The sequence below is a fragment of the Hyperolius riggenbachi genome, chromosome 8, assembly GCF_040937935.1.
Source record: "Hyperolius riggenbachi isolate aHypRig1 chromosome 8, aHypRig1.pri, whole genome shotgun sequence".
NCBI lineage: Eukaryota > Metazoa > Chordata > Amphibia > Anura > Hyperoliidae > Hyperolius > Hyperolius riggenbachi.
In genome coordinates, this window is record NC_090653.1 from 148,736,140 (window position 1) to 148,808,228 (window position 72,089).

Consider the following 72,089-nt stretch of genomic DNA (forward strand, 5'->3'; position numbering starts at 1 on the left):
GTCTGATCGCTCCTGCCTGCCGGGTGTTGCGGAGGGGGGGGGGCACCTCAAAGCCCCCCTCCGCTGCGAAATCCTCCCCCTCCCTCTCCTACCTGGCCCCCCCCTGGTAAGCCGGGCTGCACAGGACGCTATCCGTCCTGTGCAGCCAGTGACAGGCTGTCTCCTGTCACATGGCGGCGATCCCCGGCCGCTGATTGGCCGGGGATCGCCGATCTGCCTTACGGCGCTGCTGCGCAGCAGCGCCGTACAATGTAAACAAAGCGGATTATTTCCGCTTGTGTTTACATTTAGCCTGCGAGCCGCCATCGGCAGCCCGCAGGCTATTCACGGAGCCCCCCGCCGTGATTTGACAGGAAGCAGCCGCTCGCGCGAGCGGCTGCTTCCTAATTAATCAGCCTGCAGCTGGCGACGCAGTACTGCATCGCTGGTCCTGCAGCTGCCACTTTGCCGACGCACGGTATAAGCGTGCGGTCGGCAAGTGGTTAAGGTTATTTTTTAAATTTTCCTTTTGATGTGCTATCTGCCACTGTTAAAATAAACCTACCATTGAAATGATACTGTTCTGAGACTTTTCATTTCTTTGTCATTGGACAAACTTACAAAATCAGTGAGGGGTCAAATAATTATTTCCTCCACTGTAAGTCATTGCGGTAATGCAAAAAACAGCTGATTCTACAGAGCATTTAGGAAAATGTCAATTCATAAAGGCTGTTACCACATGGCAAGCTGAAATTACCGAGCAGTGAGGTAAATTACCGACTCACATCAGTAAATATCAATTCATAAAGATTAGAACATGCGGTAAAACCCAGTAACACGTGCAGTGATTACTTCCAGTTCTGATGTGTCGGAAAGTGTGCAGTTGCCCATGACTGTCAGAAGCGGAGAGCAATAACCCATGACTGACAAGAGCAGAGGACCAATAACAGCCTCTCTTTCCTGCAAGTCCCTCTGATGGGCTCCGAGACCATTGCAGGAAGGACAAGTTTCTCTACCACCCAGGCAGTGGAGGAGAGAGGGGCACAAAAAAAGATGTCCCCTGCAACCCTGCATACGTTTAACCCTTTAGTGTGGAAATGAACAGAGGCACCAAAAGAATAAAAGTAGCTAAAACTTTAAAAAAATGAGGGAAGCAGACACAAAAATAGGTTGATATTATATCAACAAACAAATGTATTTATATTGGGCTTTCTCAACCAGGCTTCCCTGAAATCCCAGAGTTCCTTGAGTACTCTGAAAGGGTTCCTTGGCAATTTCCCCCATCGTGGGGGAAGTATAATAGAGCACATTATAAATGGGGGTACTGTAAAAATAAGCACTAAATTAAGGGTAAAAATAATGAGCACAATAATAAAAAGCACTAGTATAATGAGACAGTAATGTGTAATGGGGGGTAGAGAAATAAGCAGCCTCACCTACATTTAAAGACCATTATCCACTGCAAAATAAATGTAGGGGTTCCCTGAGCTAAAAACAATAGTTTGCAGGGGTTCCTTGAGATCCAAAAGTTATTTGCAGGGTTCCTCCAGGGTTCAAAGGTTGAGAAAGGATGATTTATATATATGTTACGGCCAGAACCCAAAGTTTGGCCACTTCGGGTTCTGGCCGGCCAATGCGCGAAGTGGCCGCTGCGCTGCGGCCAATGTTAGAAATGGAATGATTCCTCTGACATTAATGTATCTTCTGGCCACAGCGCAGCGGCCAAACGTATAACAACTTAGTTCATTTAATGCAATTCAGCCGGCGGCAATGTAACAATTCAAGCCGCCGGCTTTTTCTCTGCCTCTCTCTCCTCCTCTGCCTCTCTCTCTCCTTCTCCCCCCCCCCCCCCCCCGCCTCTCTCGCTCTCTCCTATGGACAGCCGGGCGGGGACACGAGTGTCCCCCCCGGAGTCGTTCGTCGCGGCAGGGGAATCCGTTCTTGCAGAGCGGGTGCTGGCAGAAGCGATGTCTGCAACCTCCCCGCTCTGCTTTCCTGGTGCGACGAACGACTCCCGGGGAGACGCGTGTCCCCGCCTGCTGCCCATAAGAGGAGGAGAGAGAGGCAGAGAAAAAGCCGGCGGCTTGAATTGTTACATTGCCGCCGGCTGAATTGCATTAAATGAACTAAGTTGTTATACGTTTGGCCGCTGCGCTGCGGCCAGAAGATACATTAATGTCAGAGGAATCATTCCATTTCTAACATTGGCCGCAGCGCAGCGGCCACTTCGCGCATTGGCCGGCCAGAACCCGAAGTGGCCGGCCAGAACTAGAAGTGGCCAAACTTCGGGTTCTGGCCGTAACATATACACTCCCAAGGGTCAAAGCAACGCGTTTTGCAGGTAACCTATGTCTGTGAGCATAACTTTACATACTTGCCTCTCATTACCCACATCAATCCAGTACACAGTGGCGTAGCTAGGGTATTTGACACCTGGTGCAGATTATTTACAGACACCCCCCCCCCCCCCAAAAAAAAAAGGAAAATAGTGAGTGTGACGTGCACAGCACACCACGACATTAAAATGGGTGTGGCCATAACATGGGTGGAGCTTCCTGTAATGTTTTCCCCCATGAAACCAGAGATTCTCATTATCAATGTGCAGACAATAAATCTTTAGAAATTGCATGATGCTATCATGTCAGTGTGGAACAAAATCTCTGAGAAATGCCCTGAATGCTGGGAGGGTGACACTGGGTGGAAGGAGGGTGACACTGGGTGAGAGGAGGATGACACTGAGTGGGAAAGGTGACACTGGGTGGGAGGAGGGTGACACTTAGTGGGGAGGGTGACACTGGGTGAAAGGAGGGTGACTCTGTGGAAAGTGACACTGGGTGGGGAGGGTGGCACTAGGTAGGAGGTGGGTGACACTGGGTGAGAGGATGGCACCACTGAGTGGGAGGAGGGTGACACAGAGTGAGGAGGGCGACACTGGGTGGGGAGGGTGACACTGGGTAGGAGGTAGGTGGAGGGTGAAACTGGGTGGGGAGGGTGACACTGGGTATCAGTATAGGTAGCCTGATGACCTCCCCATTTTATTTAGTCAGATGACCCCTCCCCCCAGTATAGCTAACCAAGTGACTCCCACCAATTATAGAGGGTGCCAGTGGCCCCAACCCCAGAGTTTGCAGCAGAGGGAGAAATCACCTCTCTAGAATCTTTCTAAGGCCTGAAACACACCAGAGGAGTTTTTCTGAGCGTTTTGAGTTTTTAAATCTGCTGCTAATGTTATCCTATGTGTCTGTGCACACTGGAGCAATGAGGTTTTGTAAAAAACCCCATAGCATTACATTGGGAAGAGCTTTTAGAGGTTTCAAAAGCTCTTCCCAATGTAATGCTATGGGGTTTTTTTTACAAAACCTCATTGCTCCAGTGTGCACAGACACATAGGATAACATTAGCAGCAGATTTAAAAACTCAAAACGCTCAGAAAAACTCCTCTGGTGTGTTTCAGGCCTAACTCCTACTAGGCTGTTCTCTGTCCTGATGACATGATGCATGTGACATGCATCATACAGAGGAAAACGATCCTGGAGAGGTGACTTACCCTTAGATGTGCACTACACTCTGCATGAGCAGAACAGCTCTCCCTGCCATTGCTCCACACCTTCATTTAGCTGGCTGTGGCTCCACCCCTTTGCTTGTGGATCCACCCTTTCACTAGCGGCTCCATCCCTTTCAGTTGTAGCTCCGCCCCTCACCCACCTAGCAGCAGAAAACACCTCTGTTGGATTTTCACCCCTTCAGCGGTGACTAGCAGGTGCGGCGCGCACCCCCCGCCCCACCCTCCTTGTGATGTCAGTGCCAGTCCATACGGCACTATATTGGGCTCTCGGTGTTCTCTCTCGTTTTGTCGTTTAACCCTTTAGGTTCCTGTTTGAAGGTGCGGACGAGCCAGTGGGGAAATCATCTAAGCATGGCCTCTCATGTTCCTTGGAAGTTCATCTAAATTCTGGCCATTAAATAAAATTTTAATAAAGACAAATAGACAGAATTAAAGGGAGTAGAACAAACATGAACATCTAGAGGGATGACGTGTGGGGAAACAAGAGCATGTTACAAAACAGAGACCCCATGCTGCTCTTCTGCTGTTAACGAACATGTTTTTGTGAATCAAACCTATGATTTTCTGTAAATTACCATACTTCTACCGCACCTGTGAAAATCTTTATGAATTGGGAAACAAAAGTCTAAAATATCGAATGCGGTAGAATGCAATATTTTAACATCCTGATTTATCGCACAGGCCTTTATGAATTGAGGCCATTGTGGTAAATGTCTCCCAGTGTGAGAGACCTATTGAGATATAGACTATCTACAATGACTGGACTTTCTGAGGTTTTTATACTTGTTATACAACACTAACTTGGCCTCAGTCTAAATGGCGAGCTTGTCTGTTATTTTAGGGTGACTTCAGTCCTTTGTTCATGGGTCCTCTGTAAAAGCTGACCATAGGCCATAAAACATGTTAGGAAGTATTTGTAAAATGTACTATGTTACAGCTGCTCATCACAATTGCACAATTTTGACATGTATATTTAATAGTGATTTATTTTGGACCAATTGGGGTTTAAAGTGACACTGAAGGAAAAAAAACAACTTCTAATGAATTGTATGTGTAGTATGGATAATTAATAAAACCTTAACCACCTTAGCGGTATGGACGAGCTCAGCTCGTCCATTACCGCCAGAGGGTGCCGCTCAGGCCCTGCTGGGCCGATTTTGATGAAATAAAGTGCAGCACACGCAGCCGGCACTTTGCCAGCCGCGTGTGCTGCCTGATCGCCGCCGCTCTGCGGCGATCCGCCGCGAGCAGCAGCGAAAGAGGGTCCCCCCAGCCGCCTGAGCCCTGCGCAGCCGGAACAAATAGCTCCGGCCAGCACTAAGGGCTGGATCGGAGGCGGCTGACGCCAGGACGTCGGCTGACGTCCATGACGTCACTCTGCTCGTCGCCATGGCGACGAAGTAAGCAAAACACGGAAAGCCGCTCATTGCGGCCTTCCGTGTTACTTTTGGCCGCCGGAGGCGATCAGAAGAACGCCTCCGGAGCGTCCTCTAGTGGGCTTTCATGCAGCCAACTTTCAGTTGGCTGCATGAAATAGTTTTTTTTTTTATTTAAAAAAAACCCTCCCACAGCCGCCCTGGCGATCTTAATAGAATGCCAGGGTGGTTAATAGCAAAAAGTCTCATATTTTAATTTTCAGTTACATACCGTAGCTTTATTTTTATATTAAATCATTCTCTAATATTTGCAGTTTACAAATTACACTATGTATTTTAAATGTTGAAAAAGAGCAGAGCGAATGACCCTTTGAACTTCCTGGCAGTAAAACCTTAAACAAGAAACAGTAAGAGACAGATTGAGACAGGTGCTTCAGAAACCAGCACTTTAGCCAACCCGAGTTGGGTCAGAGAGCTCAGAGAAGTTCTTTTGCATAGATAACTAAAATTTCTTAAATCTTCCTGTACTGGAAACAAAATCGGTCTCATATCTGTGCTAATAATGTTCTATTTCTTAGCTTTACTACACATACAAATCATTATCTCATAAGTCTATTTTCACTTCAGATTCCCTTAAAGAGACTCTGAGGTCTCCTAAAAATGAGGTTTTTACTTTAAAAACCTCTTTAACCTAATTACCCCTCCTAAAATGCCGCATCCCCATGGCTGACAATGCTATAATTAGCTGGAGGACATCTCGGGGCTCCTTCCGCATTGAGGCAGAGCTTTCAGCTGCAGCTCTGCCTCTACATGCATCAATCAGCGTAGATCGCTGCCTCTCCCCCGTACCTCTGTCTTTCTTCACTGAGAGGGGCGGGGAGAGGCAGAGATACGCGCTGATTGTACCGCATGGAGGCAGAGCTGCAGCTCATAGCTCTGCCTCCTCCAGCAGCAAAATCCACGACCAAGAAAGTCGTGGATTTTGCGTAGGTAATTAGGGGTGATTTATGGCGTTGTCAGCCGCTGGGATGCAGCGTTTTAGGAGGGGCAGTTAGGTCAAAGAGGTTTTGAAAGTAAAAACCTCATTTGCAGGAGACTTCAGAGTCTCTTTAAACGAAGTCTGTTAATACGAAGTCTGTTGTCACAATCCAATTCTTTTAAGTGACCAATCAGTTTGTGAATAGAGATGGTCAATGAGATGCAATTAATTCTGGAATTGGATTAGTAAAAAACAGGAAGCCTAATTGGCTGTACAGTTTTCAAGTTGGGTACAATTTGCATTTAAATTAGTACAAATAGAAGGTGGTGACTGAGCCGCTCGAGACCTTAGTCAGCCAACAGTGTAGGAAAACAGGCTGCTCAGACCCACAATGCATTAAGTGTAAGTGTGGTCCGCACGATGTCGGTTGAAATAAAATTGCTTTATTGAATCAACAACAACATTTGTAAAGCGCCTTTCTCCCGTAGGACTCAAAGTGCATAAGCATGGCTCAGACCATCGTGGTACAGAGGAAGTATTTTATAAGTCCGGAAATGCCAGGCTAAACAGGTGGCTTTTCAGTCTGGATTTGAATAGCTCCAGGGATGGTGCTGCCTTTACTGGGTATGGCACGGAGTTCCAAAGGGTAGGGGCAGCATGACAAAAGGCGCTGTCTCCAGATTTTTTGAGGTGCACTCTGGGAGTGACCAAGATTATAGAACTTGCTGATCTGAGGTTGTGAGAGGTGTGGTGCAGTCCTTCATGTATCCAGGGCCCAGATTGTGCAGGGATTTGAATCTCAGCAGTCCAATCTTGAAGAGTATTCTCCATTCTACTGGTAGCCAGTGCAGTGAGAGAAGGATTGGTGTAATGTGACAGTGGCGAGGCTGGTTTGTTAGCAATCTGGAAGCAGCATTCTGCACTAATTGCAGGCGACGCAGGTCCTTTTTGGGGAGGCCAGCATCAAGGGCATTGCAGTAGTCCAGCCGTGATGTGATGAAGGCGTAAACTAGGGTTGGAAGATCCTCTGGGGGAATCAGATGTTTAATCTTTGCAATGTTCTTCAGATGAAAGTAGGAAGAATTAACTACAGATGAAATTTGTTTTCTGAAACTCAATTCCCCATTGGTACGCCAAGGCTGCGCACAGGGTTGGAGCTGTTTATGTCTGAATTCCCAATCCTGATTGGTGTTGCTTTAGGATAGAGCCGTTTTGATGGTGAGCGCTGGCTTTGGACAAAAAGGACATCAGTTTTGTCAGCATTCAGTTTCAACCAGTTATCATTCATTCATGCCTGTAGCTCAGCTAAGCAAGAGTTTATTTTTGGAGTAGGGTCTGTTCCACCAGGTTTGAAGGGCAGGTATAGCTGTGTCATCGGCGTACCAGTGGTACATCATGCCATGTCGTTGGATAAGTGTACGAGTGGCAACATGTAGCTTGCAAACAGCAATCTACATGCACATATCAAGCGAATATCCAAACGCGACATGCTTGCATTGCATATGGATATTAACTTGATATGTGCTAGGTTCAATAAAGCAATTTTATTTCAACCGACATCGTGCGGACCACACTTTCACTTAATGCATTTAAATTGTATGCAAGGTGGAAATCTATTTAATTAACCACTCGCAAACAGAATGAAGCTAACCTTTTGCATAAGGGGTGTGAGAAGATGCCTCCAGGCCCACAAACAAGATTTCCATGGTGCCCTTTAGTCCAACTATGAACACCCCCTTTAATGTATATTAATTGCATATACAACAATTACAATAAATATAAAGAAAGCAAAGATGCTTACCTGTATCTGGAATCTTCGTTAATGCAGTCGTCCAAAGGGACTTTCACACTTAAAGGGAGCTGTAGGGGAGAGACATTTGGAGGCTGACATAATTATTTTCTTGGCTGTCCAGCTGATCCTCTGCCTCTAATACTTAACCCCGTCTACACGGGGAGATGTGGAGGCGATCCTCTTCTGCATCTCCACTCGCCGCGCGTGCGTCGGATTCGATCCCCTGCTCGTCCCCGCCCGGCGCCGCTTATCTTCCGCTCGATTCCCTGCCATTGTCCCCTCATGGGGAACGAGCAGGGAATCGGCGGCTCACAGATCGGAACTGTCGGGACTTATCAATCGAGCCGCATTAGCGGCTCGATTGATAAGGAACATCGCCGCCTCATCTACGCGTGTAGATGAGGCTTTAAGCTGTAGATCCTGAACAAACATGCAGATCAGGTGTTTCTGACAAAAATTTGACCAGATTAGGTGCATGTTTGTTTCAAGTATGTGATTCAGACACTACTCACCGGAAACATCAGCAAGTAACTGGTATTCTTTTAAAAGGAAATACATATGGCAGGCAGTCTCCATATACCTCTAACCTTGGGTTCCTTTTTAGGGCTCGTTTCCATGCAGCGCAGATCCCCGTGGCTCTGCTCGGCGATTCAGCTGTGAATTGCCACGCATGAATGGAAACTACAGACAGTGCAGTCTAAGCACTGTCTGCTGTCCCTTTGATCGATTTTCCAGAAGCATGCATGAAAGCGGGCTATATGGAAACTAGCCCTAAGGAGTGTGTAGAAATAGCAAAGAGAGCCGAGGGAGAGCCTTCACTTTCTCCCTCATTTGCATTGCTGTACCCGTTCTCCTCTACCAGCCTGATCAGTGACTAGAAATCTCTCTCGTGAAAACTGATAGTTATGAAGCACTGCAGGTCTGCTATGCAGAAACTGGTAGCCTGACTATTTTGTTTTTAGTGTTGCAAAGACCAGCATATGTATACAGTGGCAAACCCAGGATTTTCAAGGGGTGGGGGGGGGGGGGGGGGAGGATTCCTGAGAGGTCTCACTCAGCCACGCACAATACAGTATAATAATATGGTAGGACATCATGCCGGGTGCACATAATGCAATTTCTCGTCCGACCGACAGGATCTGACAATTATTTCCTAAATTTCTGATCTGTTCCCGATTGACAACCGGATCGATCAGGAGCAGATTGGATCCAGATAATATTGACAGCTGACATTGGTAATGAAGGGGGAAGTGAAGCATTCACACATCAGGGCACAGGGCTGTGCTCATACTTGACTCTGTTAAGTTCCCCAGAGCTGCTCCATGCTCTGTACACACGCTGCTGCTCTGTGCTCTGTACACATGCTGCTGCTCCATGCTCTGTACACACGCTGCTGCACCATATTCTGGTGTCTCAACCTGTGCCTGTCCCCAGACTCTGCAATGGCCCTGGTCTGAGGGGGGATTCTTGGCAGCTGTAATCCCCCCCCCCCCTCCTGCGTTTGCATATGTGTATACTTTACATTACATACATGTATCTATTGTCTGCAGAAGGATTTTATATTTTGCCCAAAAATAGACTGTTAAACATAATCCTAAAACTTTCTGTAGTTCCAGAGCTATAATGTGACAATCATTGTTTTTGTAGGTGGAGTGGCTTGTGTGCTTGCTGGACAGCCCTTTGACACAGCCAAAGTGAAGATGCAGACATTTCCTTACATGTACCGCAATTTTGTGGACTGCACTGTGCGAACTTATCACATAGAAGGACTGCGTGGGCTGTATCATGGCACTGTCCCTGCTTTAGTGGCAAACGTGGCAGAAAATGCAGTGCTGTTTGCATGTTATGGATTTTGTCAGAAGCTTGTATCCTATGCTCTGGGACTGCATAATGAATCACAACTGAGGTGTGTTTAACCTGTGCCGCAGTTACTTCTTGTCCTATTTGCTTACATAATCTCACTCACTTCATCTCATGCTGTTTTTTTCCTTCTTTTTCCTTTTTTCATGTTGTTTTGTAGATACTTTTATGATGATTTTGTTTTGACAGTGTCATGTTGTCTTTGCTTAGTGGTATCCACATGCAGTTATTGAAGCTAAAGTAAGCATGGTGTTCATGGTGAGAGATATTTGATGTCAGAGGGGACTGGCCCTTGGCTTTGGATAGAAAAAAAGGAAGTACTCACGGAATCAAGGCAGAAAAGGGTTAAGATGAATTTTTTTTATTTTTATTGTCCACAGCTAATGGTCACCTGGCTTTTAGTTAGATTTGGTGGAGGCCAGCATCCACCAGGCCCTTAGACTCTTTCCAGGCCCTAGGCAGCTGCCTAGGTTTGCTTTGTGGATGATCTGGCTCTGAATGAAGGCACTCAAATACTCCCAGGCAAAAGTATATACTACAGTCTTCACAAACTTTCATACCAGTCACGCTATATATGATACTGAGCATCTGCTATATATCTGATACTGAGCATCCATCTGCTGTTAGCACTTCCTACTCACAGCACTGAAAAGTTAGGCAACACACGCCTCTAACATACATGTCCAACAGAAGCTCCATCCACTATATAACCAGAGGTGTATGTAACCCTTGTGTCCTTCAGTTATTTCACTCTCCACCTATATCTGCAGTCTACACCAGAGGTATCCACACTTTTTCAGCTTTAGTGAAAATTTTATGAAATGTTGTTCACTTTAAAGACTTGAGGACACCCTTATAAATTTGGAGAGTTAGGTTTGATATAAAACTGTGTGTAAAAGGTTGGTCTCTGTGAATGTTTTTTGCAGATTCAGTAGATATTTTCTAAATACAGTAAACTGCCTACAATCCTAATATTAAATAGCAGAACTGTGATTTGTGGATTTTTGTTTGCCACATGGATCAGCTGGGGTCATTAGGAAGGCAGGATGTGGTTTGTGATTGTTTGTTTGTGTGTGAGTGTGTTTGTTTGTGTTTTGTCACAGGTGCCTGCTTTTTTTTCCCCTTTGTAACTTCTGTTTTCACCTTTTTCAAAATATTTTTTCCTCTAGGGACCATCATAAGGCTACTGCAGGGTCTTTGGCTTCTGTTTTCTCCTCTTTAGTTCTTTGTCCAACAGAATTGGTGAAATGCCGCATGCAGACTCAGCATGAAATGTGGGTATCTGGCCACAAAGGAATACCATACAAAAGGTCAGTAGTTTGGAGAACACCGATGGTTTTGGATATTTAATGATATTTGAACTTAAAAGCTGTGACTTTCAAAACAGAGTGTGTTGGATACTTACCTCAGTAGAGGATGCCTCTGGATTCTCCAGATTCTTCTCTGATCCTTCTTGTGCCCACACCACTGCTCCCCAGGATACTCTTCTTCTTTTGGCCACGCTCCCAACATTGTACGCTTGTACTGATGGCCAGCACAGTAGTAGCACGGAGCCACTCATGCATGGGGGCAAGAAGTCGAGCAACTCCATGGCATTGTGCAGGTGTGTGCAAACTTGCACCTGCGTAGTGCAAACATGCTTGTACACAACTTTTTTTCTAAATTTTGCTTCAGGTACACTTTAAGCATGTAGTGTACTATCAGCTGTGCAATGTTCTTTCGCTGGATCTCTTAAATCCTATATGGGAGCAAAGTGGTGGACCAAATGTACCTCTCATTGCACCACAGCTGGGTCATTCAAATGTGACCATGTGACACAACAGATGGAAGAAAAACAAATGCAGGTATTCATTTTTCAGAATAAAAGACTGGCTCAACACAAACCAAGCCATGGAATAGACATAACCCCTGCAATAAACTGATTGATTGTTGGTTTCATGTATCTAGGAAAATGAGGGTGAGTTCCAGAGCTAACATTAAGGCCAAGCCAATTGTGTGGTCTCCAAGCTAGCAGTGGATGCAGACTTATTTTACATAAACAATGCAGTCCATGATGGGACACATCTAAATGGACAAAAAGCTTGAGAGTGAGCCTATATGAGCTTGCCCAGAGGGATGTACTTAATATCTCAGGGAACCACCGGAAGGATCCCTCTGTGCTGCTGATCTTACCATTTTGTCAAAAACCTAAGCGGTTTTTGCCTTTTTCATGATTGCTAACTCAGTAAAGGACCAGCCCTTAAAGCGTTGCTATCATATAAATCCGGCATAGTGGGGTCTGAACCCTCTATAACAGTAATTATAGATTGACGGTATACCTTGAAATGAATCAGAGCACTCAGTATATGATTTTTATATAAAAAATTGTATTTGCTTATCATACAGCATATATACAAAATATGAACCGTTCCAAGTAGTGTTTCCTTATAACAGTATTCCATCTTATCAAGGCTTTAGAGCCAAGCAATTATCAATCATCTAAGTACATTCAAAAAAGAATATAACAGTTGTGTTATGTAGAATAAGATCAAAAGTAGTCTCATCTGTATCAATAGCTATGTATCTAGTAGCTGTGTAAAACTTGTAGTAATCTTCTTAAAGAAATAGCATAAAAAATAGCTTCTAAAAAAACTTCTTGCTAACATCTTAACAACACTTAATGCTGAAAAATTAATAAAGTAAATCACCAGAATATTAAGCATATTACCCCTTCTCTGACATCTCTTCAGCATCTAGAACCACTTGTGGGAAGGTAGCTTCTGCCTCATGTGTCTTCTCAGGAGATTGTTGGGCTTCTGCAAACTATGAGCTTTCAGCTTCTACTTTTATAGGGGTTGGAGGCAATATGGCTGCCTAATCTGGACTTTCCCTGGATCCCAGGTTCTGATTGGCTAAAGCTTTTGTGCGTCAATACTTTATCATGTTTTGATTACCTAAGTCACAATATTATTGTTTATAAATTCTTAATTACCTTATCTTGTGGGAATTAACGTCATTTGGAGTGCTTGACATTTTGTTTAGGTCCTTTCTGACGCACGTAATTAAAAATAGACGTCAACAGCCATCTTGTCTGTTGGCTGACCCAAACATGGAGACTAAACAATGTCATTCATGACGCATTTCTGATAAAGTGTTCCCTGTTAATTATGTTGGAATGTCTTGGTACTTTGCCAGGTCAGATTGACACTAACACAGACCTGCAAGAGCCTTCAGCAATTTAAAGCTTATTAAAACATACAGGGCTTCTAATATACTTATTTAAATATAAAGCTTATTATATAATTCTTCTTAAAACAATTAATCATATAAGAAATAATTGCATATTAAATCTTAATAATATAAAATCATTGTCTATATTTTTGTCTTTCTTATAAAATAAATATAATGTCCACCGGCAGAGGTCAGCATTTCATAACAAATAACAATCTATTAATAATGTTGATTTTATAAGAATATGAGACCACTAGGTGGCATCATTGTCATCTTTAACTAATTGGGAAAACACCTTCTTTGTTTAATATTTATAAAAGTTAAACAGGGCACTCTACAGTAGGCAATTAGGACTATCCTCAACCATCAAGTGAACATAGTCAAACATGATAAAACATAATAAAACATAGGAGTGGACATAAGAGTGACCATATCTAAATGACCATATGATAATGTCCCTGATGTTGAAGTCAAATAACAGTCCACAGGTTACTTCCTCCAGACTTGTTTAGTACATAGGTGATTTCCAACAGTTCCTGAGTATTATAGTAACGGTATACGCTCACCAGATTCCACAGCTGCCCTTCTCAGGATCAGCAAAACACGCTTCTGGTCAAGCCAGTATTCTCTCGATGTCCCAGCCTTTTCCTCCTCAGTAAGCCATGCAGACATAAGAGATAAAAAGCTCCAATAGTGTAATACTGTATGCTTTAGATCTACTCCAATGCACAAGTGCTCCCAAAAAAATATATAATGTCAGCACCCTGTGCTTCACTGTGCTCCACCACCAGATGATCAATAAAGCCTCTCACCACATGAACTGGCTGACCCAGCACAGACCAGCATCAATCACTTTTGCCGCTTGCATCAAGCTTATATTCTCGTTGACAGCCTTCCTGGAACTCAAACAGGGCCAAACATAGTGTAAAATCTTCTTTTATTAAAATGATTAAAACGTAGTGCACTTACAATATAGTAGAATCAATGCGCATATAAAATCCTTATGAGCTCTTTCAGCGTCCCTCGCTCCTCAGGCCACGCCCAACTAGTTTCGTCCTATGACTCATCAGGGGCTAGGGCCAATAGGAGCGAGAGGACGCTAAATACTTTCTCCCAGGTCACATGATCATCAACGGAGCTCAGCGTGGTTCACTCATCTCAGCCTCCGCAATAGGCTGAGAATACTTACGCTCCACCCCCCTCACAGAAAACAGGCTCTTGATAGGCTAGGGCTTCTCTCCCACTGAACTACATCTCCCATGATGCTAATCTCCCTCCCCTACCTTGACCATGATTGGGTAATTCATCTACATACACGCCGTGTAATCTTCCGTGTTCCACACGGAAAGCAATACACATTAGGCAGCTTCCATCCATCTTAAACTACATTACCCATCTTTCCTCATGTTTATGGTGGCCCAGAGTTGCGACCTACTCAAACCCATACCTCTGACCCTCAGAATGAATTTCGCTTTACATATAATTAATACTGAAAATGATAAGTTAATAAAATGATAGAAAACGCTAAATTTAACACTAAATTTAACACCCACAGATTTAGTTCTAGAGTGGTGGTCATGCCACCCACATCAATCCAGCTGCATGATTCATGAACCCTGCTGAACCCCATCTTACACCAACTTGAATCAGTCTTCACACATATGCTGTTTCCCATCCAGTGTCATCAATGTCTACCCTTCTACACACATTTCGGGCATCCTTGCCACACATGCGCAGATGTCTGCCATAGTTTTTACCACATCCTTATATATTGTATTATCAGATCCTTATACCTTAGCAGAACCATATTGCATCCCTTTCCCACAGCACCCAAAAAACACTTCCTCACTATACGACAATTAATGATTATTTTTAATTGTCGGCCTACATGCTAAGACATCTTCTCGGATACATCTGTATCCTTTACAATCTTTCCTTCATCTGCATACAGACATCTGCAGCATGTGTGATCATTCCACAACTGCACTCCAACTGCACACCTTCTGCTAAGGTATAAGGATCTGATAATACAATATATAAGGATGTGGTAAAAACTATGGCAGACATCTGCGCATGTGTGGCAAGGATGCCCGAAATGTGTGTAGAAGGGTAGACATTGATGACACTGGATGGGAAACAGCATATGTGTGAAGACTGATTCAAGTTGGTGTAAGATGGGGTTCAGCAGGGTTCATGAATCATGCAGCTGGATTGATGTGGGTGGCATGACCACCACTCTAGAACTAAATCTGTGGGTGTTAAATTTAGTGTTAAATTTAGCGTTTTCTATCATTTTATTAACTTATCATTTTCAGTATTAATTATATGTAAAGCGAAATTCATTCTGAGGGTCAGAGGTATGGGTTTGAGTAGGTCGCAACTCTGGGCCACCATAAACATGAGGAAAGATGGGTAATGTAGTTTAAGATGGATGGAAGCTGCCTAATGTGTATTGCTTTCCGTGTGGAACACGGAAGTTTACATGGCGTGTATGTAGATGAATTACCCAATCATGGTCAAGGTAGGGGAGGGAGATTAGCATCATGGGAGATGTAGTTCAGTGGGAGAGAAGCCCTAGCCTATCATGAGCCTGTTTTCTGTGAGGGGGGTGGAGCGTAAGTATTCTCAGCCTATTGCGGAGGCTGAGGCGGAGATGAGTGAACCACGCTGAGCTCCGTTGATGATCATGTGACCTGGGAGAAAGTATTTAGCGTCCTCTCGCTCCTATTGGCCCTAGCCCCTGATGAGTCATAGGACGAAACTAGTTGGGCGTGGCCTGAGGAGCGAGGGACGCTGAAAGAGCTCATAAGGATTTTATATGCGCATTGATTCTACTATATTGTAAGTGCACTACGTTTTAATCATTTTAATAAAAGAAGATTTTACACTATGTTTGGCAGTGTTTGAGTTCCAGGAAGACTGTCAACGAGAATATAAGCTTGATGCAAGCGGCAAAAGTGATTGATGCTGGTCTGTGCTGGGTCAGCCAGTTCATGTGGTGAGAGGCTTTATTGATCATCTGGTGGTGGAGCACAGTGAAGCACAGGGTGCTGACATTATATATTTTTTTGGGAGCACTTGTGCATTGGAGTAGATCTAAAGCATACAGTATTACACTATTGGAGCTTTTTATCTCTTATGTCTGCATGGCTTACTGAGGAGGAAAAGGCTGGGACATCGAGAGAATACTGGCTTGACCAGAAGCGTGTTTTGCTGATCCTGAGAAGGGCAGCTGTGGAATCTGGTGAGCGTATACCGTTACTATAATACTCAGGAACTTGTTGGAAATCACCTATGTACTAAACAAGTCTGGAGGAAGTAACCTGTGGACTGTTATTTGACTTCAACATCAGGGACATTATCATATGGTCATTTAGAAATGGTCACTCTTATGTCCACTCCTATGTTTTATTATGTTTTATCATGTTTGACTATGTTCACTTGATGGTTGAGGATAGTCCTAATTGCCTACTGTAGAGCGCCCTGTTTAACTTTTATATTACTTGCAGAGTGACACACACACTTTTTTCAGGTGCGATCCAGGAAAAGTTTTAATACTTTGTAGTTACGTTTACCGTGAGGAGCGCACAAATAGGTTTTGTTCATTAAGTTTTGTTTAATATTTATATAACTTGTTCCCAAAACATCATGTGTTATCAGCTTTCTGAGACTAGAGCACGTCAACAATTCTTCCAGAACCATAACAATCTCACGAGAATGTCTTACTGTCTCATCTTTCACGGGTAGAATACAGCTTACATGTTTCAAAGTAATAGATTCTATTATTTAGGGTTTTACAATAACTATTCCTTTCTTTAGAAAGACTGTATTGATCATTAATATTTAGAATAATAATATCTGTGTGTAATAATTATGTGCATTTATAATTACTGCAGTAATGTGAGTTTAATTTGCTTTTCTGTCTTCACACAGAAGCCTCTTTAAATATTAAGGCCACGCACTAGCATAAACAAGAATGCTCTGACTTTTTGTAACTAGAATAATCTTATAGGCCTCACAGCCTGGAATATGTTATGTCACAGAGCAATATAAAGTACTCTAACTTTTCACTTTACAATGAAATTTTGTATAGAACATTAAAGCTTAAACCATACACTTATGACAGCTTTTTCCTGCATAAATAAAACCGCTAGAATTCTGACAATTTCAAATAAAGGGAAAAATGGTAATGCACTCAATAAAGCTAATAACTTGCATTACAGATCTTGCAGGTCAGGGTAAAAAGACACTGAGCAAAAATAAGAGATCTGGGCTCTACACAAATGACAGTATATTGCCTTTATTTTTGCCCTTTGGCTGCTCTGCCCTGTGAGCTCCACACATTAAAATGAATAACTTGAGCAACTGAAATACCATTGCTCTTATTGTTTCATATTGTAAGTGCAGCAACACAGAGGGGTTCTTCTGGTGGTTTACCCTTGCTGTTAGCTGCAACCCATGAGGTTTGGGACTCTGGCTATATGGGTGACTTCAGGTAAGTTCTTTATCATGATTGTTTTTTCCTTTGTGTGTAAATTTAAGGGTCACGTCAGACAAATGGCTGCCTGCATCTATCTCCAACATTTACTGCTGGCGTCCACCTTACCCCTCATTGTTCGAATTTTTCAGAGACTCTGCATGTAGCTTCTAGCATTACTCCTGGTTCCATATTCCCCTAGGGTAGGCATGTCCAAAGTCCAGCCTGGGGGCCTAACATGGTCCACCGAGCCTTTTCTGGTAGCCCACAAAGCTCTCTGTAGCTGTTAGTTCCATGGGGCCTGAAGGCCGTTGATGAGGGGCAGCATGCAGGGGCCACCTTGTCCCCCTTTTGCTCACCAGTAAGTTATCAGCCACCACTGTAGCAGTAGCAGCCACTGACTAGCAGCTGCCTCGGTGAGATCAGCAGTGACAGTGTAACGGTCTAGTGTCGTAGCTCAGATGTCTGATTATATGGTGATCTGCAGAATCAGCAATAATACAGACGCTATACCTGATTATGGGTGATCTACAGAATCACCAATAATACTAGTATAGCAGACAAGGAGCAGAGCGTGTAGTGATTAGGTGCAGTGGCGTAGCTAAGGAGCTGTGGGCCCCGATGCAAGTTTTACATGGGGCCCCCCCAAGCACTCTATACATAACAATTGATTTGGCGCACCAAAACCTGCCAATGACAACCACAGAGTCAGAGTTGCAAGAAAGAGATGGGGAACAGTGTTTTAAGGATTACTACTATTCAAAGCATCTATAAAAATGATTATAACCAGCACAGGACCAACAGAGAGCTAATACTGTGATGAAGGGTGGTCCCTTCGGGGCCCCTCTGGCCCGAGGGCCCCGATGCGGTCGCTACCTCTGCACCCCCTATTGCTACGCCCCTGATTAGGTGCAACCGTAACTTAATGGTTTAATGAGACCTCACCAGAGGGGCTGGTGAGGTATAAACAGTACACTGACCGTGCACTTAAGTACGACCTCCAGCAAGCTGGAGAAACAATACTGAAGAGGCTGAATCTACCGAGGAGCGGGTGATTTAGAATGTACTGCAGGCAAATGTACACCCGAGGGGCGGGTGAGTCAGACTGTACTGCAGCCTAGTAGACACAGAAATACTACAAGGACAGATTAACTAATGAGCAGGTAATTAAAGCTGTACTACAGCCTAGCAGAGCTGCTTCACCAGCGGAGCTGGCGTAGTTAACACCTCACCAGTGGCGAGGGCCCACTGGTGAGTAGAATGGTCAGGCAGGCAAGGTTCGGCAACAGAGGGGTAAGTATCAGTACAGAATCGTGAGACGAGAGTAATCGGTAATCAAGCAGAGGTTCAGCAACAGGAAGGTACGTATCGGTACAGAATCGTGAGACAAGAGAGTAATCGGTAATCAGGCAGAGGTTCAGCAACAGATAAGCAGATAGGCAAAAGTACAGGATCAGAAAGCAGGATCAGAGTCAGAGTAATCGCTAAGAGTCATACACAGATCATCAATACAGTAAGCAATATCCAAGTCTAGGTGTGAAGTCCTTGGCATCAACACCCGAGAACTAGTCTAACAAATAATAGCAAAGTAGCAATATCCTAGACTAGGTGTGAAGTCCTTGGCATCAACACCCGAGAACTAGTCTAACAAATAGCAGCAAAGTAGCAATATCCTAGACTAGGTGTGAAATCCTTAGCATCAACACCAGGGGACTAGCCTAAGGTCTGAGCGCTAACACGCAAGTATTCACGACAACAGACCATGCTTGAATGAAGCCCGGAGGCTTAAGAAGCAGAGGAGACCCCACTGGCACGCCCCCCCCCCTCCCCTACCATCAGCCAATCCTGGGCGCCGTGGGACTCCTCTGACGTCAGCCGACCAGCAGGTCAGCTGACGGGCTTCCTCCCCGCATAAAGGTTCCGTCTATGCGCGCGCTAAGGCGACCCCTGCCCGAGCGAATGTTCCGTCGGCCGCATGGAGGCAACTGCGGCGGCGGTGCTGTTCGCCACAGCTGCCTTGAGTCTTACAGACAGCCACTGATTAGCAGCTGACACTGTGCTAGCTGTGCACAGTGTATGGGTTATTTCCCGTGGTAATATTTTATTTGACAATGTCACAGGCATAGTGTATCTAACGGATATCCACAAAAAATTGTGTTTAATTTCAGTAGTTTACCTTCTAGCCTTCTAGCTCTCAAGAATTGCAATATGGCCCTTGGCCTAAAAAGTTTGGACACCTCTGCCCTAGGGGATCAAAATGTGAAGCAAAGACAAACCGACGGGCAGGGTTGGATTTACCATAAGGCACTGTAGGCACGTGCCTACACGCGCCTGCTGATTGAAAGGCGGCTCACTTACTTTTGCAAAGTCCTGATGAGAGTATAAATAAGGCTACTCACCCTGCTCTCGGTATTCCACTAATGAAATCTCCGTTCAGTCAGAGGCATCTCTATCTACTGAGGTTCCTCTAGCTCAGGTCTTTTCAACCTTTTCACTAATTGTACCACTTTTATCGCCTGAAAATTTTCAAGTACCACCAGTGTGCCTGCGCAGTAGATTGAACGTGATTGGGCTTGGCTGTTTCTGCTGGAGCCTGAACAGAGAGCAGCTACTGCACATGCGCACACACCGACGAGGAGAACTTTGGGGCTCCCAGTGCTGGATCCCCTCTACTGAGGAGGAAGGGGGAAGCCTCTTTAGGTCACAAAGGTCTCCCCCTCCCTGAGGTAAGTATCCCCCGGAGGCACTTTTTTCTTACAGGTACACTTTAAGAAAAAATGGCATATGGGAGGGGAAAAGTAAGAGGTATTGGTGGGGAAAAGCTTACAATTAGATTGCTAGCCTACAGATTGTCAGTATTGGCAATCTGGAGGTAGATTGCCAATGTAGGTAGCCTTGCAAGTTCCTCGCCCTCCCCCCCCCCCCCCCCCCCGCTTAATTCTTTGCCTGGTTGTCTCTTCCCCACTGATTTGAGGTCTGAAGCACAGCAAGAAGCTACGGAGGGGGAGCCACACTTTGTGGAGGCAGGACAGGACCAGGACAAGTAGCAGGTGGACAACAAAGTGACAGCCAAACCTGGTGTGTACCACCTAGCCAACAGAAAAGTACCACCGGTGGTACGTATACCACAGGTGCAAAGCCCGGGTCTAGAGAGATTAGCCTGTCTAATTAGGCCTTATCAGCAAGTAAACAGCAGATGACAGTTGAAAAATGGCAGTTGGAAAATGGCAGTTGGAAAATGACAGTTGGAAAATGGCAGTTGGAAAATGGCAGTTGGAAAATGGCAGTTGGAAAATGGCAGTTGGAAAATGACAGTTGGAAAATGGCAGTTGGAAAACGACTGTTCAACTGTTGTTTTTCAACTGCCAAATTTAAGCTGCTATTTTTCAACTGTCATTTTTCAACTGCCGAATTTCAACTGTCATTTTTCAACTGCCAAATGTAAACAGTTTTTCAGCTGCCATTTTCTAACTGTCTTTTTTAAACTGTAATTTTCCAACTGTCAAATTTCAACTGTTTAAGGACCACTACAGTGAAAAAAAGTGAGCAGTCAAAGGAGAATTGAAGTGAGAGTGATATTGAGGCTGCCATATTTACTTCCTTTTAAGCAATGTCCGTTACCTGGCTATCATACTGATCCTCTGCCTCTAATACTTTTAGCCATAGCTCCTGAACAAGCACATGCAGATCATGTGTTTCTGACATTATTGTCAGATCTGACAAGATTAGCTGCATGCTTGTTTCTGGTGTGATTCAGACACTTCTGCAGAGACTTAGATCAGCAGGGCTGACTCGTATAGTTTAACCCCCTGAGTATTACGCCGCTAAGGAGGGTTTGCAGCCGAGAGTCCCCCAGTATAATTTTTTGAGATCGCATAGTTGTAATAGCTTCAGCTAGCACTAGGCTCGCGAGCAGTGGTGGCCGGCATCCCCCGATTACCTTTGATCCCCCCGCTAAATAAATTACCCAGCCTGGATCCAGCGATCGGTGCAGCCTCCCCGGACAGCTCCGCATGACGTCATGCGCAGGCCCGATCCTCCCCACAGAGAGGACCGGAGATGTACAGGGAGGCTGCGCGATCGCTCGATCCAGGGGGGGTAATGTATTTAGCAACGATCGGGGGGGATCGAAAGTAATCGGGATGCCGGCCACCACTGCTAGCTAGCTTAGTGCTATTGAAGCTATTACAACTATGCTATCTCAAAAAATTATACTGGGGGACTCCTGGGGACAGCCGGCGGCATGCCTGACACAGTGTCGGGCATACCGCTAAGGAGGTTAAAAGGAAATAAATATGGCAGTCACCATATTCTTCATTTCCCTTTTAAAGAAGACCTAAACTCAAGCACTGCAGTCAAGAAAAAGTGTGTGTGTGTGTGTGTGTGTGTGTGTGTGTGTGTGTCTGTCTGTCTGTCTGTCTGTCTGTCTAGAGCAGGACCTTTCAACCTCTTCACTAATTCTACCACTTTTATCACCTAAAAAGTACCACCAGTGTGCCTGCGCAGTAGATTGAACGTGATTGGGCTTGGCTGTTTCTGCTGGAGCCTGAACGGAGAGCAGCTACTGCGCATGCGCACACATCGACAAGGAGAACTTTGGGGCTCCCAGCGCTGGATCCCATCTACTGAGGAGGAGGGGGGAAATCTGTTTAGGATACAAAGGCCTTCCCCTCCCCGAGGTAAGTACCCTCCAGGGTACACACAAAAAAGGGCATATGGGAGGGGAAAAGTAGGAGGCATTGGTGGGGAAAAAAGACTACAACTAGATTGCTAGCCTGCAGATCGTCAGTATTGGCAATCTGGAAGTTGATTGCCAATATAGGTTGCCCTGCAAGTTCCTCTCCGCCCCATCCCCCCCCCCCCCCGCTTAATTATAGGTAGCCTGGCCCCACCACCAGAGAGCTAGGAAGTGACTCACCACAAAGTTCGGCTCCCCCTTTCTCACTCCTTGCTGTGCTGCCCTGCGATATAGTTCACACCTTATCATCGGTAAGCCAGCCGCAGTGAAGACACAGCCATGCAAACGGTGCACGCAGGGGGGAAACTAGAAATCACCGGGCTCCCCTTCAAAAATTTGGATTGGCCATTTTGGGGGGCAGGAGGGGTCGCAGCAAGAGGGAAGAGCGTAGCCCCTACATCGTCAGGGAGGGGGGACAGTCCCCCCCCCCCCCCCTCACCTCGTGCTCTCCCCTCAGTGCTCTCCTCCAGCATCAATCACTGGCAGCAGGTGGCAGGCAGGAACACATGCCTCAGTGTTCCACCGTGGAGGGGTCCGATCTCTAACTGCCTCACACTACTTCCTGTTTAAACAAGACACTTAAAGTGAACCTTAAGTGAGAAAAAAAAATTGAGTTTTACTCACCTGGGGCTTACCTCAGCCCCCTGCAGCTGATCGGTGCCCACGACGAGTCGCTCTGATGCTCCGGGTCCCGCTGGCGGCCACTTCCGGTTTCGCCGTCAGGACCCGTCAGGCTGGGGAACGCGGCTGATACTACGCGTTCCCAGCCAAAATAGCACCCCTATGCGGCCATATGTCCGCATAGGCACTCGTATGCGGACATATGGCCGCATAGGGGTGCTATTTTGGCTGGGAACGCGTAGTATCAGCCGCGTTCCCCAGCCTGACGGGTCCTGACGGCGAAACCGGAAGTGGCCGCCAGCGGGACCCGGAGCATCAGAGCGACTCGTCGTGGGCACCGATCAGCTGCAGGGGGCTGAGGTAAGCCCCAGGTGAGTAAAACTCAATTTTTTTTTCTCACTTAAGGTTCACTTTAAGGTGGCCACACACGATGCAATAAAATGATCCGATTTTACGGTAATTCCATAAAAACGATCATATCTCCGGAAGAAATCGGAAGCTTTTTTTTTTCATTCGACTGAAAAATCCAATCGGATTTACCGTTTTCTTCGATTTTTATCGATCCGTAATGCCAGATATTTTTCTTCCACCTTTCTAAAGATTGTATGGTGTGTGTTAGATTGCCAATGTATTAATATACACACCCTAGCAATTTTGACAGAGTATCCAATCATTTTTATCATAATTGGGGAAAAAATTTAACATACGTGTGTGGTACATTGGTCATATTTTTTAAATGTTACAATCAGTCAAAAAATGTATTGCAATTCTTAAATTGAACAGATATTTAAAAAATTGTATGGTGTGTGGCCATAGAGCGTGGAACCTCCGGCGTGTGGAACGCATGAAGATATGTGTTCCTGCCCGCCGCCTGCTGCCACTGATTGATGCTGGAGGGGATTGCTGAGTAGAGAGCCTGAGGTGAGGAAGGAAACTGTCCCCCCTCCCCGCCGATGTGTGGCCATGCTCTCTCCTCATGCTCCAACCCCTCCTGCCCCCCAAAACGGCCTGATCAGGCCCTAAAGGGGCCCCAAGCCGCCCTACGGGTGCAGGGGCTGCAGCCCCTATTGTTACACCACTGGGTGCACGGTGATGGCGTGTATACTTGAAATACAGGAAGTGAGCAGTGATGTCACTTTCTGTATCTGCGCCATCACTGTACTCTCTTCACCACTGATCTGAGATCTGAAGTATGTCGCAGAGCAGCACAGCAAGGAGTGAGGGAAGGGGAGCCAAACTTTGTGGAGGCAGGACAGGACCAGGACAAGAGGCATGTGGGCAATAAAGTGGCAGGCAAACCTGGTGTGTACCACCTGGCCAACAGCAAAGTACCACTGGTGTTACGCGCACCACAGGTTGAAAGGCCTTGCTCTAGCTACCTAACACTTTGGGGCACCTCTAGCTACTTAATATGGAGGGTACTTCTGGCTACTTAATACTAAGGGACACCTGTAGCTACCTATGATGGGCAAAGGAAGTAAGGGAGAAGTGACAGTTGGGACAGCCAGCACACTTTGGGAATTTGTAGGTTCATGAAGGGCGAAATCTAAGGTGCCAGGACATCTGTGCCTATAGGCTCCTGTGTTGTAAATCCAGGCCTGCCGATGGGAAACCAAGCCAAACGGTTTGGTACTAAGTAGCAGAAAAGCATTTAAGCATGCCAAAATGAGTCAGTCGGCTGTGTGAACTGAACCGAAGTCTGCAGTCACCATTAGTTTTAGGGACCTTAGTGGAAGATCGTGTAAATGGGTAGCTGGAATGCGTCCAGTGAAAAATGGCGCCGGTTAAATAATGGCGCCCCCTTCCGCCCGATATTTGTTTAAAACAATATTTATCATTTTAAAAGGTTAAAATAGTGCAGACCTTGTGAATCTAATTTATCGTTTTAAAACTTGCTTTTTTTGTCCTGCCTGAACGATATTTATCGTTTTAAGCCCTGCTTTGCTGCCGTTTGGAAAATGTCTGCCCGCGACTTTAAAGAGACTCCGTAACAAAAATTGCATCCTGTTTTTTATCATCCTACAAGTTCCAAAAGCTATTCTAATGTGTTCTGGCTTACTGCAGCACGTTCTACTATCACCATCTCTGTAATAAATCAACTTATCTCTCTCTTGTCAGACTTGTCAGCCTGTGTCTGGAAGGCTGCCAAGTTCTTCAGTGTTGTGGTTCTGTGATGCATCTCCCCCCTCCAGGCCCCTCTCTGCACATTGCCCTAATCTAAATAATACACAGGCAGTTTCTCTCTTCTCTCTTATCTTTTACAAGCTGGATAAATCCTCCTCTGAGCTGGCTGGGCTTTCACATACTGATGAATTACATACGGGCAGAGCTGTCTGCACTCTGCAGTAAGAAACAGCCTGACACTTCAGTGGAAGATAGCTGCAGGGGGAAAGAAACACACAAATGATCTCTTGAGATTCAAAAGGAAGGGTGTATACAGCCTGCTTGTGTATGAATGTATTTTCTATGTGTGGACATACTGTACATCAACCTACTTCCTGTTTTGGTGGCCATTTTGTTTGTTTATAAACAAACTTTTTAAAACTGTTTTTAACCATTTTTAATGCGGCGAGGAGCGGCGAAATTGTGACAGAGGGTAATAGGAGATGTCCCCTAACGCACTGGTATGTTTACTTTTGTGCGATTTTAACAATACAGATTCTCTTTAACGTTTAATAGCAAAGCCCCCTTAAAAGCTACAAATACCAAATTTGAAGGTTATGTTAAGAAGAAAATTGGGAACAAGAGGAAAAAACATTTTTCAAAAAGACCTTAGTTCTTGAGAAAATTATCCTTCTGACCGTGGGAAAATTTAAACGCTCGCCGACTTTAGCGGTTAATAGCAAAGCCCCTTGCCAGAAACTCCAAATTTGTAAGGAATGTTAAGAAGAACAGTGGGAGCAAGAAGACATTTTTTATTTTTTTTTCAAAAAGACCTTATACTTTTTGAGAAAATAGGTTTTAAAAGTTCAAAGAAAACAAACGATACATTTAAATGCTGCCGGTCAAAAAGTGTGGGAAATATTTCTCAGCAGTTAATAGCAAAGGCTCCTTACATCCTAGCAACAATTTTTTTAAAAAAATGGCGTGGGGTCCCCCCTCTGGAGGCTTTGTAACCCTTTGTCTCCCATGCAGGTTGGGATAGCCAGAATGCGGAGCCCTGGCCGACTGGGGCTTTGCACCCTGAGCTATACCAGCCCGCATGGTCCATGGTATGGGGGGCTCCAGGGGAGAGAGGCGGCCAAGCCTTCCCCTCTCCCCCCAAGCCCCTGTCCAATCCATGGACAAGGGGCTCTTCCCCACCTCCGGTGCCCCAGGAGGAGATGGGGGCAACGATCCCCTGGGGGGGGGGGGTTCATGGTGGCATCTGGGAGTCCCCTTTAAGAAGGGGAACCCAGATGCCTGCCCCCTCCCAGGAGAAATGATTATACAAATTACCCCTTACCCATTTCCATAAAGGGTTAAATGAAATAAAAACGCAACAACGAGAAAAGTTATTTAATGTTCTTAATTAACCAGAAATACTTACCTGTACCTTTTAAGAAAAAGTTTCCACACCAATATCCTCGGGAAAAGATACCAAGCTATAATCTGTTATGTCCCATGACAGTATCCTCTATCTTGCGATCTTCAGAAATACTTTCCTGTACCTTTAAGAAAAAAATCCCAAGGCAATATCCTCGGGAAAGGTCCCACACTATAATGTTATGTCCCACAGCGACAGTAACCTCTATCTTACGATCTTCAGAAATACTTACCTGTACCCTTTTAAGAAAAAATTCCCACGCCAATAACCTTGGGAAAAGGTCTCACGCTATAATCTGTTATGTCCCCCAATCCATCCCTCTCTATATGAGTGTCAAACTTTTTTTTTTTAGAGGGATCTTAAGGCCCAAGAAAACCCAATAATAAATGGGAGAAATTCTGCAATGAGGTTGATAAAAGGACATCATTAGGATAAAAAAGCAAAGTAGCAGACAGAAGACTTTTTTTTTGGGGGGGGGGGGGGGTAAATGTGCTCACCAGTGCACTGAAGCCCTGTTCCTCTCATGCATCAATAAGACATTGTGTGATGCATGTATGAAAAAGGGGCCTGGCTGGATAAGGAAATCTCCATAACAATGAACCGTGTTAACAAGATTGATTACCTATACAGTTTTAAAACAGACAGGAGTTGGTAACGAAAATATATTAACGTTACAAATATAATGTAATTCAACAATACAGCTTAACCAAACCCTACTATGACATAGAACCCTCCCCTGGTGGTGCTTAAAACTAAAATCCTCCCTATACCTGACGATACTTCACCATTGGGCTAACGGTCTCTCCCTACTTCTCACCTAGGTATTCATGGCCCTTACAAGAATCACCAAAGAAAAAAAAAACTATATTAACGTAAAACCTGTACATACAAACTAAAATGACAAAAACTATAACGTTGCAAGCAGGGCCGCCATCGGGGGTGTGTGTGTGTGTGTGTGGGGGGGGGGGGGGGGTAGAACCAACATTGCAGTGACAGGCCCCTCTGGTTTGAAGCCCCCAGAGGGCCCGCCCCCCCCCCTCCAACGCGTGGCACCTGTTGGATGTCACCGGGTCCCGCTCTGGTCTCTCTCCCTGCTTCTCTGCTGGTAGTTAGAGCAGGGCTACAAGAAAATGGCTGCCGATGTCCACAAATGCAGGCATCAGATGCTATTTTTCTGTAGCTTTGCTCTAACTATCAGCGAGGGCAGAGCGCTACACTGGAGCCCGGGGAGGCACTTGTCCCCCTGGTGCCCCTTCTGACGGCTCACTGCTGTTTTTAAGCAGGGCTCAGGAGTCCTGACACAACACAACAGCAGAGGTAAAAAGTGTGCATTCACCACGTCACAGTCCTGCTGTCTGCAGTCACGCCCCTCCCCCTCTATCTCCTGACAGAGCAACAGACTAGAGCGGCATGTTTTGTGTGTGAAACGCACACAGAGTAGAGATGGGAAGTCCGGATCTTTTCAATGATTCCGATGATTCGAAACGGATCATTGAAAAGATCCGGATCTTTGATCCGAATCTCGAATCATTACTAGGGAAGCATTCGGGGGTGAAATGACTAGCAGGACAGGACTTTCCCTGCAGTGGACAGAGAAGAGGAGGTGGGTGGACAGACAGAGAAGGGGAGGTGGGTGGACAGACAGAGAAGGGGAGGTAGGTGGACACAGGGCCGGATTTCTGGAAAGGCCACAAAAGGCCACGGCCTAGGGCGATAAAATCAGATAAGATAAGAAGGGCGGCATGACTTGGAGAGAGAAGAGGTCATATGTCAAAATTAATCACCTCTTCTGGTCCCGCAGCGCAGCCATCCAGCGCCCTGCTCTGCACTAATAGCTGAATTCCAGAGTTCCCCAATTCCAGGAAGTCTCAGTCAACATCTGCTGTCACCTCATCTGATTATCAATTCCTCTTATCATGATCATACAAGTTGATGTGAGAAATACCAGGGATTTACATTACAAAGCAGATAGAACTAAGTTCCGCTGAGTTTTAATGTAGGCATTCAAAGACATCAGTGAACCCTGCTAATTTCTTCACTTTCTCCTTTACAGTTTTGACACTGACCCCAGCAGCTATAAATTACACTTTCTTATCTCTAGTCTACTTAAATTTATGGCTTTAGGGTTTTTTTTTCTTCCTAGCCAGCAGTGGTCTCAGTTAACTCTTTCCTGACTCATTTTCTGTTCCTACCATCTATGAGAGGAATAAAAATGCTGTTTGCTTTACTTTCATTGCTAAACTGTCACTGTCACCTGAGCTGTTACTACCTCTATGCTAGTCTGTATAGTTTGGCATCCTTCTCCTTTCCTGTAGCAGTAGAGCATTGTACCATTTTAGCCACAGCGAAAGCAGAGAGTTTTGAATGAGGATGATTTATTGGCTTAAAAGAAAAAAAGTATTATTTCTGTCTTCAGACTTTGTTCCTGTATACTGTCAATATGTTAGAGCAAACCACCATATGTACTTTCAACATTCAAAAGAGATACATAGATTTTTCAAATATAAATAAATATCATTCAGATGCTTTAAAGTGGAGCTGAACTCTTGCACAGGACAGAAGGAAAACATAGAAAAATCTACCTTGTATTTTTTTTAGAGAGCCTGTGTAATTCCCCCTCATCTGTGTCTAATCTGACGTAATTTGATCTCTCCTGTGTCCCCTGACTGCCACAACATCTAAGCTAATTTGAAAGCACAGGATGTTAACAATATGTCTGCTTCCATGAAAGCAGGAAGTAGACACTACCGATTGATTGCAGGATTTGTATCAGCTGTAACAAAGAAATGTTTTTTTAAAGGTTATTATGTTATTGTGTATCTTTTGAAGCAGAGAGGAAGTTCTGAGTTCAGGTCCGCTCTAATTACAACCAAACATCCAAAGTGGGTATTGACAGGATGTTTGCTACTTACCTGTTCTTTGTTTCTCTCCATTGAGCTGTCCTGTCACCTGTTTGTGGCTCTGACTGCAGCCAGTCTCACAGAGGACAAAGAAGCAGCGCATGCTCTGGCCACTCCCACTCCCTGCCACCTGTTTGTGGATCTGACTGCAGCCAGTCTCACAGAGGACAAAGAAGCAGCACATGCTCTGGCCACTCACGCTCCCTGTCACCTGTTTGTGGCTATGACTGCAGCCAGTTTCACAGAGGACAAAGAAGCAGCGCATGCTCTGGCCACTCACGCTCCCTGTCACCTGTTTGTGGCTATGACTGCAGCCAGTCGCACAGAGGACAAAGAAGCAGCGCATGCTCTGGCCACTCACGCTCCCTGTCACCTGTTTGTGGCTATGACTGCAGCCAGTCGCACAGAGGACAAAGAAGCAGCGCATGCTCTGGCCACTCACGCTCCCTGTCACCTGTTTGTGGCTCTGACTGCAGCCAGTCTCACAGAGGACAAAGAAGCAGCGCATGCTCTGGCCACTCACGCTCCCTGTTACCTGTATGTGGCTATGACTGCAGCCAGTCGCACAGAGGACAAAGAAGCAGCGCATGCTCTGGCCACTCACGCTCCCTGCCACCTGTCTGTGGCTCTGACTGCAGCCAGTCGCACAGAGGACAAAGTAGCAGCGCATGCTCTGGCCACTCACACTCCCTGTCACCTGTTTGTGGCTCTGACTGCAGCCAGTCTCACAGAGGACAAAGAAGCAGCGCATGCTCTAGCCACTTGCGCTCCCTGTCACCTGTATGTGGCTATGACTGCAGCCAGTCTCACAGAGGACAAAGAAGCAGCGCATGCTCTGGCCACTCGCGCTCCCTGTCACCTGTATGTGGCTATGACTGCAGCCAGTCGCACGGAGGACAAAGAAGCAGCGCATGCTCTGGCCACTTGCGACTTGCGCAAGTTTTCTGCTCCTGCCCAGATGTGCACAGCAACCAACGCCAGTATAGTGTTATGCATTCTTGACAAGTACATATATCAGCGTCATTTCTCAAGTATGCATTCCCAGAACACTATTGGCTGCTGTGCACTTTCGGGCAGGAGCACAAATTGCAGGAATTATTGAGCAGACAGAGCATCCTCTGATTCTTGGCTGAATGGGAGGCAGAGCAGCACAACTGAAATGAGCCCATTCAAACCAATGATCGATAGTCAGTGTTGGTCAGAATGTTTTTTGGTAGTGGTGGTGGTGGCGGGGGGGGGGGGGGGGGGGTAGATGACAGCAGGCCTAGGGCACTGGAAAGTACAAATCCGGCCCTGGGTGGACAGACAGAGAAGGGGAGGTGGGTGGACAGACAGAGAAGGGGAGGTGGGTGGACAGACAGAGAAGGGGAGATGGTGGACAGACAGAGAAGGGGAGATGGTGGACAGAGAAGGGCAGGGAGTGGACAGAGAAGGGAGGTGGTGGACGAAGAGGGTTGAGCAGAAATGTTTTTTTGCACACATTACCCACATGTTGCAATCATATGCTTTACAAATATTTCACCTATATGTTCATCTGTATACTTTGAATGCAAACGTCTCACAGTGAAAGAAAGCATTCCCCCAATGTGTCCTTTTCACACCTCCAACACTCATCATAAATTTAGGAAGAAGTTAAGTGCAGCTGTTTAGAGCAGAGTGCAGGAGGATCATATTGTACTGCAATCACAGTGCCTGTCCTGTCATTATAGCCCAGCACGCTGTCTGCAAAGTTACTGCTGTGCTTCTGAGCCAAAAGTTTCCCATTTGTTCACTATACACAACTACGGAACTGAGCTAGCCTAAAATGAGCAGCACATTACAGCCAGTATGTGTGCTCTACACATATCTGGCAGTGGCACCCATATCCCCTCTCTCATCTACCTGTCCCTGCAAGGCTGGCTCCCCTCCAATTGAATGATCCATCTCTGCTCTGCTTCCAGGACCCCCCTGCCCGCTGAGAGGGGAGGGGAGGGGGCGTGCCGATCCTGGCTCCACCTCCTTTGTGAACCGAATCTTTCATTTTGATGATCCGGATGATTCGACTCACAAAAGAGATTCAGATCAAAGATCCGAATCGTTCATGATCCGGACAACACTAACACAGAGCCTCCTGTCTGCTGCCCTTTTGCTTCCTCCACTCTTCAGCCAGAGACACAGCCGGAAGCAGGAGATTTGGGCGCATGAGACAAGTGGACAAAAAGGGCGCCCCATTCACTCCCATTATAAATATCGTTTAATGGGCGCCGAACAGGGAAAAAAAGGCGCTGGAGATTATTAACGTTTTAACAAACGGTGCCCGGAGATTTTTAAGGATTTATAACTAGGTTTGTGATGATTTAACTTTACAAAATGAGCCCGTGACGAATAACGTTTATAAAGATACTAAATCACTATTTCTAAAACATTTCTAAAACATTATCCACCCCAAAAAATTATTTACATTTTTTTATTTACATTTTTTATTTATTAACCTCCCTGGCGGTAAGCCCGTGCTGAGCACGGGCTATGCCGCCGGGAGGCACCGCTCAGGCCCCGCTGGGCCGATTTGCATAATTTTTTTTTGCTGCACGCAGCTAGCACTTTGCTAGCTGCGTGCAGTGCCCGATCGCCGCCGCTACCCGCCGATCCGCCGCTACACGCGTCGCCGCAGCCGCCCCCCCCCCCCCAGACCCCGTGCGCTGCCTGGCCAATCAGTGCCAGGCAGCGCCGTGGGGTGGATCGGAGTCCCCTTTGACGTCACCACGTCGATGACGTCGGTGACGTCATCCCGCCCCGTCGCCATGGCGACGGGGGAAGCCCTCCAGGAGATCCCGTTCTTTGAACGGGATCTCCTGATCTCTGATCGCCGGCGGCGATCGGAGGGGCTGGGGGGATGCCGCTGAGCCCTCGTCTCGCTACATGAGAAATTTTTTTTTTTTTAAACGTATTTGCTGCCCCCTGGCGGATTTTGCCAAACCGCCAGGAGGGTTAATGTCTGTAAAACATTATTATCCATAGGGGGTCTTAGGTTTAGGCACCACCAGGGGGTCTTAGGTTTAGGCACCAACTGGGGGGTCTTAGGTTTAGGTACCAACAGGGGGTCTTAGGTTTAGGCACCACCAGGGGGGTCTTAGGTTTAGGCACCAACACGGGGGTCTTAGGTTTAGGCACCAACTGGGGGGTCTTAGGTTTAGGCACCAACTGGGGCATCTTAGGTTTAGGCACCAACTGGGGCGTCTTAGGTTTAGGCACCAACTGGGGCATCTTAGGTTTAGGCACCAACTGGGGGGTCTTAGGTTTAGGCACCAACTGGGGGGTCTTAGGTTTAGGCACCAATAGGGGGGTCTTAGGTTTAGGCACCAACTGGGGGGTCTTAGCGTTAGGCACCAACAGGGGGTCTAGGGGTTAGGGATAGGTACAGGGAGGGGTTTTTAACAAACGTAAATATAAGTTTCAGTTTACAAACAGGGAAGATTAACGTTTTAAGAATTGCCGATCTCATACACATTATTTAGTGATTTATAAATTCTTAAAACACTATTTGTAAACGAAATTCTACACAATATTTCTATAAACGATAATACTGTTTATAGTTTACACCACGCGCCCTTTTTTCCCGAAGCCCTTTTTTGATGTACGCGACACAGCCATCCAGGGGCAGATAAGACGCTGCAGCATTGCTGAACATGCTGCATGAGAAGATCTCGTCCCCCTGTGTTACAAGCAAGGCAAGTGAGCTCATGTGTGCTGACTGCCCACTGCTCCTGTCTCTCTGCCATTTATTATCATCTGTGTCCTGCACATTACAACTGGCTGCCCTGCATAACTGATTTACCTTTGCAATCAGCATGTATGCTAGTGATTACAGTATAGATCAGTAGTGTAAGGGAAGTCACTTGTAGAGTCCAGGATACAGATGATTAGTTGCAGTGACATGAGATGATAGGGAAGCAGTGAGGAGTCCCCCTATACTCGCATATAAGCCGACCCGCATATAAGCCGACCCCCCAACTTTTCCCTGAAAAACAGGGAAAAATGATTGACCCCCATATAAGCCGGGGGTAGGAAATGCTGGATTGGTGCAGCCACCCAGTGTGTCCCAGTATAGCTAGTATAGTGCCCAGTATAGGTAGGTAGTGTCCAGTATAGCTAGTATAGTGCCCAGTATAGCTAGTAAAGTGCCCAGTATAGCCAGTATAGTGCCCAGTATAGCCAGTATAGTGCCCAGTATAGCCAGTATAGTGCCCAGTATGGGTAGGTAGTGCCTCAGTTTAGCTAGTATAGTGCCCCAGTATGGCTAGTAAAGTGCCCAGTTTAGCCAGTATAGTGCCCAGTTTAGTTAGTATAGTGCCCAGTTTAGCCAGTATAGTGCCCAGTTTAGCCAGTATAGTGCCCAGTTTAGCTAGTATAGTGCCCAGTTTAGCCAGTATAGTGCCCAGTTTAGCCAGTATAGTGCCCAGTTTAGCTAGTATAGTGCCCCAGTATGGCTAGTAAAGTGCCCAGTTTAGCCAGTATAGTGCCCAGTTTAGCCAGTATAGTGCCCAGTTTAGCCAGTATAGTGCCCAGATTAGCCAGTATAGTGCCCAGATTAGCCAGTATAGTGCCCAGTTTAGCCAGTATAGTGCCCAGTTTAGCTAGTATAGTGCCCCAGTATGGCTAGTAAAGTGCCCAGTATAGTGCCCAGTTTAGCCAGTATAGTGCCCAGTTTAGCTAGTATAGTGCCCAGTTTAGCTAGTATAGTGCCCAGTTTAGCCAGTATAGTGCCCAGTTTAGCCAGTATAGTGCCCAGTTTAGCCAGTATAGTGCCCAGATTAGCCAGTACAGTGCCCAGATTAGCCAGTACAGTGCCCAGATTAGCCAGTACAGTGCCCAGATTAGCCAGTACAGTGCCCAGATTAGCCAGTATAGTGCCCAGATTAGCCAGTATAGTGCCCAGATTAGCCAGTATAGTGCCCAGATTAGCCAGTATAGTGCCCAGATTAGCCAGTATAGTGCCCAGATTAGCCAGTATAGTGCCCAGATTAGCCAGTATAGTGCCCAGATTAGCCAGTATAGTGCCCAGATTAGCCAGTACAGTGCCCAGATTAGCCAGTACAGTGCCCAGATTAGCCAGTATAGTGCCCAGATTAGCCAGTATAGTGCCCAGATTAGCCAGTATAGTGCCCAGATTAGCCAGTATAGTGCCCAGATTAGCCAGTATAGTGCCCAGATTAGCCAGTATAGTGCCCAGATTAGCCAGTATAGTGCCCAGATTAGCCAGTATAGTGCCCAGATTAGCCAGTATAGTGCCCAGATTAGCCAGTATAGTGCCCAGATTAGCCAGTATAGTGCCCAGATTAGCCAGTATAGTGCCCAGATTAGCCAGTATAGTGCCCAGATTAGCCAGTATAGTGCCCAGTTTAGCCAGTATAGTGCCCAGTTCAGCTAGTATAGTGCCCAGTTCAGCTAGTATAGTGCCCCAGTATGGCTAGTAAAGTGCCCAGTATAGTGCCCAGTTTAGCTAGTATAGTGCCCAGTTTAGCTAGTATAGTGCCCAGTTTAGCTAGTATAGTGCCCCAGTATGGCTAGTATAGTGCCCAGTTTAGCCAGTATAGTGCCCAGTTTAGCCAGTATAGTGCCCAGTTTAGCCAGTATAGTGCCCAGTTTAGCCAGTATAGTGCCCAGTTTAGCTAGTATAGTGCCCCAGTATGGCTAGTATAGTGCCCAGTTTAGCCAGTATAGTGCCCAGTTTAGCCAGTATAGTGCCCAGTTTAGCTAGTATAGTGCCCAGTTTAGCTAGTATAGTGCCCAGTTTAGCCAGTATAGTGCCCAGCATAGGTAGGTAGTGCTCCCCCCCAGCTCCCCGCTCCCCCCGCGGCCGCCGCTGCTATTACCTACTTAGGCAGTGGCCGCTTCCTAATCCGCGTTCCCCTTCTGAAACTTTCTCAGAGTGTATCACAGCAGCGCGCCCGGCGCTGCTGCTGTGACGATGCAGGGGGCAGGAAAGAGCGCGGCTCCCTATAGCGGCGATCTGTATCGCCATTACCAAGGGAACCGCTCTTTCCTGCTCCCTGCATCGTCACAGCAGCAGCGCCGGGCACGCTGCTGTGATGCACTCTGAGAAAGTTTCAGAAGGGGAACGCGGATTAGGAAGCGGCCTGCTGCCTAAGCAGGTAATAGCAGCGGGGGGAGCGGGGTGGGGGGGGAGAGCGGGGCGCGGACCACCCACCACTAGACCACCAGGGAAGACTCGCATACAAGCCGACCCCCCAACTTTTGACCCCCTTTTTGGGGGTCAAAAATTCGGCTTGTATGCGAGTATATACGGTATATTTATATAGCGCTGACATATTATGCATTGCTGTACAGAGTATCTAGTCATGCCGCTTAACTGTCCCTCGTAGGAGCTCACAATCTAATCAATACCATAGTCGTATGTCTATGTATGCATCATGTAGTGTATGTAGCGTAGTCTAGGGCCAATTTAGGGGGAAGCCAATTAACGTATCTATATGTTTTTGGAATGTCGGAGGAAACCGGGGACCCAGCGATGCAAGAGCACTAACCACTACACCACGGTGCTGACCACTGCACCCTATTAAAACCACCTGGGCGTTATGGACGAGCCCAGCTCATCCAGTAACGCCGCAGTGGATTGCTCAGGCCCTGGTGGGCCGATTTGCATATTTTTTTTATACACGCAGCTAGCACTTTGTTAGCTGCATGTCTTACCCGATCGCCGCCGAACCGCCGCGAAAGAAGGCCCCCCCCCCCGCACACCCCTTGCGCAGCCTGGCCATTCACCGCCAGGCTGTGCTATGGGGTGGATTTGGACTCACTGTGATGTCGATGACGTCATTCCGTTCGTCGCCATGGCGACGGGGAAGCCTTGCAGGAAATCCCGTTCAGAACGGAATTTCGTGATAGGTATTCATGCCGGCGGTAATCGGAGGGGTGGGAGGGATGCCGCAGGGAGGAGGGGGAATCATGTAGCTAGCGATAGGCTAGCTACATGAAAAAAAAAATTAGGTAAAAAAAAACCTCCCGCGGCCGTGTGCCACACGGCATCTAAATGCTAGGGAGGTTAAGATAAGCTGAAGTGCCTGTAATTCAACCAGTAAAATGATTCCTGTTTCTGCTTTAGTTCCCTCTATCATCCTGGTCTTTAATGTGTGCCTGTTCGCTACCTGATCGCTCTTCATCTTGGTTCCCACTTGCAACACGTCAAATCGCCTTGTTCATATCAGAATGGATAGTTTGGTGTCCTCTCCAATTCAGCTTCATTGTCCAGTTTGCGTCCGAAGCGGATGCGTTTGCACCATAGGTCAAAATGGGAAACATATCCACTTTCTGGAAAAGATGCTGCAGGTTGGGACTTTACGTTACATTTAACGCATGGATTTGTTAACTTCTTAGGGACCGCCGCAGTACAAATCTACGTCAGGCGGGTGGCGCTGCGATTCTGACCAGACGTAAACTCTACGTCCCATTCACCGCGAGCCCCCGCCCGTTCCCGCCGCTCTGCCCCCGCCGCAATGTGCTGCCCTGCCGCCTCTAGGACGGCAGAGCACTGTGAGCAGGGCAGGAGCCATTTTAAGTGGCTCCTGGCCCTGTCATTACTGTAAGCCAATCCCATTTGCTTACATTGAGGGACAAGGTCAGGAGCCAATGAAAGCGGCTCCTGACCGGCGCACAGCGCTCTGCCTTCATAGAGACGGCAGAGAGAGCAGCTTGCGACGGGGACAGAGTGGCGTGACCGGCGGGAGCGACGGATTATTGCGGCAATTCGTCGGTATGCGGCGTTTTAGCGTACCAGCAGCCTCTGGTCCTTAAGGGGGCAGAGGCTGCTGGTACCGAAGTGGTTAAAAATAGCAGGTGCTTTCACTTAGTATTTTTAACATTAGATCCATAGAACATTAGATCCATTTGCTGCATTTTGCTGTGCTGCAGGAAATAGACAGCAGGTACGTTTTCTGTGTAAGTGGGAAGCGAGCCTTCTTTTCACTCCTGACATACAGAACAGCTGAAGACTGCTATCTTGTCTTGTGGCAGATATACTGTATCTCTTCTGATTCTCTCCCCTTCATACACTCTATGCTCCTCTCTTGCGCACATTTAAAAAGGTAATTTTGGTGCTGGATGTATCTGATAGAATATTAGTAAAGGTAGTATTACTGATCTTTTACAATCCCCTATCCTAACTCTCACTTTAACCCTCCCCATGTACATCTAACACAACTCTCCTTAACAGCATCTAACAATAATATTCCTCCCCCCACCACCACCACCTTTGTCTAACAGCCTGTACGCATGTGACAAAAATCACCTGTCTGGAATCTGAACCCTATCCCTGGACAACATGACTGGGACAGTCTTCTAACCCTCCTGGCGGTCTATTAAAAAACGCCAGGGGGCAACAGAGCAGTTTTTTTTTTTTGTAAATCATGTAGCAAGCCCAGGGCTCGCTACATGATAGCCGCTGTGCAGTGGCAACCCTCCACCCTCTTCGATCGCCTCCGGCGATCTCCGATCAGGAAATCCCGCTCAAAGAATGGCGACGGGCGGCATGACGTCATCGGCGTCGTGACGTCATTGGGAATCGCAATCTACCCCTCAGCGCTGCCTGGCACTGATTGGCCAGGCAGCGCACGGGGTCTGAGGGGGGGGTGGCGTGGCGCGTCGAGCGGTGGAGTGGTGGCGATCGGAGTGCACACGCAGCTAGCAAAGTGCTAGCTGCGTGTTGCAAAAAAAAAAATATGCAAATCGGCCCAGCAGGGCCTGAGAAATCCTCCTGCGCGGCATAGCCCGGGCTTACCGCCAGGGAGGTTAAATGTCTTCCCCCCCCCCCCGCCCTCTCCGCAGCTCTCCTGTATCTGGGGGCACCTCTAACTGCTTAATACTTGGGGGGGGGGGATATTTGGCTAATACTGGGGGCTACCTCTGACTACTTAACACTTGGGACCGCAGTGGGCCCACCAGCTAGCCTTTGTGCCCCGCCAAAAAATGTGTAGCTAGAGCCGCCACTGGGCGAGGGAGGCAGAATGGAGCAGCGAGTAGACAGAGCAGGGCACTGAAGAGTGACATCAGCGCTGGAACACAGAGCTGGTGAGCAAGCTGCCAGCACATGCTACTGGGGGCACCTAGTCCTAGTTATCTTGAGGGCACCTACCCCTAGCTATATATCCTGCGGGCTCCTACTCCTAGCCTTGTATCCTGTGGGCACCTGCACCTTGCTACCTATACTGAGGGCACCCACCTACTTGCTACCTACTGGCTACCTTTCCTGATGGCACCTACTTCTGGCTACCTTTCCTGAAGGCACCTATTTCTGGCTACCTTTCCTGAAGGCACCTACTTCTGGCTCCCTGTACTGAGGGCATCTACCCCGGCTACCTATACTGAGGGCACCCACCTACCCCGGCTACCTTTCCTGAGGGCACCTACTACTTCTGGCTACCTTTCCTGAGGGCACCTACTTCTGGCTACCTTTCCTGAGGGCACCTACTTCTGGCTACCTTTCCTGAGGGCACCTACTTCTGGCTACCTTTCCCGAGGGCACCTACTTCTGGCTACCTTTCCCGAGGGCACCTACTTCTGGCTACCTTTCCCGAGGGCACCTACTTCTGGCTACCTTTCCCGAGGGCACCTACTTCTGGCTACCTTTCCCGAGGGCACCTACTTCTGGCTACCTTTCCCGAGGGCACCTACTTCTGGCTACCTTTCCCGAGGGCACCTACTTCTGGCTACCTTTCCCGAGGGCACCTACTTCTGGCTACCTTTCCCGAGGGCACCTACTTCTGGCTACCTTTCCCGAGGGCACCTACTTTTGGCTACCTTTCCCGAGGGCACCTACTTTTGGCTACCTTTCCCGAGGGCACCTACTTCTGGCTACCTTTCCCGAGGGCATCTACCCCTGGCTACCTACCTACCTATACTGAGTCTGAGGGTGTTTTATCGGGGAGGGGATGGGGGGCGTGTATGATGTGTCATGGAGATCTAAGAATTTAGCGTGACATGTCACGACTTTAAGAAAGTTGGGAACCACTGTTGTAAATGGTGGCGGGCACGGGGATGTGGTAGCTAGTGGGCGGCCACAGCAGCCAGTGGGTGGGCCTGGGGAGGGGGGCACATACCTGATGATGTGTGAGGGGCCCCAACATTTCTGATGGCAGCCCTGGTCGTTTTTTTTAAAACGATAACCTACTTCAAAAACTTTAATATTCTCATGTTGTTAACAATATTTATCGGGCACCCTTCTTTCTGTTTTTTTTCGCCATATTAACGATAATTGCATTAGAGTCTATGGTTGTGCCCTTTTCGTCCACTAGCCGCCGGCGCCCTTTTTTCCTGCTGCCTTGCGTGACACCTAAAATTAGGAAAAACAATAAATGCCAGATAACATTCCCAGAATCACTTTGTTACAATAGAAAATAGAAAATGTATGCTTACTTGAAAAGTTGGAACTCGCAATCACAGTAAGTAGGTGGTGATTTGGTAACAGGAAGCTAGAGGCCCGTAGAGGTCTTTAGCCTGTATAAATAAAGTGGAGAACCGCACAGCGGGCTTTTCAGTTAGAAAATGTATTTCAGTACTCGTAGCTTACACTAATCAACATGTTTGCTTTGGGAATTTGTTTTGTTTTATATTTAGCTGGGCTTTCAGTAGTACAATGCTGTATTGATATATGCCTCCCTGCCCTTAAGCCTCATACACACACTTGATTAAAGTTGGCCGAAAACGACTGCTGATAATCAGGTGTGTGTACAGTGGCCCCTGACCACCTACACACAAGCGATCTGCCCAGTGGATCAACTCACCCGAGCCATGACCAACTACTTTGAAAATGCCGTTCCCCTGCCCACTGCATGACATCACGCGTGTGCCACTCTGTCATCCCTCTGCCCCCCCCCCCCCCACACACACACACACACACGCTTAGCAACAGAGCGTGATGTCAGCTGTACAGCTGACTTCAAATCTGTATAGCTCAGCAATTTTGCAGAAGGGATTGTCTCCTGATCCCTGATGGGCGACATCCATCATTGTCAGCGATATATGTGTCTTTGGTACTCTCAATATATTTTGTTGTAATCTGTTTTCCCCAGCACAACCCCGTGGTCTATCGTTTGTGATATCCTGAAATCGGAAGGTGTGACTGGTCTGTATCGTGGCCTCAGCAGTACTTGGTTGCGGGAGATTCCTGGATACTTCTTCTTTTTTGGCGGCTATGAGTTCAGCAACAGTATTCTTAATAGAAATCATGAAACTCAGCCAGGTGAGGCAAAATTACATTGTATATAACCTTTACAAGTTGCAATCGGCCTGATGCACTATGTGCCGGTAAAGTTGCCATGTCCAGATTACCGGAACTAACGCTGCAAGAACACAGCCTGTTAACCCATTAGCAAAATGTGCATTACAGGGTTAACATGCGCGGTTCTATGGTGTTGCAAGTGGCATTAAGGGGTGGGGTTGAGGGGGTGGGGGTCTTGCAGCATTAGGTAAAATTGCCATGCGCTACCTGCACTCGGCAACTTTATTGGCATATTGGCCCATTGACTTTTACTAATGCGTATCGGTTTTCCCTGTGCATTTCCGAAGCATATTGAGTTCCTGGGCCTTAAAATGTGTGCATCTGCATTGGCAGCACAATACATTACAATGGAAAAGGTGTGAGTGATGAGTGGAAAAAGTGATTGTTACGCCCCTGTATTGGAGACAACGGCTCAGCAGGGCAGCCAGGCAATATGCATTGTTTAAAAGGAAATGGTTTCAGCCTCCATATCCCTCTGTTTATCCCCCTGTTTATATTTGCTTCAAGGCAGTGGTATCACTATGGGGGTGCAGTAGGTGCGGACTGCACCAGGTGTCAACAGCAGAGGTGGTGACACCAAGCTCCAGGCGAAAGGAGTTTAGAGTAAGACTATGCAAATATAGATTTTTTTTTTATTTTTTTTTTTACTACAAAAAAGTATTATTGGTTTTGCTTAGCCTGTAAGAGAGGGATGACAACATAAGTCCAACCCTAGTGATGCCTCTGCTTCAAGGCTTATATCAACTAATCTAAAAAGTTGCAAATGCCATGCACTGGTTTATATTCTTACCTACAGTAACGGACACCTGGAGATCTGCCGTTTCCACCTGGACCTCCATATTCCCTTGGTCCAGCGTAATTTTTCCTGAAACTTGCCTGGGAGCATCCTTGTTGGTGTATAGTGAGCAACTGAGCAGGGCATGTGCGGTTCTCTTCCGCACATGCACATTGAAAACAAGTGCTTGTGCAAGTGTCATTCACAGGAGCGTGTTCCTGGGCACAGAGGCGTAGCTATGGGTGGGCAAGAGGGGACACATGTCCCTGGGCACAGCACTGTAAAGGGGCTCAGCACAGCCGCTGCACCCCCACATGCTTGACTAGCGGCTTGCTGGCTGCCCAAATGCATCTCTCCCTCCCTCTGCAGAGGAGTACAGAAGCGTTAACCGCAGTAGAAAAAAGGGGCACGTCTGGCTATCTATAGGGGGGCACATCTGGCTATCTATAGGGGGGCACATCTGGCTATCTAAATTGGGGATGGAGCACATCTGGCTAGATAGCTAAAGGGGGGCACATTTGGCTATTTAAAGGGGGGCACATCTGGCTATCTGAACAAGGGAAGGGGGCACATTTGACTATCTAAATGGGGGAAGGGGGGCATATATCGCTATCTTTAGTGGGGGAAGGGGGTGCATCTGGTTATCTAAACAGCATTTGTACATTTGACTCCACCCATGATCATGTCCACATTCTGATGTGTGGCCATGCACATTTTGTCCAGGTGGGGAGGCGCAAAAACTGTCTTTGTCCCCGGATGCTGAAAACCTTAGCTATGCCTCTGCCTGGGTACTTGAGATCCAGGCAGTCAGAGGGCAGTCAGAGGCTCCACTAACGGGAAACAATAGGGGGGACCCAGGTGAAAACACCTCTCCAGCGAACACGGTAAATCCAGCGCTGGAGATTTGGGCGCAGCAGCGCATGAGACTTGGGCGCAGCCGGCGCCACCATAGGCCGTAATAGGAACTACGGCTATCGCAGGCACAGGGAGTAACTTCAGCGCCATCAGAAGACAGACCTGAAGTTGCTTTTAAAACAATAATTCGGATTCCAGCGATTGCTGGAAGCTGAATTATTTCATTCCCCCACTATCCATGTCGGCCTGGAGGGGGAATAGTAATTAACACGGCCCGGACTTGTGCGGCAGCAGGATCAGCCATATACTGGCTGTGTCCTGTGCCCAAGTCTCCGGCGCCGTTCTCTCTCGTACGCCTCTCCAGGGGTTTCTGCAGGTAAGCGTATAAAACAGTATATGTGGTTTAGATCCCTTCAAGTCGAGACCTTTCCGATGCATGCATTTGATCTATTAAATTGTGCATGTTTTCAGCAGGAACACATTGCTTTTCAATACATGGGGCTTATGAAAAAACTGGCAAGTTGTCTTTTTTTTCATAAGTAAAACATGCATTATATGTGGTCCAGCGCAATGATTGACATGAGCTGTCAGTTGCAATGCATTTTGTGTGCTGTGGCTAATACTCCTCCTTTCTTTAACTTGCAGGTCCAATAGTTGTCACAATCAGTGGAGGTGTGGGCGGGGCCTGTTTCTGGCTTTCAGTGTATCCAGTGGACTCTGTGAAATCAAGAATTCAAGTCCATTCAATGGTTTCACATCAGGGGAGATTCTTGCCCTCTTTGCTAAACATACTGAGAACTGAAGGTCAGAATTTCACTGGGAATCCAAGATTGGCAGATATGTTGAGATTGTCACAATAGACTGCAGACTTTGTTGGTTGTCTATCCTATGCGTAGGCCAGCTTATTTTCCTTTCTAATGACAGGCTGAGAACTATTGAGCATACAGCTCCTTGTTAGCTTGAATTCTTAAATAGGAACTGTAGTGAAAATAACAATTAATAAATTAGTTTTATTTATTACAATCATTAATAATTATTTAGTCAGTGTTTTCCCATTTTAAAATCTTTCCACTCCCTGTGACATCTTTAGTTCTGCCAAGTGATCTGTGCGGAATGTTTGTTTACTGAGCGTTCTATACACAGAGGGATATACTGCTTGCTTGTCAGTTGAAAAAAAGCTGTTCCCACAATGCAGTGAGGTTCACAGACAGCAGCTGTCAGGACCTTGGGCATGACATCCCACTGTGGGAGGGGTTTCACCACAATATCAGTCATGCAGACCCCCCTGATGATCTGTGCGAGAAAAGATAAACATATACATATTGTAGAACATATTAACCACTTTACCACCACGGGTGCGTGTATCCTATGCTCCTTTTATCATCCTTTCCCCACCAGGAGTGTAGATACAAGCACCCTGACCGCGCTCCCGCTCACTCGTGCGCGTGCTCCCGCACGCCACCGGCCGCTCGTCCGGAGATCAATGAATGGGAAAAACTGTTCCCGTTCCTTGATCTAAGCCCCCCAGCAATGATCGGCTGCTTCTATGAGAAGCTGCGCGATCATTGTGAAAAAATAAAAAGTTTCTAGCCTCACTGAACTTCCTGTAAGCGTACTTCCTGCGCGTACAGGATGCAATTACAAAAAATTACTGTGGCCATCTTGTGGCCAAAAAGTTAAACTACAGTCAAAAACATTTTTCATATACAAATACATTCTTTTACATTATAAATTAACTCAGGAATTCCCACACTCCCCAAAAAAAAAACATAAATAATTACCTTAGGGACTGAACTCTTTAAATATTTATGTCAAAAGGATATAACACTGTTACTTTATAAACTATGGGCTTGTAATTAGGGATGGACGCAAAACTGAAAAAAATGCACCTTTATTTCCAAATAAAATATTGGTGCCAAACATTGTGATAGGGACATAATTTAAACGGTGTAATAACCGGGACAAATGGGCAAATACATTTCATGGATTTTAATTACAGTAGCATGCATTATTTAAAAACTATAATGGGCGAAAACTGAAAAATGATTTTTTTCCCCCACATTTTTTATTTTCCCATTAAAACACATTTAGAATAAAATAATTATTGGCATAATGGCCCACCTAAAGAAAGCCTAATTGGTGGCGAAAAAAAAAAAGATATAGTTAATTTCATTGCGATAAGTAATGATAAAGTTATAGACGAATGAATGGAAGGAGCGCTGAAAGGTGAAAATTGCTCTGGTGCTCCAGGGGTAAAACCCCTCAGTTGTGAAGTGGTTAAAACTGTTGTGCCGATATAAAGAAGCTATAACATTGGCATTCTTAATACTAGTTGAGTATTTACAGCATCTGCAGTTGTGGCTCTGATTACAGTTAGACCTAAAGAACTTACTTCTAATACTTGTCTGTCTATTCTTGTTCTAAGAAATGTAGGCAAGTAATTCCTAAGAAACTAAAACCTTTGTACAACGCTGTGTACTTCTCTTTCCACAGAGCAGTGCAAACTGTCCTTATCCACAAAGCGGAAGTGGGAGGCCCTGTTCATAAATGGACAAAAGCATAAATATATTAGAGGGAGTAGTTTCAGATCCTAAGTACAGGCCAAACTAGATCTTGACGAAAAAAGACAATCACTTTATCCATTTTACAACATACTCTGAATGGTGCATAACCTTACAACCAGTGGTGCTCAGCAAAATTTCGGATATCCGAACTACCCAGATAATCCGAACTTTTTCCACTATCTGAACTTTAAATAGCAATTCGGATATTTTTACAATCCAAATAGAGTATCCGAGCAAACTCGGATTTCCCATCTGAAATCCAAAATCCGGGCGGGTAGTTAGTTCAGATATCCGAGCAGAAGCCAAAATCACCTTCAATGGCAAAAATCCCTTTCGAAGGCATCCAGGCTAAGAGAGAGATGGATGAAGAGAGAGAGATGGATGGAGAGAGAGAGAGACCTCCGAAAGGGTTTTTTTGCCATTTGAAGAGACTTTTGGAAGCATTTTAAGCCATTTTCAGGTCACTTCTGGTTTTCTATCCGGATATCCAGGATATTGGGTTCGGATATCCGAGTTTACTCGGATACCAAAAACTTCGGATTCGGATATCTGATTCAGGTCCAGATATCTGGGTATCCGGATCCGAATCAATTCGGATTTTAAAAAGGGGTATCCGAGCATCCCTGCTTACAACAAAACAATGACCCAAAGTAAGAGGCAGTGAGTAAGTATTCTGTCCATGATGGAATGCCCAGCATAGTGTTGCTCTCATCCCGATTGAGCTGTTCTGAAGCAGCTTGACCACATGGTACAGAAATTGCCTGTCAAGTCAAGTCAATCACACCTGTGGGAGGTGCTTCAGGAAGAATGGAGTGAAACCTGGTAGTATTACCTCAGCAAACTGACTGGTAGAGGCACGAGGTCTGCAATTTTGGTGCGCCGTATCAATTGTTATGTAGAGTGCTTGGGGGCCCAATGTGAAACTCGCATCGGGGCCCATAGCTCCTTAGCTACGCCACTGGTACCAGGGCCACACATGAGCAGTACTGCAGCAAAAAGGATGGGACCAGATGGACACAGAGGGAGCCCATGGACTACAGGGGGCTGGAGAAATCCCCAGGTAAATATAAATCCTTTTGTTGGATTTATCATGGGTAATACCTGAGGAAATCAGGAAGTACCAAGCCTCCAGAGTAAAATTGGTGATGCATAGTTTCCAGAATAATCCTGAGGGGCCTTATTTCCCTTAAAAATGGAATTTATTGGCTTAGAACACTTCTTAAGGATCCAGATTGGTGATGAAGGATGTTTAATTGTTTGGCTAAGAACACCATCTTTTATAGGATAAAACTTATTTAATGAAAAGATGCAGAATGGCTCCATCTCCCACAGCAATATTGGAGGTGTTACACTGTAATAAATGTAGTTTAGTTTATAGCCATCTGTAGTATAACATCCATTTGTCACTGGCCTTAAGGAGTGCCCTTGAATCTAACTCCCTGGACTTTAGCCATTTCACTTAAAGAGAAATCGTGTTCAGGGATTCATCCCAATCAGTAGCTGATACCCCCTTTCCAATGAGAAATCTTTTCCTTTTCTCAAACATATCATCAGGGGGCTCTGTATGGCTGATACTGTGTTGAAACCCCTCCCACAGTGTGATGTCAGGACCATGGTGCTGACATCACACTGTGGGAGCCTTGTTGCATTGTGGGAAACAGCTGTTTTCAACTGCCAAAGAAAGCATGCAGCTACTTCCACTGACATCACCTGCCAGCAGTAAGAATGTCACCATATGATAAATGTCAAAATATATATCTTGGAGAGGAAAGATTTTACAATGGGCAAACACTGACTAAATAATTTATACATAATTCTTGTAAAAATTAAGCACTGTTCATTACTTTTTTTCACTGGAGTTCCCCTTTAAAGTCTGGAGTAGCTACTCAAAGTTTTGGCATTCTTGGCTTCTAAAATAGATTTTTCTAGATGTGCTAGATATAGAAGTATACCATCAGCTTATAAATATACAGTACATGTGAATTGTAGTGTTATGTTGCTGGCCTCCATGATTTGAATTGCCACAGGCTCAATAGCAACCACAAACCATGTAAGGTAGAGAGGGGAACCCTGTATGTAACCCTCGTTAGATGAAAGATCAAAGTACTACAAATTTTGAATAAAATAATTATCTGTTCTTATTCTGGCTATAGGATTATAATTAGAGATGTCCCGAACGGTTCCCGGCAAACTTCGGTGGTTCGCGTTCGCCTGCCAAAGGCGAACTTTCCCGGAAGTTCGATTCGCCCCATAATGCTCTACTGAGCAGAACTTTGACCATCTACATCAGTCAGCAGGCACATTGTTGCCAATCACACTGCACTCACTCCTAGAGCCCTACCCCCCCCTACCCCCTTATAAAAGGCAAGGTCCTTGTGCCATTTGACTCACTCGTCTGCCTACACTAATTAGTTAAGGGACAGCTGCTACACACACTCTGCTAGGGAGAGTTTAATTAGCCTCGTGTAGGCTTACCCCTCCACCCTCCACCCTCCTACCCTTCTACCACTGTACCACCAACACTACATGCTGAAGCCAGCCTAGCATGTACCATTTATGCTCAATCCATTTATGCTCCAAAATACAATTCCGCGGAAAGCGGTGACCATCCCTACTAGAGAGAGAGAGAGAGAGAGATGAATCTACCTGGCTATCTGGGGTTCTCTTTGGACAACTGTTGAACACAAAAGACAAGGCCATGCCGGGCTACAAATCCTTAAGCAGTGGCTGAACAGTGTTTTGGTTAAGGGCTCTGCCTCTGACACAGGAGACCAGGGTTTGAATCTCGGCTCTGTCTGTTCAGTAAGCCAGCACCTATTCAGTAGGAGACCTTAGGCAAGTCTTCCCGCTACTGCCTATAGAATGTGCCCTAGTGGCTGCAGCTCTGGCGCCTTGAGTCCGCCAGGAGAAAAGCGCGATATAAATGTTATTTGTCTTGTCTAATTTTTCTCTTGACAACTGTTGAACACAAAAGACAAGGCCATGCCTGGCTACAAATTCTTAAGCAGTGGCTGGATGGTGTAATGGTTAAGGGCTCTGCCTCTGACACAGAAGACCAGAGTTCAAATCTCGGCTCTGTCTGTTCAGTAAGCCAGCACCTATTCAGTAGGAGACCTTGGGCAAGTCTTCCTAACACTGCCTATAGAGTGTGCCCTAGTGGCTGCAGCTCTGGTGCTTTGAGTCCGCCAGGAGAAAAGCGTGATATAAATGTTATTTTCTCTTGAGCATAAATCGTACATGCTAGGCTAGCTTCAGCTAGTAGTGTTGGTGGTATAATGGATATGTTAGTTACCTACCATACACTGAGACCTGGGTTCAATTCCCAGCCACGGTATGTAAGCTGGCTTTTGAAATACTATAATTCCCTGGCAGATGAGACCCTCCTCCCTCCGGTAGGAGGGAGAAGGGTAGGAGGGTGGAGGGTGGAGGGTGAGGAATTAGATCTCTTGAAATATGTTTTATATCATTTTTCCAGCCAGTAGAAATTTTTCCAAATTTTTAAGTTCGCCTCCCCATTGAAGTCTATTGCGGTTCGCAAAATTCCGCGGAGGTTCGCGAACAGGGTTCGTGAACCGAAAATCGGAGGTTCGCGACATCACTAATTATAATGTAATAGTTGCAAATTATTTAAAATATTTTGTGAAAATGGGTTAAATTCTAGATGCCATCTTTGAAACCAATATTATATTAAATGTAATTTGTGCCCTTCTCTGATATAAAGCTAGGTGGTTTGGCATGGAATATACTCCTGATAATAAAGCATTGGCTAAAAACTTGCTTTCTACATTTAGTAATGCGCTAGGTCTGAATGATGTGGATCTGTGACGGTTCTTCCCATCCCTAGGGATTACCAATATCCTGTGCTTTACCATAGGAAGTAGGCAGAACACCATTCTGGCATACCTTAACATGATCCTGTTTTTACTAGATACTTAGAGGTGCACACTGGGAGATATAAGGCATTTCTGCCTTGTCAAAATAAGTGCAGGTCATTGCATTGCTTTTAGGAATGTTCAGGTCATTGCTTTGCTTTTTAAGGAATGTTTAATGATTCGGGAGGGGATCTTATTTCTTTGTGTGGTTGTATAAACGAGCTGAAGTTATAGCCTTGTACACACTTATTAGGACTGTCACCCAGAAGGCATTGGGATATTGCTTGCGCCGTGTTCTGTTATTATGCAAGGGGGAGAAAGGTCGACAGAGTTGAATAGAGCAGGCAGGGTAAGGGGAGAGGACATTTGTCCTCATCCAATGCTAAGCCAAGTCGATACTAAGTGGATAGCTCTTCAATAAGCCGTGGGGATCAGGGGTCACTGTACACATGTTAGATTCTTTGCAGAGATCTGCCATGGCTGAAAACAGTGTAGAGTGTGTACAAAGCAGAGAATTTTAGCTTAACAGTGTGAAGTTAAACCCCCCTTGGGTGGTTACACCCCTTGTCCCTGTGACAGGAAAAGTAGGTACGTACTCCTCATGTCACAGGGACAAGGGGTATAAGCATGACTCCTGTGACTACTGTGACCATGGTGCCCTCAACCTAAGATCACCAACAAGGCAACCTGCTTCGGACCACCTTATCTGCGGAGTGGCAGGCATGCACCAGTGGGTTATGTGAGGAGCAGGGGCATAGCAATAGGGATTGCAGAGGTTGCGGCCGCATCTGGGCCAGAGGGGCCCCGAAGGGCCCTCCCTCAACTACAGTATTAGCTGTCTATTTGTCCTGTGCTCATAATAATCACATCTATAGATACTTTGAATAGTGGTAATCAATAACAAACTGATCCCCATCTTGCACCTCTGACACTGTAGTTGCCATTGGCAGGTTTTGGTGCACCATATCAATTGTTATGTAAAGAGTGCTTGGGGGGCCCCAATGTAAAACTTGCATCGGGGCCCACAGCTCCTTAGCTACGCCACTGGTGAGGAGATTGCAACCATAGAGACGGGAATTCCGTGGAGGCTTAAAAAAAGACTCAAGTTGAAACAAGTGAGTTACCTCCACTCTGCTCCGCTTGTCACTTTACATAAGTGGAACCTCTAGCTACCTAATACTGGGAGCACCTCTGGCTACCCAATATTGTGGTATTGGTCACACTTGTTCACCAGGGGAGGGCTAACTCCAACTTTTCTGTCTACAGCTCCATTTTTCTACAACTGGCACAAACCAGCATTTACCGATTTATAAAACGGCCACTTTTTTTGCCCCACTTCTATAATATAAATTGTGTTGTGATGTGCGGTGAAGTATAAAGCATTGTTTTATCAGCACTTTTCCAAGCAGGCATCCAAGTTAATCAATATAATAAGAATTTTGTTTTCTTGTAGGAATATTCACACTGTACAGTGGACTAATGGCTACTGTGATCAGAGCTTTCCCAGCCAATGCTGCTCTCTTCCTTGCATATGAAATGACCAAAAGGACTCTAACAAAATGGACTTCCACAGAGATGTAAACTCCAGACAAGAATTGCAGTGCTTATTTATTACAATAATCTGTTTGCTTGTTTAACATGTAAATAAATCATGCATTTGTTTAGTTGTGTTGTGTGAATCCTGTTTTCATCTCCAGATAGCATGGTGAATAACACAGTGGATGTTTTAAAGAGAACCTGAAGAGCAGGATATGGATTCTGACATATTTATTTCATTTTTGATCAATGCAAATAGCCTGGCTGTCCTGCTGATCCTCTGTGGCTAATGCTTTTAGCCATAGACCCTGAGCAAGTATGCAGTTCAGATGCTTCTGACTGGATTTACAGCATGCTTGTCACATGTGTGATTATTCACTACTGCAGCCATATGAAATGCAACAGGTAATGATAAAAAGGAAATAAATATGGCAGCCTCCATATCCCGAATGGTGACCACTAATGATCCAATCTTTTTTTTTGTCCAATCTTACCAAATCTATGTAGTAGAAGGGTAAACTTAAGGTGGCTACTAACGGTACAAGCTGGCAAACGATCATTTATGAACGATTCTTCGTATGAATGATCGGAAATAATTATTTAGGACTACTAATAGACAAAAATCTCCTAAACAGCATTGATTCCGAAAATCGGATCAATTTCATTAATCTAATCGGATTGGTTAGATTTTTGTCCATCAATGGTCCCAAACGATCATTTCTGATCAAAAGCGAATATTTTAAATGGATACTTTTGGCATTCCCTTATATTACATAGAAATGGTAGGATTAAACAAAAAAAGATTGGATCGTTAGTGGCCGCCATTACAGTTCAGGTGTACTTCAAGTAAATAGTGATGGAATACTCCACCTCTAATAGGTTGAATTACCCCTTCTATCACCTGAAAACGATAAGATACACTAGAAATATTAAAGGCTGACCTTTGGCAGCGCCTATAATGCTCCGCTATATGCATCCTCCAAAACTGACAGTACATTGTAACACCAAAATCGAACATGTTACCACACAAATAACGTGGCGCGTATTACAATTTTACAATCCATGATTGATAGCATAATATTTGTTTGAAAGTTAAAAAGAATTGCTTGCTCTGTATACATACAGGGCCAGATTATCGACCAGGCAACAAAAGCAGTCACTTGGGGCCCCATTTGGAGTTTGAAGGGCCACATCAGTACCGCAGAGCTGGCCTTTGGGCCTTAAACAGGAGTGGGCACAAAGTGTCGGGGAGGGGGGGCAGGCCCCCCTTCCACGTTTCTTCCTCCAGAATACAGCACAGCGGCAGCAAGCGGGGAGCGACTCACCTCTTCCTGGTTCCAGGCACTGGAGCTCTGTGTACTGCTGGTCTGGCCTTCTCAGCTATCCAATGCCGCTCTCACTGTACTTCCTGATTAGCGGAAGTACAGTGAGAGCTGCATTGAACAACTGAGGAGACCAGGCCAGCGGCACGCAGAGCTCCGGTACCTGGCTGGAACCAGGAAGAGGCAAGTTGTTTCCCACTCACTGCTGCAGTGCTAAATTCTGGTAGGGGGAGCAGTGAAGGGGGGCACCAGGTGAGGGAGAGGAAGGAAGCCTCCTCCCCGCCCTCTGTGCCCGCCGTTCCACTTCCAGACTTCCTATGCTGGTGGCACCTATAGACCTGGCTACCTATACTGGGGACACCTACAGACCTGGAAACCTATACTGGGGGTACCTATAACTGGCTACCTATACTAGGGACAACAACAGCTGGCTACTTATACTGGGGGCACCTATAGCTGGCTACCTACAGTGGCTTGCAAAAGTATTCGGCCCCCTTAAAGTTTTCCACATTTTGTCACATTAGTGCCACAAACATGAATCAATTTTATTGGAATTCCATGTGAAAGACCAATACAGAGTGGTGTACGCGTGAGAAGTGGAACGAAAATCATACATGATTCCAAACATTTTTTACAAATCAATAACTGCAAAGTGGGGTGTGCGTAATTATTCAGCCCCCTGAGTCAATACTTTGTAGAACCACCTTTTGCTGCAATTACAGCTGCCAGTCTTTTAGGGCATGTCTCTACGAGCTTTGCACTTCTAGAGACTGAAATCCATGCCCATTGCCCATTCTTCTTTGCAAAACAGCTCCAGATCAGTCAGATTAGATGGACAGCGTTTGTGAACAGCAGTTTTCAGATCTTGCCACAGATTCTTGATTGGATTTAGATCTGGACTTTGGGCCATTCTAACACATGGATATGTTTTGTTTTAAACCACTCCATTGTTGCCCTGGCTTTATGTTTAGGGTTGTTGTCCTGCTGGAAGGTGAACCTCTGCCGCAGTCTCAAGTCTTTTGCAGACTCCAAGAGGTTTTCTTCCAAGATTGCCCTGTATTTGGCTCCATCCATCTTCCCATCAACTCTGACCAGCTTCCCTGTCCCTGCTGAAGAGAAGCACCCCCACAGCATGATGCTGTCACCACCATATTTGACAGTGGGGATGGTGTGTTCAGAGTGATGTGCAGTGTTCGTTTTCCGTCACACATAGCGTTTTGCATTTTGACCAAAAAGTTGCATTTTGGTCTTGTCTAACCAGAGCACCTTCTTCCACAGGTTTGCGGTGTCCCCCACATGGCTTGTGGCAAACTGCAAACAGGACTTCTTATGCTTTTCTGTTAACAATGGCTTTCTTCTTGCCAGTGGCGTAGCTAAGGAGCTGTGGGCCCCGATGCAAGTTTTACATGGGGCCCCCCAAGCACTCTATACATAACAATTGATACGGCATGCCAAAACCTGCCAATGGCAACTACAGTGTCAGAGGTGCAAGAAGAGGCTGGGAAACAGTTTGTTAGTGATTACTACTATTCACAGCATCTATAGAAATGATTATTATGAGCACAGGACCAATAGAGAGGTAATAATGTAGATGAGGGAGAGCCCTTCGGGGCCCTTCTGGCCCAAGGGCCCCGATGCGGTCGCTACCTCTGCACCCCCTATTGCTACGCCCCTGCTTCTTGCCACTCTTCCGTAAAGGCAAACTTTGTGCAGTGCACGACTAATAGTTGTCCTATGGACAGATTCCCCCACCTGAGCTGTAGATCTCTGCAGCTCGTCCAGAGTCCCCATGGGCCTCTTGACTGCATTTCTGATCAGCGCTCTCCTTGTTTGGCCTGTGAGTTTAGGTGGACGGCCTTGTCTTGGTAGGTTTACAGTTGTGCCATACTCCTTCCATTTCTGAATGATTCACTCAGTGGCGTAGCTTAGGAGCTGTGGGCCCCGATGCAAGTTTTACATTGGGCCCCCCAAGCACTCTATACATAACAATTGAAACGGCGCACCAAAACCTGCCAATGGCAACTACAGTGTCAGAGGTGCAAGAAGGGGATGGGGAACAGCTTGTTAATGATTACCACTATTCAAAGTATCTATAGAAGTGATTATTATGAGCACAGGACCAATAGAGAGCTAATACTGAAGTTCAGTGATGGCTCCACGGGGCCCCTCTGGCTCAAGGGCCCCGATGCGGTTGCAACCTCTGCATCCTCCATTGCTACGCCCCTGGATACACTTAAACAGTGCTCCGTGGGATGTTCAAGGCTTTGGAAATCTTTTTGTAGCCTAAGCCTGCTTTAAATTTCTCAATAACTTTAGCCCTGACCTGTCTGTGTTCTTTGGACTTCATGGTGGTGTTGCTCCCAATATTCTCTTAGACAACCTCTGAGGCCATCACAGAGCAGCTGTATTTGTACTGACATTAGATTACAAACAGGTGCACTCTATTTAGTCATTAGCACTCAATCAGGCAATGTCTATGGGCAACTGACTGCACTCAGACCAAAGGGGGCTGAATAATTACGCACACCCCACTTTGCAGTTATTGATTTGTAAAAAATGTTTGGAATCATGTATGATTTTCGTTCCACTTCTCACGTGTTCACCACTTTGTATTGGTCTTTCATGTGGAATACCAATAAAATTGATTCATGTTCGTGGCAGTAATGTGACAAAATGTGGAAAACTTCAAGGGGGCCGAATACTTTTGCAAGCCACTGTATACTGGAAGCACTCATAGCTTGCTACCTATACTTGGGGCAACTATAGCTGCCTACCTATACTGGAGGCACCTATAACTGGCTATCTATTTTGGGGGCACTTATACTTGGGTGTACTGGGGCACCTTTAGATGGCTACCTATACCGGGGGCAATTATACTTTGCTATGGGGGGCAAATCTGCTACAGCAAAGTCCCCTGTAACTGGCATCGTCAGGGATTGCCTAACGGCAGATACATGTCGGAAATAGCACAAACCTCCCCCCTAAAATACTTACCAAGGCCGCAGCGATGCCTGCCAGTCTCCCTCTATCTCCCCGCGGCTTTCCGGCTTCCCCAGTGCACGGAACCCGTAGTGTCAGATCACTCGCATTGAGTCATGGGACACTCTGGCTTCCGTACACTGATGCCAGAAGCCACTCAGCACCCGTGGAGACATAGATACAGCCTGACATCGCTGGAGCCTCAGTATTTTGCAGCCTGCCAGCACCCACAGAAAGCCCACCAACAGAGCTCCCAGTTATCCCTCAGGAAAGCTGGTTAGTTGAGACTTCCAGTGGCCTGAATTCCAGATAATGGGTACTTTACTGTACTTTGCTTAGGGCCCCATTTGGCCTTAATTCGGCTTTGGGTACGTCGTCCACCACAAAACTGGAAACTCCACGCTTGTAATATCCAGTAGTAGAAGCCAGTTGCGATGGTGCTGGTGCATATAATCCATGGAATTAAAAAGTCTATGACAAAGAATAGTACCAATTGTAGGGACTCTACGGGATGCAACCTTACGACTACCTTACAACATTTGTATGTATTTGGTATCTAGGTATAAAACAAAGAATTTTTGTTCAAACTGTTGTAACCATATGATAACCACTTGACATTACTAAGCATCTGATCTGTATGCTTGTTCAGGGGCTGTGGCTGAAAGTACTAGAGAAAGTACTAGAGACACAGGATCAGCAGGAGAGTCAGGCAACTGGTATTATTTTAAAAGGAAAAATCCATGTCCTCAGTTTAGGTTCGTTTTAAGGACTAGTGAACACCAAGAGCGCTTCTGAGCATTTTTCAGATCGCCAGCACTTTAAAAAGCGCTTAAATACTGAAACCCTATGCGGGTGTTCCCACAGCAGTATTGTGATTTTTCTAAAATTACAAACCTTCTGTATGTGGCATTTTCTTGAGTGATTCAGCTTGAATGAAGGAGCAAAACCGCTCATTCATTTAAAAATCGCTACACAAAATCGCTAAGCGCTAGCAAATGAAATAGCGATTTTGGTGTGCACTAGCCCTAAGATGAGTTTCAACTTTCATAAACTGAGAAACCAAACTAGTCTGATCAGAGAAGATTCATTTTGCTCTTATTAGGGGCATAACAATAGACCCCACGATAGCAGGGGAGGGCCCTCTTCCTCACATCCGCATGCAGAGCAGTGCAGGGAGTGTTATATTTACCTGCTTCCATCGCCGCGGATCTCCATGCATCACAGCAACAGCACTCTGCTGCCATTCCCCCAGCTCCTGATCACATGACCGATGCTGTGATCGAGAGTTAGGCGAATGGCAGCAGAGTGTGCTGTTGCTATGATGCTCAGAGATTCGCGGAGCTACTCTGCATGGTTGGAGAGGGTGGTGGGAATGTTTGTTTACTGGCTGCCTGCCTGCCTGGTCCCTTGGGGTATGGGGGATGCCATGGATAGAGATGGCTCGAACCTCCAATTTTAGGTTTGCGAATCTCGAACGCAAACTTCCGCAAAGGTTTGCGAACCTGCAAACTTTTCAAAACGCAATAGACTTCAATGGGCAGGCGAACGTTCAAAACTTCAAACATTAATTCTGGCCACAAAAGTAATGGAAAAGATGTTTCAAGGGGTCTAACACCTGGAAGGGGGCATGGCGGAGTGGGATACATGCTCAAAGTCCCAGGGAAAATTACGGATTTGTCGCACAGCAGGGTTTTAAGGGCAAAAATCACATTGCATGCTAAATTGGAGGCATAAAGTGCTTTAAAACGTCTTGCGTGTGTATACATCAATCAGGTAGTGTCAGGGCCGGCCTTAGGTTTCACAGTGCCCTGAGCGAAACCTGATTTTTGTGGCGCCCCCCCCACACACACACACATCCTCTTCCCGCGTGCACGCGCGCACACACACACACAGGACCATATGCAATTCACCTTTTCTCCTGAGATATCTCCTAGGACAGTGGTTCCCAACCTTTTTGACGTTGTGACACAAATGCTCAGATCTCCGTGACACGTGACGTCACATATGTATTATAGAAAAAATACTATTAATAACCATGAATGAAAGGAAAGAGTGCATTATCCTGAATATACTTAAAACTGAAGGCTAGAACCTTTACCGACAATTTGCACCACGCTTTATGGCCGCAGTGTGCCCCCCAACACCCTCAGACTCAGTATAGGTAGGTATCCAGGCATAGGTGCCCCCAGTATAGGAACTCATGTGTAGGTTCCCGCAATATAGTTTACCAAGCATAGGTGCCCCAGTATAGGAAGTCAGTTGAAGGTCTCCTTCCCCCCCCCATAGATAGCCAGGCGTAGGGGCCTCCAGTATAGGTAGCCAGGGGTTGGTGCCCTCAATAAAGGTAGCCAGCTATAGGTGCCCCAGTATAAGCAACCAGCTATAGGCGCCCCCTTGGAAGCCGGTGCCCTGAGCGACCGCTCCAGTCGCTCAGGTCAAAGGCCGGCTATGGGTAGTGTAATTAGTGTACTGCTTCACACTGAAAGACCAAACTATGTGTAACATAATGTGTAAACAGCTGTTTGTGTAGTGATGGCCATGCTGGACTGGTGCGCACCATGGCGAAAGTGCAGGCCGTGGCGGTTTTCATGCCCATATGGTCGCCGGGCTGAGGTAGCTCAATGACAGAACAACAGTGACTGTCCAGCTGATCGAATTTGGTTTGTCCACAATGAAGCAACAACCTTATTATCTTGGGTGTGCCCCCCAACACACTCCCATAGCCACTAGCCAGCGGTACTTGCTGATACGCAAGCCCCTTCACCGCGGCAAGGTAACAATCACGAAGGGGAATTGAAACATGTACATGCCTTTTGTTTTGTTGTTGCAGCCCCAGTGCATCCAGAAAAATTAGGCAGGCATGTACATGCACCAGAAAAATTATTCTTTTTGTTCAGGAATCTACCTGGAGTCCTGGACCCTGTTGATGGTGGCGGAGAAGGCAGTCAAGAGGCCTGCAGGTAGAGATGCTGTGTAGGTACGGATTTAGTCTTGGGGCAGGCAGTCACAAACACGCCATGCAGGCAGAGATGCTGTGTGTGGGGACTGACTTAGTCTTCGGGCAGGCAGTAGCCCTCCGGGATCCATGCCTCATTCATTTTAATAAAGGTGAGGTACTGAACACTTTTTTTTTTGACCTAGGCGACTTCTCTTCTCCCTGACAATGTCTCCAGCTGCACTGAAGGTCCTTTCTAGGATGCTTGAGGCAGGGCAAGCCAGAAGTTGGATGGCAAATTGTGACAGCTCTGGCTACAGCCTGCGCACCCAGTAGTCCAGGGGTTTATCATTGCTCAGACTGTCGATGGTTCTTTCTCTATCATTGTTAAACAAAGGGTATGGCCGAGGAATCGGGGTTCAATTCCAGTCCGGAGTGGGAGCCTGAGAAACTGCAACCACCACACATGCAAGGAAGGCAGCAGGCACGGCACGCAAATCCCGCCCCGGGGAGGTAGTGACGAAAAATAACAATACAGGACTCTTTCGAGGCCCTGTATAATGATGAGTACACTTGAAATCCTTTATTGGGAATCTGTTATGGAGGGCAAGTCTGCCATTCATTCAACTGTGTCGTCAACTCTCTTTGGTACTTTCTGCACCATGGTGACCACGGGTAATGGCCGGGGAATCGGGGTTCGATTCCAGTCCGGAGTGGAAGCCTGAGAAACTGCTACCACCACACATCCAAGGAAGGACCCAATGTGCTGTATAAGAAATGTACCTGCTCTGACCGTGCTATGCAGACCAGGCATCTGTGGTCAGATGGACCCTTGACCCAACACTGTGTGCCAGAGATGATACCACTTACCTTTAACGAGAATCTGTTATGGAGGGCAAGTCTGCCATTGTATAATACAATGTGCAGTGACAGATGCAGTGAAAGGTATTCAGTGACTGCTGGTATAACAATGTGCAGTCATGCAGGTGCAGGGAACAGGTATGCAGTGACTGGTATATAAAACTGCGTGCTGTCACGCAGGTGCAGTGAACAGGTATGCACGGACTGGTATCAATACAATGTGCAGCTGTCACACTCACAGGTGCAGTGAACAGGTATGCACGGACTGGTATTACAAATGTGCAGCTGTCACACACAGGTGCAGTGAAAAGGTAGTGTGCTGGGCCTGGCATAGTATAGCAATGGCCAGCTGTGACAGACAGGGCTGTATATGTAAGTGTCAGTGGCCCACAAAAAAAAAAAAAAGACATCACAAGAACATTAGCTCTCAAAAGAGCTGTTTTGTGGTGCTTTTCATCAACTAATATCAGCAAGGAGCAAGCTAACAGACCTCCTAACTATCGCTTTCCCTATTTCTCCAATGTCTCTCCCTCCTCTCACTAATACTGCAGCACACAGAGTGAGCACATGGCCGATGCTGCTGCCTTATATAAGGGGGGGGGGCCTCCAGGAGGCAGTACAACCTGATTGGCTGCCATGTGTCTGCTGACTGTGATGTAGAGGGTCAAAGTTTAGCCCAATGATGTAGTATAGGGGGCGGGTCGAACTCGCATAAAGTTCACGTTCGAACGCAAATCAGCGATGTTCGTGCGAATAAGTTCGGGCCATCTCTAGCTATGGACCTAGGGATCCCCTTTCAATCTGTAATTTTGCAGTGGGGCACCTATACATGTTCACAGTGGTCAGTTGCATAACATGCATGTTAAAATGTGTGTGAACTGCAATGAAGACTAGACATAGATTTGAGTTAGAGTGAGTTAGAATAACATGATCCGTTACTGTGAACAGGCCCATATAACTGTATTGGCAGTGAGTTGACATGCAGAATTGTTCTGCAACACAACTGACCACTGTGAACAGGGCCTGTCTCCCCTGGCTCTAATAAACTCACCAACAAGAATATGTTGTGTGCTGGGCGACAACTGGACTTTAAGAGAGTATTCCCTTCACACAGCTTCCTAAAACTCTGCATCTGCAGTAATTCCAGTGAGGGCAATATCCAAAAAGTTAACATCTGTGGAACTAGAGAACAAGGACATAATAAAATGTAAATTTAAAGTAGTGTCATTCATATACTGAAGTAAATCTATTTGGTGATCCCACACACCAACAAAAGGTCATGATGTAATATGACCTGTGCTTCCACATGGTCAGCCTCGGACGTTGCCCCAAGGCCCCCAACTTAACTCTGCTCCCCAGGTCCACTGCATTCTGTCTTCAGCAGAGTAGCGACTCGCCTGTCCCAGCAGGCCCACTACTCCACAAAGGCTGGTGCACACCAGAACGGTTCTGGAGCGTTTTTTAAAACGCTTGCAGGGGGAAAACCGCTTGGCTAATGAAAGTGAATAGGATGGTGAACACCACAGCGGTTAGTTTTTTCCACAAACGCAAACTCGGGGGCTGCAGCATTTTTTAAATTTCGGAGGCGTTTCTGCCTCAGCAATTTTAAAAATAAAGTATAGGAAAGTGGAAAACAGCTCTGAAAAATGCTAGATCAGAGCAGTTTTCCAGGCGTTTTTGTTACAGTAGCTGCTTAGTATCAGCTTTACTGTAACAATATTTGTACTCTGCTACACAAAAACGCTCCAAAAAAGCTAGGCATGTTTAGAAAACCTCTCTAAACCTGCCTAGAATCGCTCTGAAATCTGCTTCAAAAACCTCTAGCGTTTTGCATATCTGCTAGAGGTTTTTGGTGTGCACTGGGCCTAAGTCCATAGAGCCGTTCTCCTCATCTACATCCATCGCTGGCTGCATCTTCATGACCCGCAGCATGCTATTATGTAATAACATGCTGCTGGTCACAGAGAAGATACAGTCAGTGGTGGATAAACATGGGGAGCATGGTTCCATGGACCGACAGAGGGGAATGTCTGCTGGAAAAGGTGAGTTGCTACTCTGCTAAAAATATTGCAGGGGCTTCAAGGATCCCATTTCCACTGCTGTGGAATCCACAGCATTTCCCCACAAGCAATTTGAGTGGGAAAATGCCTATTCCAGCAAATTGGCTTGCAATCCAAAATGCTCGCCAGCACGATCCAGACCGCATGCTACAGTTTACCACAGCACACACCCATACACAGCTACAGGGATTCAGATGGGTACTCGCATCACTGTAAATGCATCCTGCAAGACACGCTGGCTCTGTGGAAACCGGAGGCATGGTTCACACTTATCATTGCGGAAAACTGAATGTATTCTCGCATTACAATATGCATGCGTTTTATAGACTAGCTAATGAGTAAATGGGATATTGCATGCAATGTGCGTATTTATGCTGCAAGAACACATATGAAAATGTGAATTTTAGAAGAAGTTGAGAAATGAGGAATAATTAAATGGCAACCTGTGAAAGGCACAGAGAGTTAGGTAATATGTGGAAGATTTGGTCAAATTGAGATCTAAACCAGTGGTGTCTGTCTATTAAGAATGCTGGAGTGAAGGGCCCTAACATCCAACATAACCAAAAAACACTAGATAAACCTTTTTCGGAGATTGGCTATTGTTAATAAAACGTAGCTTTTAATAAATTTGGGTTAAAATAAATAGTTCGAAGATTATACTACCCTTTAGTGCAAAAAGTGATACATTGGGTTGGAGATAAAGGTAATTTGTCTGTCAGACTCTCCTCCAAACTCACAATGCATGTATGTTAACAACCCCACACAAAACCCAGCGCCCATGGGTTGTGTGTGGGGTTGTTAACATACATGCATTGTGAGTTTGGAGGAGAGTCTGACAGACAAATTACCTTTATCTCCAACCCAATGTATCACTTTTTGCACTAAAGGGTAGTATAATCTGTTCGAACTATTTATTTTAACCCAAATTTATTAAAAGCTACATTTTATTAACAATAAACAATCTCTGAAAAAGGTTTATCTAGTGTTTTTTGATATTGTAAATCAGGTGTGTTTTTTCTTGTTGATCCAATATAACCCACAAATATCTTTCATACCAATTAAAATTATTTAAACTGAAAAGAACATATTTGGTGTCAGGAGGATAGAAATGCATATAGTTTTGAGTTCATGCAGGATTATGCACATTTTATATGTAAATTTATGCAGCTTAAAAATGGGCCAATCAAACTTTATCTCAGCAGGACTTGATTGGTTCATTTTCAAGCTGCATACATTTGCATACAAAATTTGCATGATGTTGCATCAACTCAAAATGATTTGCATTTCATTGACCTTCCTTAATGGGAGTCACCTAAATCACCAAGACACTCCTCCAGAGGACTAATGCCATCAGCAGTGGGAGACTGGGAGTACCTGGTTTGTGAATTTTGGATAGAAGGTGAAAGCTTTGAATATTTGGGCATTAATCTTCTGCATGCCAACCAGGGCCAAAGCTGCTGGAGAGAGAACTGCACAAGATTCCTCAAACTGTGGAATATTAGGGAGATTATAGATGGTGTTCCACACACAGTGGGACCCTGTACCACAGTGTCCTTATTGTAGTCTAAATATTTCCTCAAAAGTAAGCTAGATTCATATTTATTAACACCTGGTAGTATGAAAGATGTCAAAATAAAAAGTAGGAGAAAAAGACAAACCACTACATTGTGCACTAATTTCTTCTGAAGAAAGTGAGGTCGCATTCACAGTGGGACGTTGCGTTTTAATGCCTAGATGCAGGGCAGCACAACTCAGCACTCAAGTGATTCCCCCCCCCCCTTTTCTCCCCACCAACAGAGCTCTCTGTTGGTGGGGGCTGATCTCTCCCCAGTTGTTTGTTTGTTTTTTTTATAAATATTTTTAATATTTTTAATACATTTTCTTATTTTTTAATTTATTTTTGTATTGCCCCCTCCCTACCCCCGCCAGCCAATCAGTGTGATCGTCTGCCATAGGCTTCAGCCTATGACAGCCAATCACTTCCTGGACTACAGAGGGGACAGCCGTGTCACATGGCTGTCCGCAGTACAGTGCTGCCTTAGATCGCAGTGCTGTACAGGGTTATTAGACGGCGGTTTCACCCTCTAACAGTCTTCGACGGCCATCGCCGATGGGAGACTGAAGGCGGAGCTTCCAAGCTGAGATGTGCACGCATCGGCGAGCGCGATCTCCTGCTAGCCCCATTAAAAGCCATACACACCAATCGGCGTGAAGTGGTCCTGGGGCTTCCGCCGCGTTCATGCCAATTGACATGGATCGCTCAGCAAGCAGTTAAACACATTTATCCCACATGATGAGGGCGCAGAAGGGAGTAATCGTTTTTGTATTTTTCACTTCTTCTGTATGTTTTTTGTCCCGCCCCCCCACTCCCCTTTTTCCTTTCTTTTTTTTCTTTTTTTTGTAGTTTTGTATTAGAAGGGTGGTGCTGGAGTGCTCTCTCTGTTTCCCTACCCCCAGAATTATTGCTATTGCTATCATAGCCGACCTTTGACCTGAGCAACCAGAGCGGTCGCTCAGGGCGCCGGCTTTCTAGCTAATGGACGGAGGGCACCTACCCCTGGCTACCTATACTGAAGTTACCAACACCTGGCTACCTATACTGGAGGCACTGATGCCTGGCTACCTATGGGGGGGAGACTTACACCTGACTTCCTATAATGAGGGCACCTATGCTTGGCTACCTATATTGAGGGCACCTACACAAAATCCTATACTGGGGGCACCTATACCTGGCTACCTACCTATACCTAGTCTGAAGGCATTTTTTTTTTGGGGGGGGGGGGCACTGCAGCTTTAAGGCCAAGCTGCAAGGCCGTACAACTCAGCACACAAGTGATCCCCCCTCCTTTTTTCCCCACCAACAGAGCTCTCTGTTGGTGGAGTCTGATCGCCCCCCCCCCCCCCAGTGTTTGTTTTTTTTATAAATATTTATTGATTTTTTTAAAAATAAAACGGATCACTTCCCTGTGTCCCAGGGCTGTCCCCAGTACAGCGCTGCTGCGGATCGCAGCGCTGTACAAAGTAATTAGACGGCAGTTTTGCCGTCTAAGTCTCCTGAGCGGCCATCGCCGCTCGGAGACTGAGGCCGGGGCGGAGCTCCGACCCCCGAGCAGGAGATGCACACGCAGCGTGCGCGCGATCTCCTGCTAGCCCCATAGACGGCCGTTAACGCCAATGGGCGTGGAGTGGTCCTGGGGCTGCCGCACTGCTCACGCCAATGGGCGTGGAGCAGTCGGCAACTGGTTAAAATCGCCCTAAGGCCCCATTTACACTTGAGCTGGAATCACGCAATTCCCGCTCAGCGCAAAACGCCAGTGATTTTTCTGCGTTAATCGCGGAAAAATCACTCCTGCAAGTTTTGCACTTTTAGGTGTGAATGGGGTCTAAAAGCGCTTGTGCAATGATTCCCTATGAGAGTGCTCACATCTGAGCGGTTCAACTTCAATCCGCTCACCAAAGCGCTGCCTGTACCATTTTCAGCGTGATTTGCCTTAATGGAAGGTATAGGGAAATCGCAAAGAGCTTGAAAAAGTGCTTTGTATATCGATTTCCCTAGCACTTTCATGAATAAATACATTGTATTTATTAATTTCCGGGTGAAAGAGTTCACTGGCGTCAGGAAGTGAAAAAACGAATCGGTCTGCAAAAGCACTTAGAAAAGCGCTTTACAAAAAATTGCAACGTGCAGGTAAACGGCTAAAAAAATTGTGCACAAAATCACAAAATGCTGACATCAGCGATTGCGATTTATGATGTGAACAAGGTCTTATTGTTATGTTTCCAGTTAAATGTAATGAACTGGTGGAGAACACAAATCCATGTAATGTTAGGTCAACACTAGAAAGTCCACTAACGTGGACTTGAACTCTTGCACAGGACAGAAGGAAAGCATAGAGAAATGCACCCTGTGTGTACTGTATTTAAAGAGTTTAGCCTGTCTAATTGCACCTCATTTGTGACTAATCACAAGTTGTAATTTTATCTCTGTTGTGTCAGCTGGTTGCCTTGGCAGAGCAGCTAATTTTGTAAACACAGGGTGTCAACCCTAGGGGCTTGATTAACTAAGACAAATAGCATGCCTTATCAAAGGTAACATGCCTTATCAGAGTAGCATAATGAGCGCTACAATCTTATGCCTGCTAATTGCCAACAACGAGAGCTCCAACCATCCTGTCCTGAGCACCTGTGGGTTAGTAGCACCTGCTATGCTACTCTGATAAGGCCTGTTAACTTTGATAAGGTGTGATAACTTTGATAAGGCATGCTATTTGTCTTAGTGAATCAAGTCCTATGTCTGCTTTCATGAAAGCAGGAAGTAGACACACTGCAGATTTATTGCAGGATTTGTATCAGCTGTAACAAAGAACTGTTTTTCTTTAAGGCTAGGTTCACACTGGTCAGTTGCACAACTCACGAGTTACAATGACTGTGAACTGCAATGGAGACTGGCCATAGACTATAATACAAAGAAAGAAAAACACGATCCATTACTGTGAACAGGCCCATAGAATTGTATGGGCAGTGAGTTGACAAGCAGATTTTTTTCTGCAACGCAACTTACCACTGTATGAAGGGCCTAAAGGTTATTATGCTGTTGCTAATCTTTTAGAGCAGAAAGAAAGTTCTGTGTGCATCACGTCAAAGGGAAGCAGGAAATTTGGGCGCATGAGGCAGGTGGACAAAAAGGGTGCCGCCATTGACTCCCATATTAAATATCGTTTAACAGGCGCTGAACAGGAAAAAATGGCGCCCGTGATCATTTATGTTTTCAAACTGCATCCGTGATAATTAATGTTTCCCAACTTCGCCGGGGAACAGTAACGTTTACACATAAAATAATACTCATTTATAGTTTTGAGTTAAATCGTAATGTAAAAATATTTAAATAATCACATTTCATAAATCATTATTTTCAACATATAAAGCCGTCAACAAATAAATCGTAATCTACTTTTTTTTTTTATTAACACTCTGTGAGGCCTCTTGCACACTGCAAACAATTCAGATTCAGATTCCGCTTTTTAATCTGTTTTTACTTCCGATTCAGATTCAGATTTGCAGTTTGCTCCTTGCACACTGCAAATCGGAATCTGAATCGGAGGTAAAAACTGATTAAAAAGCGGAATCTGAATCGGAAACGCTTGCAGTGTGCAAGAAGCCTTAAACATTATTATCCACCAAATAAACTGCGCAACAACAAAATCATAATATCGTTTTTCACACTTAATAATTATAAAACACTATTATCCATCTGATAAACCTAGCAATAGCTAAATCTGACGAATAATGGTTACAAACATACTAAACATATCTATCGTATTTAACTAAAACGTTATTTAAAATGTTATCACTTACTCTTTGTAAAACATGATTATCCATATAATCAAGCGATCAGTAAGTACATTGTAATATATTTTTTACAGTCTCTAGTTGTAAAACATTATTATTCACACAATAAAGTGATCACTAAGGGGGGATTTAGGGTTAGGCACCACCAGGGAGGATTTAGGGTTAGACACCACCAGGGGGGGCTTAGGGTTAGGCACCACCAGGGGGATCTTAGGGTTAGGCACCACTAGGGGGGTCTTAGGGTTAGGCACCACCAGGGGGGGGGGGTCTTAGGGTTTAGACACCACCAGGGGGATCTTAGGGTTAGCCACCACCAGGAGGGTCTTAAGGTTAGGCACCACCAGGGGAGATTTAGGGTTAGACACCACCAGGGGAGATTTAGGGTTAGGCACCACCAGGGGCGTCTTAGGGTTAGGCACCACCAGGGGGTTCTTAAGGTTAGGCACCACCAGGGGGGTCTTAGGGTTAGGCACCACCAGGGGGATCTTAGGGTTAGGCACCACTAGGGGGGTCTTAGGGTTAGGCACCACCAGGGGGGGGTGTCTTAGGGTTAGACACCACCAGGGGGTTCTTAGGGTTAGCCACCACCAGGAGGGTCTTAAGGTTAGGCACCACCAGGGGAGATTTAGGGTTAGACACCACCAGGGGAGATTTAGGGTTAGGCACCACCAGGGGCGTCTTAGGGTTAGGCACCACCAGGGGGTTCTTAAGGTTAGGCACCACCAGGGGGGTCTTAGGGTTAGGCACCACCAGGGGGATCTTAGGGTTGGCAACACCAGGGGGGTCTTAGGGTTAGGGATAGGTAGAAGGAGGGTTCTGTGTGAGAATAGGGTTAGGTTTAGTTGTATTAAAATGTTAGTAATATTTACTAATGTTTTACTACAGTTATTACGAACGTACTTATATTTTTATATGTTTCGATTTTTTGAAATACTGTATGTGAATTAAGTTTTAATCTGTACTAAATTACTTTTTAAAGGTTTATTCATTTTATAATAAAAATTGTTACAAAATATCGTTTAGAAATGTTATAGTAGTATAAAATATGGTTAAATCATAAAAAAAAAACAGTACTTAAACATCATTTATGTAAAATTTGTTTTAAATCATAATAATTATATTCATCATTGTGAATATACAAACGTTATTGTAATTTTCCATCTACAATTACAGAGAATAGTGTTTTACCAATACAACATTTCATAGACATTTAATGATTTGAATTTGTAAAACATTATTCTAAACGAAATATTAAAACATAATTGTTTTATAAACGATATTTTAGTTTAACGTTTACACCAGGCACCCTTTTTCCCTGACGCCCTTTTTGCATGTACGCACCCCAAAGGGTTCTTTGTATGTGTTCTGGGATGATTTTCTGACTGTAAACATCAGCTAAGTATAGCAAGTTTTGAATCTTCTGTATCAATAAATCATACATGTAAATTAAATATGTTTCACAGTTATTTTAAGATTTGGAGAACATCTATTGAAAATTAAGAGTGCAACATGAAAAATCCAATAAAACATGTTTAAAAAAAAAAAAAAAGAAAGAAAATTAAGAGTGTATAGCTAATAAATGTACTTTTGTTATAGGATCCAAGAGGTATTTACTAGGATCTAGCTTTTTAGAGAGGTTTCATACAAACCTTGGCCAAGATTGGTGAAGGGTCAAGTTGAAACAGGTGAAAAGTAATTGAATTGATGTACTACATAGACTAGTTTATTCACTTAAAGACAAGCAGACGTATTAAAACATCCTGCTGGAGCCTCTTAATGGCTCCAGGACGTTTTTATAAGTCAAGCAGCACTGCTGCCGCTGTGAGCGTGCACGTGAGATCAGTAAAAAAAAACACACAACAGAAAAAATACACCTTTATTTCCAAATAATATATTGTCACCATACTTTGTACTAGTTGAGAAACCGAGAGCCCAATATAGTGTGGTATGTCAAAAACAATAGGAGAAAATGGTTAGTGTGATAGGTATACTCACAAACATGGGTCACCGGGCTCACTGTATAGGCAGGTGAGGAGATTAGACCTGTCCTCACTCAGGGTTAAGAAGTCGCTCTCTGTAGATCGGAAAGAAAGGGGTAGGTCACCCCTCCACCAAGGGGGGACACGGTATAGCAGTAGGAGAACAGAGGCGCCAGCAGGATAAAAGTGGATAAAATCTTTAAAGACTGTCTGATTAATTATAAACACATTTATTATATAGTACCCCAAGGATGCAGCGCGTTTCGCAGGCAATGCCTGCTTCATCAGGCAATAAGGTCGGGACAAACCGAATTTTGGCAATAGCAAGAGGCGCTTTACTTGCTATTGCCGAAATTCTGTTTGTCCCCACCTTATTGCCTGATGAAGCGGGCGTTGCCTGCAAAACGCATTGCATCCTTGGGGTACTATATAAATGTGTTTATAATTAATCAGACAGTCTTTCCGGGCTGCTTTCTGGAGGTGAGTCCACCGCTTCCTCCCTGCAAATTTTAAAGATTTTATCCACTTTTATCCTGCTGGCGCCTCTGTTCTCCTACTGCTATACTTTGTACTAGAGACATAATTCAAATCTTGTGATAACCAGGACAAATAGGCAGATAAAATGTGTGGGTTTTATGTACAGTAGCAGTGTTTATATTAAAACTATAGGGGATGAAATTGGAGAAATTGTGTATTTTTTAATTTTTTTCCCCTTGTTTTTCCCTTTAAAATGCATAGAAAATAAAGTAATTACTGAAAACAAATATCAACCCCAAAAAGCCTAATTGGTGGTGAAAAAAACAAGATATACTGTAGATCATTTCATTGTGATTAGTAGTGATTAAGCTATTGACAAATGAAAGGAATGAGCACTGAAAGGTGAAAAACGCTCTTGTCCGTTAGGGTAAAAACCGCTTTGGGGTGAAGTGGTTAAAATGTGTGAGATGACAACAGGAAGAATGTAATTTGAGTAGATTGTCTAGAAGGTTGTTTAGGTGGTCACATTACATAGAGTGCATCATGCGGGTATGATTGCCTCTAGATTGCTCCATGCATCAAATTGCTTCATGTTTGAGTTGAGATTCTGTTACAGTTGCTTTGCAACTCAATACATAGTATGAAGCAAATATATATCTTTTTCTGGTGCGTCAGCAGTAAACTTATTGCTAGTTCCCACTATTAAAGGCAAATTAAAGAAACATAAAATAGTTTTGAAACAGATTAGGTTCTTTTAGGATTTTTGTATAGCTGTTCTGTGTCTCATTGCAGCAGCATTTCCCTCGCTTCCTGTCCAGACAAAAAGAGGAAAATATCTCCGATTGTAATAGGAGCAGCAATCTATAAGGCCCAGTTAACATTTGCGTTGGAGTGGCAAACAAATCCATGAAAATTTATCTGATTACCGGTCGATCGGATCCGTGTTCACTCCGTTTCCGTTCAGCTGCTTTCTGTTCTGTTTCCCCACATTAACCCTCAGACCCCCACCCCCAAAGTAGATTTTTCTATTTAGAATGGTCTGTTTCTTCACTAGTGTGAAAAACGTTTCGTTTTCTTATTGCCCCCCAATGCAGCGCTTTAACTTCGGTTTCAGGTCCACTGGGCTGCAGTTTCCGGAAAAATTGGTGCTGCGAGAAACTTGTGGTACGTTCAGCAGAACGTGCAGAATGGATCCATTCGAACGGACGGATATTAACGGTTCCATAGGTTAACAGTGGCGTAGCTAAGGAGCTGTGAGCCCTGATGCCAGCTTTACTTTGCCCCCCCCCCCCCCCCAAGCACTCTATACATAACAATTGATACGGTGCACCAAAACCTGCCAATGGCAACTACAGTGTCAGAAGTGCAAGAAGGGGATGGGGAACAGTTTGTTAATGATTACCACTATTTAAAGTATCTATAGAAGTGATTATTATGAGCACAGGACCAATAGAGAGCTAATACTGTGGTTGAGGGAGGGCCCCGATGCGGTCGCAACCTCTTCACCCCTATTACTACACCCCTGCATTCGCATCCGTTCATTTTGTACAGTATCTGTTCCGCTAACAGACCGTTTTTTAATGCAAGTGTGAATCGGGCCTAAAGCTTTTTTTTTTTTCTGTTGAGTGAGAGAACTGGAATTCCCAAGTTTTTCCTTTTTATTGCTGCCTCCTATTTTCTCTTCTGGGGACCATCAGAAATCTTTATGGAGGTCCCAGGGATAGGAAGTGAGTTAGAATCTCCCTGCTGGGGACTCTAAAAGCAATGATTAAGGTGACCATACATTTATTGATTTTCCCATAGTTATGATGCGATCTCTCTGATACAATCTGTTAAAAATCAATGCTGCAATGCCTAATCTATTTGATCAAAATGGATAAAATTAGTTGCTCGCAATGGATGGTAGATATTGCTCAATCGGCAGTGGGTCAGGAGCACGGCGGTAGTGGCACTTGATTTTGTGATGTGCGACATGCAGTGATGGCAACGGAGCTTACACTAACATCTGACCTGTCTGTTAGCACACTTCCTGTGTTTTCTCTTCACACCCACCAGGCAGTACTCCCTTTTTATTCTGACCCGTGGTGCCTGTGTCCGTGACAAACGCTTAAAGCGGAGTACTAGAGGCCAGATGTGCGCGTGGTCACATAAGGTACATGTGACGTATGGGCAGTCACCCACCAATTCCTGTTCCCTTTGCTGCAGTTTACCATAAAGCCTCAGACCCTGAGGGAATCCTGAAGATAGTCAGAACTGCAGGCAAAGTAACCCTTTGGATTGGTTGGTGAGTCCACACACAGTCCAATTTCGATTGTATATACAATCGATACAATCTGTGCTCTCATATAGAGGCCAGGTCGCTGCCACCAATCCGCAATAAAAGCGTGCGAATGCGCTAATTCTAACTCTAGCTAATTCCTGTAGGAAAAAGGGTTAATTTGACAACCTTTCTAGAGATAGCAAAACTAACAATATTTACTATTAAAACAGTTATGGTAACATGTCTCTCTGAAGATGTGAATTCTTTTGGCGGAGATTTATTTCAGAACAGCACTTAGACAAACGATTTTTAAATCGTTTATTTAAAGAAATAATGCAGAACAAAATATAGCAATAGAAACAAATGGATACAGAAATAATAAGGGTTCAATATGAAAATAATAGCTGATTACAGTCTGAGCAGTTTGTCAAGTTACCGTGTCCTTTGCGGTAAGTCCCACAGAGATATGTAGTCCAATTCTGGAAAGTTCTGTGGAATAGGTATTAATCCTTTTATCATCCAGCCCAAATCTGTGATGGTACAGGATGGCTGGGGTCTCTCCCTCCAGGCTGAGTGTCAGTCGGTTTTTAACTCTTTCTCTGCCACAGGGTGTGGATGGTAACAAGAGGTTTCCACCCTTAACAATCTGACCTCAGGCTGCTGAAGTCCGCCCCTATTGTCTGAGGGACAGAATTGGCAGTTTCTCCAAGTATGCCATAACTCAGCGGATATCTGACATATCATATAAAACGCAACATTTTACATTCCGTCAGCATGCGCTGAACCAATCGATATCAAACTCGCTTGGAGTGCCACCTTCCTTGCCTATGTAATCAATACCTCAGGCTGTGCGATGACTAGGAGATCGATTAACGTCTCAGAAGGTGGGCTGCGCTGGTCGCATGGCGCACTGTGAGTTGTGGACCGCTGGGCCCAAACGGTTACGCAATATCCATCAAATTATGGACTACTATGAAGTGAGATATCAAAAGCTCATTAAGCCAGGGACATGTCTCTGGGTATTTTCCAGACAGGCAGGAATGTGAATGGGTCCTAATGAGTTTACGAGGGGATCTGTTTCTCTCCTTATCTTTAAAACTAGGGTGGAAGAAACTTCCTGGAGAATCTTTATTGCCCCCCTTTTAGATAACCTTTTTCCTGTGTGGATGGTCTGGTTTTAGGGTGAATGGCTTCTCTCAGTAAGTACAACACAAACACAAACAAACATCCCCCAGGGCAGGGGTGGTGAGATGGAAGAGCACTGTGTTTCTAAAAGCCAGGCTAAAGAATTAAAGGGGCTTTCCAGATCATAGTTTGGGCGCCTTTACATGCGCTTGCCACAATGGCGTTCACGAAATCGTGACAGTACATGCCACCAGTCCTCTAGTGTTTGGCCTCTAGCTTTTGTCATGGAACACAGGCACTGCGGGTGACAAGAGAAAGGGAGCATAGTGCCAGTGATGGAAAATAGACCTGCACCAGCAGGCAGATGAGTGTAAGCTCTGCTGCCTACACCCTGCACAGCCTAGATGGAGGGCACATAGATGGGGCAAACTGGGGGGCCCAGCAGGCAGTGTGCAGCTCCACACAGTGTGTGTAAAGCTCATACACACACTCAACAGCGATCTTTTGTGCTTTCACAACTTTTCTTGTAAAACAATTGAAACACCTAAAAAAAGTATTTTGCTATAGTTCAAAGAGCTGATAAGACTGATAAGACGTCAATCCAACAGTTGGATTGACTTCTTATCAGTCTTATCAGCACTTTGAACAATAGAAAAATATTTTTTTTTAGGTGTTTCGACTTGTTTCACAACAAAAGTTGTGAAAGCATAAAAGACCGCTGTTGAGCGTGTGTATGGGGCTTTAGGATTCGATCAGATAGATCCGGTTCTTATCAGATTATGATCTGAGAGGGATCTGTCTGTTGGCCACATCTAACAGTATATGGCCATTTTAAGACTAATGGT

The 72,089-nt window shown here is 45.5% G+C and overlaps 1 protein-coding gene across 1 annotated transcript; it reads left to right on the top strand.

Annotated features, from left to right (window-relative positions):
* Positions 1 to 7,299: 7,299 nt before the first annotated feature.
* On the top strand, positions 7,300 to 49,958 carry LOC137527410 (mitochondrial ornithine transporter 1-like). Its single transcript, XM_068247921.1, has 6 exons — positions 7,300 to 7,315; positions 9,339 to 9,597; positions 10,721 to 10,861; positions 40,087 to 40,256; positions 42,571 to 42,729; positions 49,815 to 49,958. The coding sequence occupies exons 1-6, from the start codon at positions 7,300 to 7,302 to the stop codon at positions 49,940 to 49,942; spliced, it is 873 nt and encodes a 290-aa protein (XP_068104022.1). The 3' UTR covers positions 49,943 to 49,958.
* The last annotated feature ends 22,131 nt before the right edge of the window (positions 49,959 to 72,089 follow it).

Coding starts and splice junctions, on each gene's coding strand:
- LOC137527410 (XM_068247921.1), top strand. Junction 40,257..42,570: donor AAATCATGAAACTCAGCCAG/GTGAGGCAAAAT, acceptor TTTAACTTGCAG/GTCCAATAGTTGTCACAATC. Junction 42,730..49,814: donor AAACATACTGAGAACTGAAG/GTCAGAATTTCA, acceptor GTTTTCTTGTAG/GAATATTCACACTGTACAGT.